Below are 67933 nucleotides of genomic sequence, written 5' to 3' on the forward strand. Positions count from 1 at the left end.
AGAAAATTGTTGTATCTCAAAAAGTTTTATAGCAATCCTAGCCAAATGTGGAACAGTTATTTATCCTTTGATTATACAAAAGACTGCCAAGATTGGCGTGAATCTATGCATGTTTGAGCATCTTATGGGGTTTTCAACTGCCGCAGTATATGGCATTCAAGTTTAAAGATTTTTCTTTCTTTAAATTATTTAATAAATCATCTAAAAAAAATCTAGGACATGCAAGATGTGTTCCTTGACATTTGTGATTTTTTTCGGGATTTTATTGCAAACTATGGATTTTTAATGACTTTTTTTGTTTTGAGTAGGGTGTATTACCGCTAACCGTGGAGTTTGGCAGTGCTGTTTCTCCATCTTTTGAACATATACTTTTGACCCACCACCTGAGATGGCCGCAGCATCTATCTCACAGATGAGATTCATCCCAGATATTATATTTTATCCCTAGTTTAACCCTTCCTGACCAAAGCTGTGGTTTTCTCCGGCTGGTCCAGAGGTGAAGCGTGGCGCCTTTTCCGCTGGCTGAGAAGGAGCAAGGGGGCGGCAAACTTCTAACTTGCTGAGCCTCGATTTAAGACATAAGGGGTCAAAAGCAATCAAAAGAGTTTTTGCTGTGACAAACCATGTGGGCGTGGCCAAGCATCAAAATCAGACTTTGCGCCATTAGAGTATGACTAAACTGCCTCAGGCCCTGCTTTTATTAAGGATTATTAAATTTGTATAGCCGAACACGATGCTCAAAAAAGTATATTGGAGCCATGGTCCACACCCAACAAGAAATGGGCCATTTTGGATCAAAGATACCATTTTCTTTTTTTAGGTCATGACATATCTGAGGGAAGGGCTCTTGGTTTTTTTTGAGTTTGAGACTTCAAATTAACTTTACATGGACTATAGTCATAGCAAATTAAAAGTTATCAAAATTATTATTCTACATGGGAGCATGTGGGCGTGGCTAAGCATCAAACTGTTAACTCCAGTCATCCAAAGCCATGCTTTTAGGAGGAGGAGAAGGATGATGAGGATGAGAAACAAACAGCAGTAGGAGATGCCGTGAGAGCAGCAGCAGGAAGAAGAATATGAAGAGAAGGAGCACAGGGGGAGGAGGATGATTAGGAAGATAATCAGCAGAAGGAGAATGGAGGAGGATTAAATGAAGCAGGATAAGGAGGATGAAGAGGATCAGGAGAAGCAGCAGTAGGCAGGGGATGAAGAGAAAGAGCATCAGCAGGATGAGGAGAAGGAGATGCAGCAAGAGCGACAGCAGGATGAAGAGAAGGAGATACAGCAAGAGCGACAGCAGGAGGAGGAGAAGGAGACACAGGAAGATAAGCAGAAGCAGGAGGATGATGAGGAGAAGCTGCATTAGCAGGAAGATGAGGAAGATGAGGAGAAGCTGCAGGAGGAGGAGGATAAGAAACAGTGGCAGCAGCAGAACAAGAAGGAGGGGGAGGATGAAGAGAAGCAGCAGCAGGCATAGGCTGAAGAGCAGGAGCATAGGCTGGGAAGGAGCGTGGAGGTGGAGGTCGCTTGGTTCCCGCGATCGCAACATACCAGGCGGTGCGAGCTGCGAGGGCCGCCCAATGCCACTTGTGGCTTTAATTATTATTATTATTATTATTATTATTATTATTATTATTATTATTATTATTATTATTATTATTATTATTATCTGAGGCAATGAAAATATAATCAGTGACTTTCACCAGAGCTGTTTTAGTGATATGATGAGCTCTAAAGCCAGACTGAAACTCTTCAAAAAGTTCATTATGGTGTAGTTTGGCAACTACTTTCTCAAGAATTTTAGATAAGAAAGGAAGATTGGATATAGTTCTATAATTGACCAAGTCATCTGGGTCAAGAGACGGTTTCTTAAGCAGAGGTTTAATTACAGCAACCTTAAAAGCCTGTGGTACATATCCCTGTAACAGAGATAGATTAATCACATCTAAAATGGAGGAGGAGATCAAAGGGAATACCTCTTTAAATAACCTGGTTGGAAATAGGGATGGGGATCGAAACCCGGTTCCATCAAGGACCCGGTTCCACTTTTTTCAAAACCCGAAAATCAATAACGTTAGGGCTTATCGATACCACTATCGAGTCTGGCCGTTTTTTTGTTTTTTTTTCTCCCGGAGGTCCTGTAACATAATTGTGTGTCCCTCAAGTCGCGAAACAGCATTTAAATCTAATCAATCCAATCACTGCAGCATGTCCACCAATGTTTTGGAATTAAATTGTAAGCAAACAGATATTAAAAGTAAAACAAGTGAAGTCTGGCAGTTAACTTCGCTCGCGACTCGGCTTCATTTTACCAAGCTCAAAGATAAAGAAGAAGCGAAATGCAACTTATGTTGCAAAATCATGTCTTTTAAACGGGGGAACACAACCTCAATGGCCAAGCACATTAGTGTTGTGCATCAAATAAGGCCAAATGCAGTACCTTTGACTGTCTCCTGGTTGAAAAGACTCCTCCTCCTCCTGCGGCTGCTGCCGCCGCACCACAGTCGGGCCCGTCTTCATCGTCCACTCAGAGTACCACTGGTAAGCGCACACACAGACTCCGTAGCTTGTCCGGTCAGTTAAAAATAGTAATTGTGAAATCCGTGTTGTAATCGGCAGCATACAAGCTAGTTAGCTTGAAAAGTAAATAAAGTTTTAGACGTGCTGCGTGATGATGTGTTCAGATTGGCTCAGTAAAACGACAATTAGGTTATCATGATGCGTTCAAGTGTAACGTAAAGAAAAGGGAAATTGAGATTTTGGCGAGAAACATGAGTAATACAGTTGTATATTGCTCTAATTATTTTAGAATATATAATTAAACTACTGATGCCAACATTTATTAAAAATTACATTTAATTTAAAATACAATTATTTATTTGCTAAATATTTTCCTAATCACTAAAAACATGATGAAAAGTGACAGTAGACAATACATTAACCAACAATTGTGAAAATGTATATATTTTTTTAAACCAAAAGAAGACATTTCTTCAAAATATAGGAAATTTCTTCAAATAATTTTTTTCCCCCACTTCCTTTCTGTCTGTTAAAAACATATTGTCGCATCGTCTTTCCACCAAATAACAGAAAAGTATCGATAGTGGTATCGATAAAGACTCGGATCGATAAGGAGTATCGATAAAGGTATCAATATCAATAAATATTAACGATCCCCATCCCTAGTTGGAAATGGATCTAACATACAAGTTGAAGGCTTAGATGAAGACAATAGTTTTGCTATCTCTGAAAGTTCAATTGGATCAAAGCAGTCTAAACCAAGCTTAGATTCCATGACTACCTCAGATGCTGCCTCACCTTCCAGAGACAACCCAATCGTGGATAGAGGAGTGCTAATGATCTTATTTTTAATAAGATCCATCTTATTTATAAAGAATCCCATAAAATCATTACTGCAAAGAGCTGGTGGAATGGACGGTTCAACTAAGCTATGGCTCTGGGTGAGTTTGGCAACTGTATTGAAAAGATATCTAGGATTATTCTTATCCCCCTTTTTTAATGAGGAGAAATATGCTGGTCTTGTTTTACAAAGGGTCCTCTTATACAGCAGTAAACTATGTTTCCAGACTATGTAGGATTCCCGTAGGCCTGTGGAGCGATATTTTCTGTCCAGTTTCCAAGTATTTTGCTTCAAATTGCGCAGCTCTGCATTAAACCAAGGAGCAAGCTTTCTATTTTTAACTGTTTTCATTTTCAAAGGGGCTACATTGTCTAAGGCATTACGCAGAGAACTAGCAACCCCATCAACAAAATCATCAACCTGTGAAGGGGAATAAGCTAAGCTTTTGCACTCTGCAGCACTGCTCAGCGACACAGAGGAGAGAGAAAGTGAAGCAGATTCTTTAAAATGTATAACTGCACTATCTGATAATGATCTGCTAAAATTGAGCCTTCTTTTGAGGGTGGAGAACTCTGTTAAAGTAATCCTGAAGGTTATTAGAAAGTGGTCAGAGAGGACAGGGTTGTGAGGAAATACTGTTATTTCTTCACATTCTATGCCATATGTCAGCCCAAGATCCAAAGTATGAAGATGAAAATGTGTGGGACTATTTCCCTTTTGAAAAAAGCCAATATTGTCTAAGATATTATTAATGCTGCTCTTAAGCTATCATCTTCAATATCAGCATGGATGTTAAAACTCCCCACTATGATGACCTTGTCAGTATTTAATACCAAATCAGAAAGGAACTCTGAAAACTCATCTAAAAATTTAGAGTAAAGACCTGGTGGATGATACAAAGTTACAAAAAGAAGAGCTTTTTTAGCTTGTCAATTTGAATGAGGGAAACTAAGGGTCAAATGGTTGGGTTAAAAGAGTTGTAATTATTAACTGCCATTGGAGTAATCAGTAAGTCACACTGAAAGATTGTTGCTACTCCTTCTCCTCACCCAGAACCTCTGGGTATGTGGAAATTTAAATAGCTTGAAGGAGTTGCCTCATTTATGCTGACATAATTCTCTTGCTGCAGCCTAATTTCTGTTCGGCAACATAAATCAATGTGATTTTCTCAAATCAAGTCATTAACTAGCAGACTTTTGGAGGAAAAAGATCTTATGTTAAGTAGACCACATTTAATTGTTTTAACTTATCCCCCAATTGGAGTTATTTTTATTAGATTATCATGATTTACTCCTTTGGGAATCTTTGCTAATTTATTAGATTTTGGTTGTGGGCAAGACACTGTCTGGATGGAGTAAAGAGTGGGTAACAGTAGAGAAGCTGCAGAGATGTGTGTTAAACTACAACTCTGCTTCCTGGTCTGCACCTTGGGGGGTCAGGGTTTTGGAGGACTAATAAATGTAGCCAGATTCCTAGAAAGAAGAGCTGCCCAATCCAAAGTGGGATGGATGCTGTCTCTCCGAATCAGACCAGGCTTTCCCGAAAAAGATTGCAAGTTATTATTATTATTATTATAATACACTTGACTAGACCAGACTATTCTATTCTACTAGACAATACTCTAATATTGTCTAGTAGAATACTTTGTATAGACTTTTAAGATGCAAAATGAAGCTTTCTAGAAAAAAATGTTGTCTCACATTCTTGATTTTATTTCATGCCATCAAGACCAGTAATAATAAGTTCTTTAGTGGAGAAAAAAATCGTGGTTCAACCAACCTCAATTCACAGAAAAACACTTAATATGCCTAAACCCATACTAAAGAAAGCGAGAGTAGTGAGAGGGAAACACTCATTTGTCCTTCTGTTTTGCTTAGATTTCAGTGGGAATTTACACCTTGATGTTACAGATAAATTAACATTTTTTTTTCTTTGTGGGCTATGTTTCTATGTTGTTCTTCAGGTCCAAAATGCTAAACAGATGAACAGTGGGCTGAAACAGCTGTTGGAGTCTGGGATTGAGGAGTATAGAACGACTGAGGTAAACACATTCCTAACTTCCAAAAAAAAAAGCATATTTTTAAGTACACCAATCAAGTATACCATGATTATCAAATGTGAACACCGGTCATGGACTGAAGACCATTCATTACAACAAGCTATTGAAATCAAATTAAAAGTGCTGTATCTGCACCTTTAAAGGCACCAGCCACAAGAACATTGTTCTTATGTTGAACAAAAGTTCAACATAAGATGTTAAATTTTTTTGTCCTTTTTCATCCACATTATTTACTCAGAGAGATCACCAGAGTCCGCAGTGCCCACTTTTGCTGAAATCGAGATGTTATCAGTTCTGTTATTGTTAAGCTATAGACACAGCCTATTGTATTTGTGGTTATAACTGGTGACTTAAATAATATATTCTGTCAATCACACAGGCAACAGTCAGGTGTCCCCCCCAAACAAAAATACCTTCCTCTACAGACTCCCAGATCTCTGTCGGTAAATCCCCTCTTACTTTCTTAGCCAGCATATAAACCCTGCAAAAGCATCTATTGTGCCCTGCCTATTGTTTTCCTTTTTCTTTAAATGTAGTTCTCATTATACTTACTATATGCACTCACTGTGACATGGAAAAAAACTTGGATTAGAGATTAAAAAGTAGTACACAAACGCCATGACCCAAACTTAAAAAATTATGTCCTTTTAGGAAAGCAATTCAGTCTAATTTTTATCTGCTTAGAGCTAGTGCCTTTTATCAGGGCAACCTGTATAACTGTACAAAGATGTTAGCAGGGAGTTTAAGAAGCCCTTAAAAGTAGCTTTGATGCTATAGACTTGCACAGTGCAAGCTACACGGAAAGAACATTGATACAATGACTGAGTCTGTGACTAACCACAAAACTTCAATTAAGATAACGTTATGCCAACTAGAATACTACTGCTTCCCCAGAGACATGAAAGTTTATACCAAAAAAAACATCTTTGAAGTAGCCTATTTATTTGACCCTTTACAACTAAAACATAATTTCATGAGCAGACTGTCACCCCAGTAGACATGGAAAGAGGCTGCCAGTCTTCCCACTTTCTGGAGCTAAGGAAATACTGCAGGAGCTTCGAGGATCTATGGGCATGTAGCCTATTTTCCCTGAATGTACTTTGGATTGGAGGTTAAAGATGCCATCATAAGCCTTTTTGTCCAAACCCACCATCATTTAGACAAGCCAGACATCACTGTGAGGAATGGTATCTCTGATTTCTCCTAGTAATTTCACACTATTCAGTCTAATATGCTTTTTTTGACACTCCAAAAGATTTAAAAGAAGGCCTCTACAGTCGGTTGGTTTAAAGACTACCTGACAAACAGACCACAGTTTGTGAGATGGAAGGGTCGACTGTCCAATTAAGTAGTCAGCAGCACAGGATCGCAAAAGGGAACGGTACGCTCACCATTCATTTTGGCTCTTTATACCTCTGACTTCAAGTACAGTAAAGCCCAACCATAATGCACCCCCTTTTCTTTTAACCACTGGTACTTAATTGCAAAGACTACCCCTGACCCACTAACCACACAATCTGAAATTGAAGCCACAAAGATAAGGGCTTTACAACCATTCCTAGGAAATGGGCCACTCATCGCTGCATAGTTGATGCTTTGGTACTTAAAGGACAGCTTATTTACATATGCACATTCATAAGATCCAACATAAGAAAAAAGACAGAGCTTTTTTTTTTTAAGAAAAAAAAAACAAAAAACCATTGAACTTGAAATAATAAAAAAAGGTTTAATTTGATCTTGGTTAACTATCCTTTTCCTTTATCACATGATTCGCCTTAAAAGAGATTATTAAACTGAGCTGACTATTTATAGTTTAAGTGCAAAAGCATAGGACAGAATAACACAGTGCATTCCCATATTTTGAACACACATTCCATTACAGAGCAAGTAACTATCTTAACAGGTTTTTAGGTGCCTTTTAAAAAAGCAGCCCCAGAAGGAATATTTCATTCCCGCCTCCAGCGCAGACACAGACTGATGCCTTCTCTCCCCCGCTCCTCTGTCCCCAGCAGTGTGCCCCTGACCCTCTGCTGTTAACCTAGTGCCTAATCCCTGCTAGCAGTAGCCTCTCCTAGCTCTGTCTCAGTGGCTGGCTTCTTCTTTGTACTGCTACTACTCACAACTTCCGCTGGTCAATAGCTAGTCCTGGGCAGCTGTAGCATTTATCTTTTAGCCTCTCCCCAGCAGGCTGCTTCTGAGACTGGCAAACTGATTACCTCTCTCTCCGCTCTGCTGCCCCCTCCTTCCGTGGGATTCTCAGTTCTCCTGCTCTGTGAAGAAGGCCAGTGGCTGAAAGTTGGAGGCAAATTTGGATTTTGACTGGGAAGGGCCATTTTGAATGGCTGCTACTGTAGAAGGATGGTTTCATCTAGGAATGGGAATCGAAAACCGGTTCCTGTTCAGAACCGGTTCTGTGTGTTCCAATTCCATGGCACCGTTCGGCAGCTCGCTAAACGATTCTCTTAATGATTCCAGGCAGCAGCAGATCCTAGCGCTGGGCAGCAGGACTTACATCACGTTTTTTTACGCAAGTTACGCACACAGTATTCAGTAAGCAAGCACGACGTGACCAGGAGTAAATCTAGAAAAGCAAAACAAAAGCAATCGAAAGTTTAGCTTCATTTTAAGGAAGAGAAAGATGGCAAGAAGGCGCTTTGCAATCATTGCAAAGTGGCAATTACATCAGAGGAAATACATCCAACATGCAGAAACACCTGCTCACACAAGATGCCATACATTTTAACGAATGCCATGTTTTTGATGCTTCTGGACAGAAGCTGAAGTTACGACCGGCATGGAAGGCAACTCTGGTGGGAAGTAGCTAGTTTTATATCACTGGCTTTGCTTAATGTGGTTCCTAGTAAATCATTGACCATTACTAGAAATAAGCCAGTTTCCCACCTCTCTTTGGGGTTATTAAGGGAGTGTGCCTTTCTCGTTAATCCAGCCCTTTATTGCAGTTCAGGAAGCGAGAGAATGGTAATGTTCATTTACTTAAATCAGGGAGAGATTAGTTTATTTTCCGAAATTGTAGAGTAATGCTTTTTCATTAAACGGATGCCTTACCCATAAGAGTTAGATGACTGTGAAGAGAAGGGTAGCCCGGCTGGCTCAGAGGCTGGCAGCTCACGTTCACTGTCTTCTGTTTTCGCCGAGGCGGGCAGAAATAGAATATCACAGGCTAAGGTAGACGAATGTCACTGTGCACTTACCAAATTCATTGTTTCACAGAACCGATTAGAGAATCGATAAGGAATCGAATCGTTTTACAGAATAGAGGGAATCGGAATCGGGAAAATCTTATCAATTCCCAACCCTAGTTTCATCTCCCACCAAATGTACCAGGAAGTAAGCTAAAGGGAAAACTTCATTTGGGAGAGGAGAGCTCTGTTTAATTAAGTTTGAAGGTTACTAAAAAGTGGTCCAATAGGATAGGGTTGTGAGGATATAATATTATTTCTTTACAGTTAATGCCATATGTCAGCACAAGGTCAAAAACATACAGATTAGAATGTGTGGGACTGCTCACATTTTCAACAAAGCCAATCAAGTCTACGATAAAGGCTATCGTACACTTACCTTTAATGTTGGAATAAATGTTAAAGGTCCCCACTATAATGACCTTCTCACAAAATTAAACTAAATTAGACGTGAAGTCTGAAACCTAATCTGAAATTTGAGACTAATGGCTTGGTGGACAATAGTTATAGAAATCAGTTTTTTTGCCTTGCAATTTGGTGAGGGGAAGATAAGGGTTTGATCTTCAAAAGATTTGTATTCATTGGTTTTGGAGTTGTCAAAAAAGCAGACTAAATTGTTTTTACTCAACCTCTTGTCCAGAATTTTTGGGCATGTGAAAATTCAAACCGCTGAGGACAGTTGTCTCATTTGTGCCAAGATCATCCTCTTGCTGCAGACAGGTGTCTGTAAGATAACAGATCAATCTGATTATCACAAAACACAAATAGAGTCATTAACTAACACATTGGGGAAAGTAAATGCAGTGTACTTATATTAAGTAAGCACATTTGTTTTAACATTTTTTTCCCAGTTAGAGTCATGATTTTATTTGAATTATGATGACTTACTCCTTAAGGATTCCTCTCTAATAATTTGATCTTGGCTGTGGGAAAGACACTGTTTTTAATGGTTACAGTAGAGAAGTTGCATAGACTTGGTCTGGATCTGGGATTTCAGGTTTGTTGTAATAATAAATTTGGTCAGATTCCTAGAAAGAAGAGCTGCATTATCCATTGATAAATGCTTTCTCTCTGAATCTTACCAGGTTTTCCACAAACAAATCTGCCAGGTATCAATGCAGCCTGGATCATTTCAGGACATTACTTTGACAACCTTTGTCATTGTTCTTCTGAAAAAAAAGCAAATAGACTCAAAAGGGTTTGAACTAAAACTTTCACATTTTGAATGACAATCAAAGATTTGGTTCATTTATTAATTTCAGAACTATTTTTGGTGTCTGCTTAGTCATCTTGGAACAGGTGCCGTTTTGTACTCAGCCTGGTTCTTGAATAGAACATTCTGTTTTATGATTTTGAATCCTGTCCTTTGCTTTTCTAGAATACCCAGAAGGTGAATGCCCGATGGACTACTGATGAGCAGCTTCTAGCTGTTCAAGGTAAGCTTTGTCTCGGTCCATACCAGCAGTTTGCATGGTTGCACTGAATGGCTTTAATCTTAGTAAATGTTATAGTGCTCTTTAAAATGTAGCTAAAGGTGGAGTATACAACAGTTTAATCTGTCTCTACATCTTTTTGGCGAGATTACGTTAGAGGTAACTAGACTTTTTCTCAGTTCCTCAGAGATACATGTGCTTGAAAGTTGAAACTGCAATCCTGCTGTACCCCTTTTTCCAGCCATCTGACCTGCTTAATACTTTAGGTGCAAGTTTATGGGGATGGCTGGCTTTCCTTTGTAGACCCATGCATTTATGTATTTGTTTGATTTCTCAGGTATAGAAGTCTGAGCAGTTCTTAGCCCCTTTTATATTGAAGACACTGGGAATTTAAGCCTTGGGATTTGTATTACCCAGTAATACGAGTCTCTTGGAATTTGTCAGCATGCTGTTACGGGCGGGCAATAAATCAAATTAAAATAAATAAAATCAAGATCATGATAAATTGGGCAGTTTTACCTAACGACACGATAAATGCATGATAAATGCTTGATAAATTACATTATATATTTCATTTAAATATTAAAGTCTTGTACCCTTTCAGGTTTAGACATTCAACAACGTCTCATTGAACAGGAGTTAAACGTTACCTCTCCTGCAAACATTTTTGCGCACAGGTAATGAGGCCTGTTGCACATTTTGAACTCAACAGCGTGGTTGTGCTGTAGGCGGTGGAGGTTGGATGCCTTACTTTGGGTATTCCCAACAGTTTTTAGGCAAATTCTGTATTTTGTGTTCTTTTGCTCAACATCTATGGCGTGATTTTTGTGCCAGTGAACTGAGTAAGCAGTGAGAACAATTAGTGGGTACCTGGAACACTCAGCCCTAAATAGCGAGTCTGAATTGTGCAGGCTCGCTGGAATTTGGCATAAGGGATAACAGCGGCTTGATGGGAGAGGACACCCGTGCATTTAAATATAAGTTCCACCGTTTAAGTTAAAGGGGAACACCATTTTTTTTTTTTGTTGGCCCCTTGATTTTACCCATATTAGTTTTGTGCCCTTTGGAGCTGTTCTGAAGATATTCGGTTTTGTTAAATCCAAGTAACATCTTCCTATGGGCAAGGACTTGAATGCACAAACTAAACTGTTCATAATTTATCATTTATGGTACGCCAGCATTCATAACATCACGACGACTCACACATTTTTATATGTATATTTTTTTTAAAACAAAGCGGCGTGTGTATGACGTCATCCGCTCGCGCCGGCTACCGTTCATTCATCCTGTCCACTGAACTGCTGCTAGTTTTCCTCACATGCCTGGAAGATGTCTAGTGCGTCTAGAGCGTAGCCGCCTGTGGCTGCCTGTTACGATTCCAGTGCGCATGTGCGGATGTGATTCACACTCTGCTTTGTTTTTAAAACATAAAAATATAAAAAATATATGATTCGTCATTATGTTATGAATGCTGGCGTGCGGATGACATCATACATACTCCGCTTGACCCATACTTGACCCATATGAAAGACTAACTGCCTTTTCCTTAGTCATCCTCTGAATGAAGCAGGGAATTAGAGTTGAACACCCCCATGCTGAACCCTCAGAGAGCCTGTAGTGACCTGGTGTAAAGGACAATATTTTTAGACCAAATTAATTTTCACTGTGGTGGATTCTAAGATGCTCTTAATTACCAGACACTGACAGAAACTGCCAGTGCCTTGTGCTATGGTTATATGATGGCTTTTTCTTTACAGGACACAGTACCCAGCCACCTTTTTGAAATCGTGGGTATCAAACTGTATAGCACAGCTCCCCGTCTTTGTTCCAGTATCCTCTTGAATGCTATTGTGGTTAAATCCCGGAGCTGCAAGTAGAAGCCTCTTAGAAAAGAAAAGAATAATTAAAAAGTTAAATCATCTTACAAATGTGAAAACACATTTTTTTTCCTTTTATACTTTACAAAATTTGTTTAACTTATATCAGAGGCTGTTTAACTGTTTCGATGTCAAAATTTGAAAATTATAAATGTTTTTTGTAAAAAAATACCATTTGATCACAACTTACAATAAGAACTGATTTAAAGAAACAAATACTAAAAAAATAATGAACAGGGGGTATAATGAGGGTGTCTGCTGTTGTTTATTATCAACATTCTGTTAATCTTCTTTATTTCATATTAAAGTAAACAACAAATAAGCACAGAAAGACCCCAGTCGGCCTCGGCAGATGGCCGCTCACAGTAAGCCTGGTTCTGCTGGAGGTTCCTTCCTGTTAAAGGGGAGTTTTTCCTCTCCACTGTTGCTACAAGCATGCTTAGTGTGAGGGATTGCTGAAGAGTTTATAAGTCGATGCAATCAACTAGTTTTCCGTAGATAGAAAACTTTGAATCATTCTGACTGAATGATCTAGTTGAATTGTCTCTATAAAGTGCCTTGAGATGACATACACTATATTGCCAAAAGTATTTGCTCACCCATCCAAATTATTGGAATCAGGTGTTCCAATCACTTCCATGGCCACAGGTGTATAAATTCAAGCACCTAGGCATGCAGACTGTTTTTACAAACATTTGTGAAAGAATGGGTCGCTCTCAGGAGCTCAGTGAATTCCAGCGTGGAACTGTGATAGGATGCCACCTGTGCAACAAATCCAGTCGTGAAATTTCCTCGCTCCTAAATATTCCACAGTCAACTGTCAGCTGTATTATAAGAAAATGGAAGTGTTTGGGAACGACAGCAACTCAGCCACGAAGTGGTAGGCCACGTAAACTGACGGAGCGGGGTCAGCGGATGCTGAAGCGCATAGTGCGAAGAGGTCGCCAACTTTCTGCAGAGTCAATCACTACAGACCTCCAAACTTCATGTGGCCTTCAGATTAGCTCAAGAACAGTGCGCAGAGAGCTTCATGGAATGGGTTTCCATGGTCGAGCAGCTGCATCCAAGCCATACATCACCAAGTGCAATGCAAAGCGTCGGATGCGGTGGTGTAAAGCACGCCGCCACTGGACTCTAGAGCAGTGGAGACGCGTTCTCTGGAGTGACGAATCGCGCTTCTCCATCTGGCAATCTGATGGACGGGTCTGGGTTTGGCGGTTGCCAGGAGAACGGTACTTGTCTGACTGCATTGTGCCAAGTGTAAAGTTTGGTGGAGGGGGGATTATGGTGTGGGGTTGTTTTTCAGGAGCTGGGCTTGGCCCCTTAGTTCCAGTGAAAGGAACTCTGAATGCTTCAGCATACCAAGACATTTTGGACAATTCCATGCTCCCAACTTTGTGGGAACAGTTTGGAGCTGGCCCCTTCCTCTTCCAACATGACTGTGCACCAGTGCACAAAGCAAGGTCCATAAAGACATGGATGACAGAGTCTGGTGTGGATGAACTTGACTGGCCTGCACAGAGTCCTGACCTCAACCCGATAGAACACCTTTGGGATGAATTAGAGCGGAGACTGAGAGCCAGGCCTTCTCGTCCAACATCAGTGTGCGACCTCACAAATGCGCTTCTGGAAGAATGGTCAAAAATTCCCATAAACACACTCCTAAACCTTGTGGACAGCCTTCCCAGAAGAGTTGAAGCTGTTCTAGCTGCAAAGGGTGGACCGACGTCATATTGAACCCTATGGATTAGGAACGGGATGTCACTTAAGCTCATATGTGAGTCAAGGCAGGTGAGCAAATACTTTTGGCAATATAGTGTATGTTGTGAACTGGCACTATAAAAATAAACTGAATTGAACTGAACTGAAAGTGCTGAGACATAAAAACAATCAGCTGATCATACTGACGGTGTCACCATTAGACGGAGCTAAACTGGTTGGGAAAAAAAAGCAAAATGGAAAGCTGGAGAAAGACAAAAAAATAGTTTTTAAATAATACTTAAAAAATATTAATTAGCTCACTCATGAGTCCTTTTCAGTTGTCACCATTTCAACATTAAGTGTGTTAGCCATAAAAAAAAAAGAAGAAAATGTTGGTTAAAATACAATGCTATGTGCTTAAGCAGTAGATAAAATATTCATATAACTTGTGTTTAGGCAAAGTACTTAACCAAAAACATGCATGTTTAATCATCAAATCAAGTTTAAATAAGTTATTTTAAAGAATAAATAAAAGATAAATTTAGTTTCCATTTGACTAAGCAAAATATGATACATTTGGTTTTCATTTGACTTAGCTTTTGTTTATATTTTCATTTTAAAGCAAAAGTAACAGAAATTTGATTAAAATGTTATCAGTAGGTTTAGGCGACATATGGAATATACTCTATATTTAGGCCCGAGCAGCTAAGCGCTGCGAGAGCCTATTGCTCCTGTATCGTTTATTCTTCTTCTTCTTTTTATTTTTCTCCGCTTAAATGAAACTGATTTTTGGGGGCTTAAACATGTTCAAAAACTCACCAAACTTGGAAGTAAATTGTCCCCCTAGTGAAATTTACGTATGATAATGGAATTCAAAATGGGCGTCGCCAAATGCCTCTACAGCGCCCCCCTAACGTGAGTTGGGGAAAACCGTAAGTCACAGAGATTTGAGATTTGGCAGGTACATAGATCTCACCAAATCATGAAAAAAGTTACATTGTGGGTATGCTCTAAAACCTACAGGAAGTCGGCCATTTTGGGTCAAAGGCTGATTTTTGGCACTTTTTCAATTTTGTTGACATCGGCTTCAAACTTGGCATGTATGCAGATAAGGCATGTGAGATCTAAACTTCACAAACTTTTTGAGTTTTTGAGCATTTTAAAGGGGTGTGGCCAGGCCTCGAAGTCGGCGTACTTGCCAACATTTTCAAAATGCAATAACCTTTACATATAAAACTGAAATGACACGAAACCTGGTAGTATTAAAGGAAAATTCCGGTTTTTAACACTTTTAGCCCATTTTCTGTAGTGTCCAGGATGAAATCGAATGATCGACACCAAAATTTTGACAATTGGTCCTGTCTCTGCTATTTGGCTCATGCAGAATCCCCCCCGGCTGCTTCAGAATGGCTTCCATAGTGCATGTCCGATAATGTCCTTAAAACAACCTTAAACGTTCTTTTTTTAAAATATGCTAGTCACCGGGTCGTCAGCGCTGTTCAATGACGTTCCAAAAAAAAGTTTCGTGAAGAAAAACCGTTCCTGTCTTGTTTTATTTAGCATTTTGTAAATCCCAGAACAATTTTTTCTGATACATCACAACCGCTTATAAACTTCAGCTTCCCGTTCGAATCTGAAGTGTTGCACACTCCAGACCACTAGTTGGCGACGGTATCCTCTACCGTCAAACTCAAAGTCCAATATGTCCTCCTCATGAATCCACCTTTCGTATTCCATTTTCAGAGTTTTTTAAAGTGTTTAACAGAGACGTTAGCACCTCGACGTCGGAGTACACAGAGTGAAGCAGAAACACTTGGGCCTTGCGAAAAGACTACAACTAAGCGTAAACAGGCCCCATTTCCGTTTCCTGTGGTGGAGGGATATTGACTATTCCAACAGAACTCAATGGGATTTACAAAATGCTAAATAAAACACTACAGGAACGTTTTTTCTTTACGAAACTTTTTTTTGAACGTCATTGAACAGTGCTGACGACCCGGTGAGTAGCATATTTAAAAAAAAAGAACGTTTAAGGTTGTTTTAAGGACATTATCGGACATGCACTATGGAAGCCATTCTGAAGCAGCCAGGGGGGGATTCTGCATGAGCCAAATAGCAGAGACAGGACCAATTGTCAAAATTTTGGTGTCGATCATTCGATTTCATCCTGGACACCACAGGAAATGGGCTAAAAGTGTTAAAAACCGGAATTTTCCTTTAATCCTCTCTGAGCTCCCAACAAAACTGAATATTAAAATTTTGACATGATTGAAGCCACGCCCCCTGAGAACCGGAAGTCATTTTTTTAACTCGGAATGGTCCCTCTCAGTCCTAATTGACCTCATCAACCAAAAACTGTGTCTGCAGACAGACAACATGTTGTCCTAACTTCGTTTAAGGCACAGAGAGCTTTAGTCAAATGGTGTTGCCGTGGCGCCATGGCGAAGTGAGGCGTTTCGCCATGAAAATACGATTGGCTCTCATTTCCTCATTAATAATCAGATCTGCACCAAAATCACAAGAGATGATCCTAGTCCAACTCCAAACAGGAATCAAGAGCAATATTTTGTGGGCGGGGCTTAATTTTCCTACAGCGCCCCCTAGAAATAACAAACTTCAAACCATCAGCCCCAAGCCGTTTTTAGTCCAAGAATATTGAAACTTTGAACACATTTGCATCTCATCAGGCCCTAACTAAAAGCCTCTTGGAGCCATGGTCTAAACCCCACCGGAAGTCGGCCATTTTGAATTGCATTTTACCCTGTTGTGAAAGCACAGACCTCTTTTCAAAAAATTTTATAAAATCAGCCTTTTATCCAAATGAGCTAAAACTTTCAAAATACTTTCTTTACTAAGCCTGCTGTAAGTTGGTTACAATAGCAAAGCGCTTCTTTAAAGTCCGTCACTCTGATTTTTCAAAAGTTTGCGTTCTCGCCTAATAGTTGGCCAAGTGGACAGATAATGCCAGGAAATAATTCAACCCCTAGCCATGCTCGTTCCTAGGATAATGAAATTTGGCACACATCTGTATGAGCTCTCCACCTACAAAAAGTTTCATTGGAGCCATGGTCTAAACCTCTCATGAAGTCGGCCATTTTGAATCAAACAGCACCCTTATGAAAATAGAATCACTATGTTAAAATATTTCTAAAAAATCGGTCGTTGTCCCAAAAGAGCAAGGACTTTTGGAATACATTCCTTTAATTGCTACTTGTTTGATGGTATACACAACATAGCTCTTCTTAAAAGTCCGTCACTCTGATTTTTCAAAAGTTTGTGTTAACAGGAAATTGTTGTATTTCAAAAAGTGTTATAGCAATCGTAGCCAAATTTGGAACACTTATTTATCAATTGATTATAGTAAAGAAGTAAAGTTTGGCGTGGATCTATGCATGTTTGAGCATCTTATTGGGTATTCAACTGCCTAAGTATATGTCATTCAAGTTTAAAGATTTTTCTTTCTTTCAATTAATTAGTAAAAAATCTAAAAAAAATTCTAGGGTATGCAGGATGGACACCTCAACATGTGTGATTTTTTTCGGGATTTTACTGCAAACTATGGATTTTTAATGATTTTTTATAGTTTTGAGTAGGGTGTAATACCGCTAACCGTGGATGTTGGGGGTGGTTTTTCTCCCTCTTTTGAATATATATTTTTGACCTACCAACTCGGATGGCTGCAGCGTCTGTCTGACAGATGAGATTCGTCCCAGATATTCTCTTTTATCCCTATTTTAACCCTTCCTGACCAACGCTGTGGTTGTCTCCTGCTGGTCCAGAGGTGAAGCGGCTGCTGGCTGGGAAGGTGCAAAGGGGCGGCAGTCGCTTGGCTCCCGCGGTCGCAATAGGCCGAGCTGCGCTGAGCTTCGAGGGCCGTCAATACCGCTCGCGGTTTTAATGTATCTTAGTTTTCCACGCACAATACTTAAAATCCCTCTATTGCAACCATCGAGTACAAATTGGCATGAAGACATTAAGTCATTTGCATCTATTTCACTGAGAGTTTTTTTTTTTCCAACACACATGATAAAGTCCTCTTCCAAACAGGATTATTTTTTGCTCAGCACACACACTACTATCTATACTTTTTTTCATTGCTTAATCAGATAGCGGGACTTTTCTGGCCAGTCATCCTGGATTTTCCTTTTTTTATTTTCCTTTATTATTTACCTCATTTGAGCTTTGGCTGAAGTGTGGCAAAACCTCAGTGTTACAAACACTGCTCAAATGTAACACACAAATAAAGCTGGTTTTTATGACTGTCCTTAAATGTTGCGCATACAAAAAAATTTGTTTTACAGGACGGGCTCTAATGTTGTACTCAAAATGTAATTTAGAAATTGTCCCCGAGTACAAAATGATCTATCGCATACAAAACAGCCTCTCCACGCGTACGAAACAATTCTACACCAAAAGTAGAATTGTTTCTGCCAAAAGTCTCATGATAAATTAAGAATTGTCTTTCTGACTAACCAATAGAAGGAGTTGCCATCCAATACAAACTAAATGTGAAAGTTGAGATATGTTTATGAAAGATGAGCGCTATTATTTTATTCTTTCAAAAACTTCAAAGCATGAAGCTGACAGCAGTGTCTACTCCTTTCTCTGAAAGCCAACTGCTCCTTGTTCATTTCAGCACATTCTTTAAAATGATATCTCATTGTTTCACAGTGTCTACATGTTCTGGTCTCATTGAAAACTTGCCAAATATAATCTTGTAAAAAATGGTAGGCTACATGCACATATTATAGGCCACACTCAGTAGGAATATTACTGTATCTTTTCTCTATGTTGTGCTATCCTTGATTTTTGATGAAAAAGTACAATACAAAGGTCTAACAAAACTAAACTTTCAGGAGTAAAATTACGAGGGGGAAATACTTACGGCAGGGACAGGCAACTTGTTTTAATCTGTTCCCCCTTGTAGCTTAATGCTGCGTTCACACCGGGGGCAGCTGGCGCGACAGAAGCAGCGAGTTTACATGCAAAGTCAATGGTTGACGCGCGTCAAGGCGCAGCAAAAGGTCCTGCGGCGCGTTTGAGCAGCAGGCGCAGCGCGTCTGAGCAGCTGAAGCAGCGCGTCGGGCGCGTTTTGGCATCTGACGCGCGTGACCCGCCGCAAACGCGTTGCTGCTCGAGATGGAAAAATTGAATTTTTGATGCTCGACGCGCCGCGTCAACCAATCAGAGAAGCTGATCTGGGAGCTGGCTGGGAGAGAGACACAGCGCTGATGACACAGACCGCTCTGATTACTCCTCTTAAACAGTTTATTAACGCATAATTAACTTAAAATATATACATCTGCCGGCAGAATATGTTGGCTTTTATTATTCTGGTGCCTGCAGATCGGATTATTTAGATGAAAAACACCTACCAGCCGCCGCGGTAAACCGCGAGGAGGCGACCCGTCCAGAGGCTGCTGATGAAGGGATTCTTTCTGTCGGCGCACCGTCGGTATGTGGGGGTCTGAGCAGCTCCGACAGAAATAACATTGGGAGACAGGATTGTAATCTGGATGAACTGACTGCACTGATTAAGTTTTCAGGTGTATTTTCTCACTTAAAAACATATTAAAACTACTTTATTCCCACTGATCTCAGCAAATATAGGTGCAAGGCAGAGAAAGGATAGTGAAGCTCCGCCCAACGCGCGTCAGAGCCACCTTTGCACCGTGCAGCCAGAGCAGCAAAGCTGCTTCAGCCGCGCGTCAGAACTCACTGGTACAAGCAGCAAAAATGAAGCAGCAGACGCGATTTTGCTGCTTCTGCAGCGTCCGGTCTGAACGTAGCATTAAAATTCAAAGGTTTAACAACTAAACTTTCAGGAGTACTTTGTCATCAAAAAACATGTTTGTTAACCAAAACTGAAAAAGGTGGGATCATGTGTGTCCGATTTAGACATGGGGAACAAATTATGGCAGGGACAGACAGCCTGATAGAACCTGCAGCAAACACTATTCTTGATGAAGTTCAAGCCTAGTGTCTAATCATTATCATAAAAATGTTTATATTCCTGTACTAGATGTATAAAGTAGATGGGGATAACAATTCTGGCAATATAAAATGAAATAAAAAGCCTGGTGTTTCAGCAAACTTTGTTTATGAAGGATAGCACAACATAGAGAAATTATAAATCCATATGTGCACACCTCACCCCTCTGGAGCATAAAAAACTTAAAAGAATGGGATTTCCAAGGTTATACTATTCATCGAGGTGTAGCAACTTTGATTTCACAGCAAATACCATTCGAACAGGTTTCAATCTCTGACAAGGAAAGGAGAAATGTAATTGTTTCAGGAAAAATATATGATGTAGTTAAAACAATTTGTAATGTTAAGGTACAGAATCCATGGATTAAAGTGGAGTTAAAAATTTGGAACAAGCTAAAAGACGATGCCAAAAAGATCTTGATGCCACAAAGAGAGCCCAACAGATTTTGCTTTCACAAGTGAAGCAGTACGGCAAGTACCGTATTTTCACGACCATAAGGCGCACCGTACTAAAAGGCGCACTCTCAGTTATGTGTCCCATTTCTGTATTTAACACACACATAAGGCGCACCGGACTATAGGGCGCGTTTTTTATATACAGGTACATGTCCTCTACTACCTTTAAATACCTCTACTGCGTATTTAAAAATACAGCGGGAGCAAAACTGAGTATGACTGTGCTTTATTCATGTATTTATTACAAAGTATTAATCAAACCTGGGAGCTGGCCGTGAGACAGACACATCGCAGATGCACAGCGCTGTGATCACTCCTAAATTAACTTAAAATCCTGAAACCTGCCGACGGAATATGTTCGCTTTTATTAGCGGTATCCTGGTGCCTGCAGTTTAAATTATTTAGATGAAAAACACCTGCCAGCAGCCGCGGTGAACCCGGAGGCTGCCCAGCCTAGAGGCTGCTGTTGAAGGGATTTCTGCTGTCGGTGTACCGCTGGTATGTGGGGTCTGAGCGCCTCCGACAGAAATAGATAATCTGGATGAACTGACTGCAATTATGAAGTTTTCAGGTGGCCTTTCTCACTTAAAAACATATTAAAACTACTTTATTCCCACTGATCACAGCAAATATAGCTGCAAGATTTAGATTATTTAGATGAAAAACACCTGCCAGCCACCGCGGTGAAGAGGAGGAGACCCGCCCAGAGACTGCTGTTGAATTAAGTTTTCAGGTAGAAAAATGGAGCGGGAGCAAAACTGAGTATGATTGTGCTTTATTCATGTATTTATTACAAAGTATTAATCAAACCCATCAAAGTCATCATCCTCTGTTTCTGAATTAAACAGCTGCGCTAAATCAGAAATGCCAATTTCCCCTTCTTCGCTGTCAGAGTCACTTTCCGTGCCGTGCGGCTCCTCAGAAATAATGCCGGCTTTTGCGAAAGCTTGAACAACAGAGCCAGCAGACACGTTAATCCAAGCATCTACAATCCATCCGCAAACGGTGGCGTAACTTGCCCGGCGCTGCCTTCCACTTTTCCTGAAACTGTGGTCTCCGTCTGTCATCCATCGCTCCCACGCCGCTCGCAGCCTTACTTTGAACGGCCGGTTCACACCGATGTCGAGCGGTTGAAGTTCCTTTGTCAGACCGCCCGGGATAACAGCGAGCACAGCGTTCATTTGATTCACCTTTTTTTCACATCGCCTGTGAGATGGGCACGCAGCGATGGTGATGCGTGGAAAAAACCACCTGGTCTCCTCACATACACCTGCCTCAGCCACGCTTTCATCATCTCCTCATCCATCCAGCCTTTTTAATTTGTTAATATCATATGTCATCAGAGAGCTGTGTCTGTCTCGCTGTCAGCTCCCAGATCAGCTTCTCTGATTGGTTGATGCGGCGCATCCAGCAGCAAAACTTAAATTTTTCCATCTCGAGCAGCAGCAGCGCGTTGGCAGATGCTTAAACGCTCCCAACGCACTGCGCCTGCTGCTCAAAACGCGCTGCGGGACCTTTTGCTGCGCCTATACGCGCGTCAACCATTGACTTTGCATGTAAACTCGCTGCTTCTGCTGCACCTGCTGGGTCCGGTTCACACCGATGTCGAGCGGTTGAACAGCGAGCACAGCGTTAATTTGTTTCCCCATGTTTTTCACATCATCTGTGAGATGGGCACACATGGAGTTACATATTAACAGCGATGGTGATGAGTGGAAAAAAAACACCTGGTCTCCTTACATTCAGCCACTCTTTCATCATCTCCTCAATGAGGTGGTCTCAAAAGTCGCAGTTACAACACACATAGGGCGCACCGCACCAAAGGGCGCACCGCACATTTTGAGGGGAAAAAAAGACGTTTAAGTGCACCTTATAGTCGTGAAAATACGGTAATGCTGCGTTCACACCGGACGCAGCAGGCGCAGCATAAGCAGCGAGTTTACATGCAAGTCAATGGTTGACGCTGCTCAAAACGCACAGCAAAATGTCCCGCAGCACGTGTGGAGCAGCAGGCGCAGCGCATCTGAGCAGCTGAAGCAGAGATGCCGATCTGGGAGCTTGCAGGGAGACAGACACATCGCTGATGATACAGATCACGGTGATCACTCATCTGAAACAGTTTATTAATGCCTGAATTAACTTAAAATGCTCAAACCTGCCGACAAAGCGTGTTCGCTTTTATTATCCTCCCTGCAGACAGCCTCCAAATCCTTCAGGTTCCGAGGTTGTCGCCTGGCAACTCGAATTTTAAGCTCCCTCCAAAGATTTTCAATTGGATTCAGGTCTGGAGACTGGCTAGGCCACTCCTCAACCTTGATTTGCTTCTTCTTCAGCCACTCTTTTGTTGCTTTGGCGGTGTGCTTAGGGTCGCTGTCATGCTGAAACACCCATCCTCGATCCATCTTCAGCTGTCTCACTGAGGGAAGGAGGGGTTTGTCCAGAATTCCCCGATACATGGCCCCGTCCATCCTCCCCTCAATACCATGGAGTTGTCCTGTCCCCTTGGCTGAAAAGCACCACCAAAGCATGATGTTGCCACCACCATGCTTGACGGTGGGGATGGTGTTCTTTGGGTTGTACTTGGTGTTCTTTGCCCTCCAAACACGACGAGTTGAGGCCAGAAATTTCTATTTTGGTCTCATCTGACCACATCACCTTCTTCCAGGCCTCTTCTGAGTCACCAAGGTGGTGAATGGCGAACTTCATGCGGGCCTGTACATGTTTCTTCTTGAGCAGGGAGACCTTGCATGTGCTGCAGGATTTCAATTCATGACGGCGTGGTGTGTTACCAACCGTTTCTTTTGTAACTGTGGTCCCAGCTGCCTTCAATTAATTCATCAGTTCCCCCCTTGTGGTTTCGGGATGATTCCTCACCGTTCGCATGATCAGGGACACCCCATGAGGCGAGATCCTGTGTGGAGGAACAGACCGAGGGAGGTTGGCGGTGGTGTGGTGCTTCTTCCATTTCCTGATAACTGCACTGACAGTTGATCTTTTCTCTCCAAGTTGCTTTCCGATTCTCTTGTAGCCCATCCCAGCCTTGTGCAGATCAACAATCTTGTCCCTGATGTCCGTAGAAAGCTCTTTGGTCTTGCCCATAGTGGTGATGTTGGATGCTGGTTGTTTGGGTGTTGACAGGTGTCTTTTATACAGGTAAAGAGGTGAGGTAGGTGTATTTGACGTAGATAAATGGTTGGGATTGGGGCTGTGTCTTAAAGAAAGACTAACTGGCTTGTAGGATCCAGAATACTTGCTGTTTGGTAGGGGGTCAAATACTTGTTTTTCCTCATCAGATGGTTATCAATTTTTATAAATTCATATGATGTGAATTTCTGGAATTTTCTTTGGGATTCTGTCTCTCACTGTTAGAATGTACATATTATTAAAATTGTAGATTGTTGCATTCTTTGTTAGTGGGCAAACCTGCAAAATCAGCAAGGGGTCAAATACTTATTTCCCCCACTGTACATGAAAACCACCTTCCAGCCTCTGCGGTGAACCGCAAAGAAGCGACCGGGCCATAGGCTGCTGTTGAATAGGATTCCTACTGACAGCGAACCGCCGGTATATGGGGGTCTGAGCGGCTCCGACAGAAATAATATTGTAAGGCAGGGTGGTAATCTGAATGAACTGACTGCAATGATTAAGTTTTCAGGTGGATTTTCTCACTTAAAAACATATTAAAACTACTTTATTCCCACTGATCACAGCAAATATAGCTGCTAGGCAAAGAAAGGATTGGATAGCTCCGCCCAACGTGCTTCAGACCCACTTTTTCATCACGCAGCTAGAGCAGCACAGCTGCTACAGCCACGCATCAGAACTAAACTGGTACAAGCAGCAAAAAGGAAGCAGCAGACGTGATTTTGCTGCTCCTGCTGCGTCCGGTGTGAACGCAGCATTACACTTTGATACTATCGATGGAGTATAAGTAGTATTATTTAATCTGAAATGTATTCTGAGTTACCTGAAGATAACAATAAGGGCTTTCTGTATGGAAGTGAATCTCTTAAGTACCTGGAACCAAGCACCTGTAGTTGTTTGTGAAAGTGCACTTGTGCATGTAAAGTTTATCCAAAGGAAAAAATGCTCAATAGTGGTTGTGGAGAGCCGAAGAGGTGCCCTCCCAGAGCACCAAGGCAAGCGCCAGGGGACCCAAAGCCCCAGGCGCCTAAAGGGATCCCAAGAGCAAAGGCGCCCAGAAGCGGCCAACCCAGGAAATCCAACCCCCACCAAGGGAGGAGGAGAGACGGCCCCGAGGAACACCCTCAACCACCGCAACGCTAGAGTCGCTGGTAGCTGCGAGGACGAGTCTTGGGCTCTGTTGGCAGCCACCCACCCTGAAGTGGATCCGGCCCTGGACCCCAGGGACTCGAGGCCCAAGCGGTGCCCCGCCCCCCAGTGCACCCCCCCAGTCGACAACCCAGAACCCTCAATGTCTAAATGCAAGAGGGGTTGGGGGGAGCCATCCTAGGTGAGGCCCACGTAATAAGCCCCCCTCCGGTGTCCTAGCCCCCTAGACAATACCCTACATAGATGTGTGTTTTGAAAATCTTGCAGATTATCACTGATGATGATGAATTCTTTCAGTGTCTCTATCACTCATCAATCCAATTAATCAATCAGAGTCCCGTATGGCCTCCTCCACAGCTTCTTTGGTCTCCATGCTGTCCGATGGCGGATAGATGCTGAATCCACCTGGTGGTTCTCATGGACTGTTCTCATCACAGTTCATCAATCCATTCCCCTGGGATCCTTCGACACACAGAGAGTGCAGTCAGTGTTCTTATCAGGATAAGCAGTGTCTTTAATGAGCAATTCTTTATTTACTCAAAATCTAAGTGCAGTCACAACCAGATATTCTTATCCAAAATTACTTTCCCTTTGTCCCTTAAATCACCATTAAATACACTACATTTAAATTAATTATCCATGGACTCTGTGTTTTTTTTTTCCCCAGCAGATTAAAAATCCCCAAAAACATTAAACATAACCTACCTTTCAATGCCTGACAGTTGAAAGTTATTTATAATCAGTGTTGGGAAAGTTCTCTTTCTACGTGAACTAGTTCAAAGTTCAGTTCACACATTTTAAAATGAACTAGTTCAGTTCATAATTCAAAATATTGAACTAAGTTCACAGTTCCAAAAAATGAACTAGTACATAGTTCTTTTTTTTTTTTTTTCATATATTGCTCAATTACACCATGGCCTACTGTAGAACCACAGACAGCAATTATTTTATCAGTTGTAACACTGAAACTGTGCATCAGATTTCATCTTCATATCCAGTTTTGAATCCTTATCCAACCAGGGTTTACATTAGCATTGAGGGGACAGCATTTCCCCATTGTTGCTTTAACGCTTTGTTGCTGTCCATTCACTTCACACTAGTAGCAGCTGCAGCTTTTTTATGAGGAATTATTAAAAGAAAAACAGGAAAGTAGTCTTTAAGGTGCAAATGTTTTTTTAATTTTAATAATTTTTTCCATTTGAAATTCCATTTCAGTACATACTAAAAAGGATTACTGGAATCCTGGAAAATTATACCAGGCAGGTTTAACAAACAAGTTACATGAATAGTAAGACCCTCAAGAACATTTTACTAACACAAACTGGGGGACCAGGCTGAGGTAGGAATTTTAGTTTACTGAAGTGCGGATTTTTTTACTGAAAGCTGGCGGGCAAAGTTTGCAGAGAAATGTAAGATTGTTGCCATCATCCTCACCGACCACCTGGTCATAAAACTGTTTTAAGTAATCATACTGCTGCTTTGTCGCGAAGAAAAGGAGGCCAGCGAGAGGAGAAAATATCTGTGCAAGAAGCATTAAATCTGAGAGAAGAAACAAAGATTTAAGAGAGAAGAGAAAATATTTGAGAGAGAGCGCATGTCTTGAGTGTGAGCATTATAAGTTTTGAGTGCAAGAAGATGAAATTCTTTTCTCAAATTGAAATGATGTGCTCTTGCATTATGGCAGGATAATTCTCCCATATAGCTGGTGTTGCCAGATTGGGTGTTTTGTTTACAGTGTGATTTAGCCGGGGTTTCGCCTGGAGGACTCTATAGAAATCTGGCAACCTATTGAACGAAGTTGAACTGAGAGAGCGTGCCGTTCACAGACACCAGAATGAATGAGTTCACAATAACGTTCATCAGGCAGTAATACAGTACGTTCAGTTCACGTTCGTCCAAAATATGAACGAGTTCATGAACTTTCGTTCAGTGAACGCGTTCAGACACAACACTGTTTATAATGGTATGTATTCAGCCTGAACATCCTATGGAAGCAGTGCTCTGATGAGAAAACAAAACAAAACAAAACAAAAAAGAAAATCTGTTCCAACATCCCGTTCTTATTGCTTCATGCATAAAAAGTATGGTTACCAGTCCCCCAAACTGTAAAAAAAAAAAAAAGCTGTTGCGCCTCGGGGGCTGCCTCAAGGTTCTTTTCGGGGCTCAGAAATCACGTCTGCGAGTGTCCGGCAAACATTGAGCCCCAAACAAGGTCATCACCTGCTTCTTATAGCTCAAGAGTCTATGTCTAATCCATGACCTCTGCATTAAACCGAAGCCAAGAGTAACGAGTAACGTTTGTTTTAAAAATGTAAGGAATAGAAAGTACAGATACTTGTGTGAAAATGTAATGAGTAGAAATCAGAAGTAGGAAGAAAAATAAGTAATGGAGTAAAGTATAGATACCTAATAAATGTAGTTAAGTAAAGTAACAAAGTATTTGTACTCTGAAGCTGACTTATCAGTCACCCCCCATTTCATAAAAGGAAGATATATTGTGTTATCCAGTTTAGTCAGTGTCCTGCATAATTTAGACAGTAGTTTGGGGGGTTTTAACTCTAGGAACTCTAATATATTAGTTGGAATTTTTAAACAACTATTAATATGCTTACATTTTTTTCTAGTTATAATTTTAACTTGTTCATATTCTAAGAGTGTATTTTTGTTAATGCCATATTGCATATTTAATCTAGCAAATGTGATAAACTCAGTTCCTTAAAATAAATGATCCAGATATGTAATACCTTTACTCTTCAAGTAATATTTCTCATATTATTGTTTTGTAGAATGTCAGGGTTATTCCAGATGGGTGTACGACTGCAGGGGATAAGTGATGACTTTGTCTTTTTAAGAAAATCCCACCATGCTGTCAGGGAAGAGCTGATGTTAATATTTTTAAAACATAAGTGCCATTTGATGTTACAGCTAATGAACAGGAAATCTTAAATTATGATATCATTGCATATCTTCTGTTCTGTGTCTATTTGCTAAGTAGTAGTTTTGGACATTAGGTAAATCTAGTCCACCTCTGTTTTTAGTTTTCTGTAGTGTCTTTTAGCTGATACGAGTGGGTATCTTTCCAAAGAAATTTATAGATGGAAGAATCTAGAGATTTAAACCAGTCGGATGATGGTTTATTGGGGATCATTGAAAATAAGTAGTTAATTCTAGGTAAGACCATCATTTTTATTGAGGCTACCCTACCCATATGTAATGATCTCAGAACATAGGACACAGAATTCAAGGTGAGACAGGCAGTAGGAAAGTTTAAAGCATTTATTAAAACAAACAGGAGCGTGGGGCTGCTCTGATCTCTGCAGAGATAGGAGATACAGGTCAAGGAATGGATTGTCAGGCTGATCACAACGTGGAGTAAAGTCACTAGCCTGATTCAAAGTTCAGTCCGTTCTTGGAGAAGAGAGTTGAATCCTAACTGGAGGTCAATCCTCAGCTTGCAGCAGGCGCTGCCCCCAGAGTTCATAGAGAGAGAGAGAGCAGAGCAGGTGCCAGCCCAAACCGAGCAGCAACAGTGTGTTTGAGGGGAAAACCCAAAGCCGGAGTCAGAAGACAGGTCCAGGTTCAGAAGCCGGTAGAATCCAGGAATCAGTCCAGAACCGATCAAGCAAACAGAGCAGACAGGGGCAAGGCAAATCTCGGGATCCACGAGGCAGAAACAGGTCACAATTAGGAAAACAGAACAGACTTCAGAATGCTCAAATAACCTGGCGCTGATGGAAGGAAAGCACACAACATTAATACCAGAGGAACCTGGTGGAAATGATTAGCATTTAGCAGCCGCAGAACCAATTAGACAGGGGAGCAAGGAGCAAAGGAACAGAACCGAACCATCAGCGCCAAGATCATGACACCATAAGCGATTTCCATCTTTCTAGGTCCTCTTCTATCTTTTTTAAAAGCAGGATGTGGTTACGTTTTGGTAAATCAGCTAATTTAGATGATAAAATAATTCCAAAATATTTGATATTTCCTGATTGCAGTTGTAAACCTAGGGGATTCTGTAGAGAGCAATTAATTGTTATAGATGAGTATAAATTAAATTACAGGTTATTAATAATTCAATGGTGTGCTTAAGATCCAGAGTTTAGGGCTAACGTAATAGATAAATGAATTCAATCATGGATTTTGAAAGGGATAACGACGTACTATTCTCTTGCAGAAAAGGGACAACTTAAAAGCTTTGATAGGTTGAAGGAAGACCAGGCCGAACTGAATTTTCTAGGTTCATCCAGGTGGTAGTCATATTGAACATATCAGAAAGGGCGTCAACTCCAGAATTTATAAAGGCCTATTGTCTACTGTACAAAGTCCCCCAATACAGATTATGTTAGGAAAAAGTGGGAGAGGGAGGGTAACCTGATAATAACTGAGGAGGATTGGCTTGGCATTTCCCAATCCCAGTGGAAATGCACCAGCTCTCATTCATGGCGAGTTTGGTCGGAAGGCTTTGATCCGTTTCTTTATTTCACCAAAACAAAAGACACATTTTACTTGCGGGGAAGCGGGAGGCAATGTGGAGACCAGGAGGTCAATCATTGGCATAACTTTTGCGAATGCCCAGTGGTTAGATCCTTCTGGGCAGAGTTTCGTAAGGTACTAAGGATGCACTTTCCATTTTTCAACATTATTTTTAGGAAATTTTGATTTACAGGTCAGGAAAGCTAATGAATATCTAATATCTATGCTAACTATGTGGGGGCAGTGATAGCCATGCTAACTGTGTAGGGTTAGTGATAGCCATGCTAACTATGTAGGGGCAGTGATAGCCATGCTAACAATGTAGGGGCAGTGATAGCCATGCTTACTATGTAGGGGCAGTGATAGCCATGCTAACTGTGTAGGGGTAGTGATAACCATGCTAACTATGTAGGGGCAGTGATAGCCATGCTTACTATGTAGGGGCCGTGATAGCCATGCTAACTGTGTAGGGGCAGTGATAGCCATGCTAACTATGTAGGGCAGTGATAGCCATGCTAACTGTGTAGGGGTAGTGATAGCCATGCTAACTATGTAGGGGCAGTGATAGCCATGCTAACTGTGTAGGGGTATTGATAACCATGCTAACTATGTAGGGGCAGTGATAGCCATGCTTACTATGTAGGGGCCGTGATAGCCATGCTAACTGTGTAGGGGCAGTGATAGCCATGCTAACTATGTAGGGCAGTGATAGCCATGCTAACTGTGTAGGGGTAGTGATAGCCATGCTAACTATGTAGGGGCAGTGATAGCCATGCTAACTATGTAGGGGCAGTGATAGCCATACTACCTATGTAGGGCAGTGATAGCCATGCTAACTATGCAGGGGCAGTTATAGCCATGCTAACTATGTAGGGCAGTGATGGCCATGCTAACTATGTAGGTGAAGTGATAGACATTCTAACTGTGTAGGGCAGTGATACCCTACTTACCATGTAGGGGCAGTGATAGTCATGCTACCTATGTAGGGCAGTGATAGCCATGCTAACTATGGAGGGGCAGTGATAGCCATGCTAACTATGTAGGGGCAGTGATAGCCATGCTTACTATGTAGGGGCAGTGATAGCCATGCTAACTATGTAGGGCAGTGATAGCCATACTAACCATGTAGGGGCAGTGATAGCCATGCTAACCATGTAGGGGAAGTGATAGCCATGCTACCTATATAGGGCAGTGATAGCCATGCTAACCATGTAGGGGCAGTGATAGCCATGCTAACTATGTAGGGGCAGTGATACGCATGCTAACTATGTAGGGGCAGTGATAGCCATGCTAACTATGTAGGGCAGTGATATCAATGCTAACTATGTAGGGGCAGTGATAGCAATGCTAACTGTGTAGGACAGTGATAGCCATGCTAACTATGTAGGGGCAGTGATAGCCATGCCAGTCCAGGTACTGTGTGCACTTCTATTGGAAGGTGCCTTGGTTAAGGTCAATGGAAAAACCAGACCATGCATATTGCTTTAGGTTAATCGGTCTCCGCCAAGTGACGTCAATTGTTTACCTCGGGCGCGGTACACTATGCCTTTTCCACTTAAAATGGCGTCTTAGCAACAAATGTCACGTGACTGGCGGAGACCGATTTTCCTAAATCCGCCCCTGTTTTCAGGCTTATGTTAACTGTAATGACTTATCTTGGACAGGCTGCTATGTAAACAGGCCTTTAGTCCTTCGTTTAGCTATGCTGCGGTTGTTTACACTACACCTTTTCCAACTAAAATGGCGTCTTAGCAACAAAAGTCACGTGACTGGCGGAGACCGATAGACTATTAATTAGCCTATGTATGCTTCCAAAAAAGTTAAAAAAAATAAAAACAACCCACTGGACTTTGTTTTTTAAGTTTGAAGACAAATCTCTTCCGAACCAGGAAGCTTTTTGCAAAAATATCAGAATTATCGTTGAGTTAGTTTTATAGAGTAGCCCAACAGTTTGTCTTGTCTTAGAAAACATCCAAATTGAATTGCTTGATTTTTGTTGTTTAGATATAAATAGATATGTAAAAATGAATGAAAGCATCACTGTCCCCTTTTCCTGTTATAATTTTCATGAAATGCATTTATTTTTATTTACAAGCTGGAAATGTCCCCAGATTGGAGTTCAGAAATCTGATCACCTTATCACACAGAGATCAGTAAGATCTTCAGTATTCCAAAAAAGTAAAGAAGAAAAACATTATTCTGTCTACTTTGGCAATTTTGGCTTTTTTCCTTCAATTTACCCCTTGCTAACATTTAAATTCATAGGAGTCTTTTCAGAAAAAAAGACACAGATTAACTACATAATTGACTAATAATGCCATGGCAATCCAGACCTACATTTCATTATATTAACCAAAATGTTGACATATTTAAAGACTTAGAAACGAAAACAATGAGAAATATTCAAAAATCTATGCACCCTTTCACCTGGCAACAAAACAGTATGCAATGAAATATTTTATTTGGATATAATTTATGAATTCCTTTTGGTAAAATTGAAAGGTTTAGCATCACCTTTTGTGAGCTGGAAAAAATTTAATTAAAATAATTAGACAAAAGAATTCTTTATGCTATTTTTACCCCATCATCAGAAACATATAGTTTATTACCGATAGCAAGAACAGCCATACTGCTGAAAGCAAACCATCAGTGTGACCATCACTCTGAGCTAATCAGTGCATTTTTTTTTTTTCAGGGTAATATAAACATATTGATTATATATATCTATCTATATATATATATATATATTAGGGGTGGAACGGTTCACAAAATCCACAGTTCGGTTCGCGGTTTTCGGTTCGGTTCTGTATATGTTTATTGTTACACCGAAAAATAAAAAAAATGAATAAAAATTATAAAAATTTATGAATTTTTTTAAATGAAATTAATGAAAAAATCAAAAAAAATAATGAATTGTAATTATTTTTAATGATTCGCGGAAACCATGGATCATTTCTGCATGTTTTTCTGCTTTGAATTTAATCATCTCGCGCATGCCCTCTACCATCTCCAAGGAACTCAGAGCGGAGCGGACGGGAGCCACAGTGGAGGCTGTGTGCTTTGCTTTGTGCAGGCGGTCTGGAGCGCTGATGGAGTATGTGGGATTTCGGGGTTAGCATGACATGTTGCACAATGCTTGCACACTGTTGCACTTTTATCCACAACTTTCTTTCCGCCGTCATCGTACGTCGCTCTAAATGCAAAGTGGTCCCATACAGCAGACCGATGAAGTGCTGCTGGCGCGTCTTCCAACTCCTGTTCTTTCCCACTCGCCATACCCACACAATTCTCCACAACAACTGATTTTTTCTGCTACATCCGGCTACACTGCTTCACTTCTTCTTCTTCTTGTTTACTACTGGTGGTTGGTTTGGTCGCAGTACCGCCACCTTCTGCTCTGGAGTGTAAACGCTTCACCTATGAGAAAATGGAGCCGCGCATGAACCGAACGCAACACACGCGAACCGAACCGAGACAGTAGAACCGAACGTTTCAGCAAGTTTTCATAAAACGTTCCATCCCTAATATATATATATATATATATATATATATATATATATATATATATATATATATATATATATATATATATATATATATATATATATATATATATATATGCCTCTCGGAGATCACATGCCACACCCATGTTTCTTTCTTTAAAAGTTTTCCTTTCTTCAAATATGTGGTTGGAAAAAAGAGATCTATCAGTTTCTTTAATCATCAAACTAGCTTTTAACACACTGCCTAACCTGGAGGTGCTGGGTCAGTTATTTGGAACTGTGTAGAAAAGGCCCACAAAACACCAGTCTGGGTCATGGAGGAGTCATATTAATTCTTGTGTTTATTTTTTACACATATCACGTTTTTAACTACAACAGTTTTACAGGCATTTCCACCTTATATTTGTAAGGATAGGAGAAGTTTTAAATGTAATTTTTTTGGTTGTTAAGCCAGAGAAATCATATTACCCTGTGTTGATGATCATTTTGGCAAATTGTTCCATCTTTTTAGGAGTCAGGAAGTACGGCAAAAACTTTCAGGCCATTGCTGATGTCATAGGTAACAAAACGGTGGGACAGGTGAAAAACTTCTTTGTGAACTACCGTCGTCGGTTCAACCTGGAGGAGGTACTGCTGGAGTGGGAGGCAGAGCAAGGAACTCGGCCTCAAAATGGAGAAACCACTTCAAGTGAAGAGGGAAAGAACAGTTCAACCACCCCTTCAACGAAGAGCACTGATGAGGAGGATGAAGAGGTGAGACCTTTGCATGTTCAGATTAGAGCCCTGTATTTCCCTATGTATTTTATAGTTTTTTGTGCATACTATCAAACCCAACAAACTTCACAATAATGATTCAAGCTATTTAAATCTTTTATAAGTTCCCTTAGATTCATTAATATCCTTTCAGGATCTTATATAGCCTCAAACTTGGAATTGTTTTATATAGGTTGTTGCTCTGCCTTATCTTATCTACAGGGTCAGGTTACTTCTTCAGGTGCGTCTCCTGCCACTGCCTCCTCTTGTTCTTCCATTCAAAATCCTGTGACCTCCAATGCTCCGTCCTCCTCTCTCCACCAGCCCCCACCACTCCTGAGGCCCTCTCTGCCAGCCACACCTTCACTACATCGCCAGCCACCGCCGCTCCAACAACAGGCTCGCTTTCTGCAACCTCGAACCACCCTACAGCAACCCCCACCTCTTATCCGTCCCTCCAACGCCATGCCACCACGCCTCAACCCTCGCCCTACTCCTGTAAACCTTGGCAATAACACTGTGGATCCAGCCCAGAGCTCCAACCAGCAGCCGTGCGGCCTGTCAGACACAGCTTCATCCTCTTCTCTCCAATAACTTCAGATGTCTTAGAGTCAACTTCTCAGTGAGTGGAGGTGTACAACATCAATCATAATAGCACTGACATTTTAATTGTACCAAAATACTGTATTACAAAAAAGTTAAAAAACATCATTCAGACATTGTTGTTTTATTTCCAATATTGGAATCTGAAGTGAAATGTCTTTTCCACTGATCTTGAATGCAGCCTCTGTTTGATTATTGTGACATGGTTTGATTCAATTCAATTAAGTTTACTCATATACCGGTAGTCACAACACAGCCTTCACACAAAGACAATTCTGCTATAAAGTGACAGATCATACAGTCAGATTGGTAAAAAGTTTTCTGGCCAATGAAAACCAGCTGAACGCCTTGAGTCATTGACTTGCAGGACAGACTGGATATGCATGTGGCAACAGTAGATATCTGTTTTGATTTTGTTGCTGATTACACTGCCATCCCACAAACTAAGCAAGCATGTAGTGACAGCAGAGTGGAAAAATTCCCTCCTGCAATACCAGGCTCCTTCTGTTCAAGGAGACAAAAGCAGACATACAAAAGAATAGTAGAAGCACTGATACAGAAATACTGAACATGTTAAAAAAAGGTTATGGTAAATTAGCTCCATAAGGGGCTCTGTCTAGGAGTTTGAGCTCGGAGGCAGTTTTAATGTCAAAGGGATGAAAGAGAACACATACCTTTAGCCAGAGTTAAAGCTGAGCACATAGCTATGTCTAAGATTTAAAAAAGAGCTAAACAATGAAAAACAGGCCCAACTCTATCTTTAATCAAAGGTGTTGACTGCAGCAGCCAAGCTGATATTTACCTCCAGGACGACATCACTGCCAAAAAGGATCAGACGAGATAAAGCTACTTTGACTAGAAAAACAGATAGCATAAAGTTACAGGTTAAACTACTAAATACTAGTGCTAGATACTGCAGAATAGGGGATAAAGATTCAATTAAACGATTGAAAAGGGGTCCCTATGTCCTCCAATAGTCTAAGCCTATAGCAGCATAATTATGGAGATAGCTCTGGATAACCTGCGCCACTATAAATATAAACTTCAATCAAAAAGAAAGGTATTAAGCTTTGCCTTAAAAGTAGAAAGGGTGTTTGCCTCATTGATTAAAACTGGTAGTTCATTCCAAAGGACAGGAGCCAGATAACTAAAACCCTTGCTACCGTTCTACTAGTAAACCCACAATGATTTGTTTGAAACATATAGAACAATCAAATCTCTAATATAAGATGGAGCTTGGTTATGTACATGTACTTCTTTGAAACACTATGTGGGAGGGATCTGAATTTTTTATTTATGAATCAGGAAAAAGCCCAAGCATACATAGACCTATGGAAACTTATTGCAATCTAATAATTACGATCTCATAATTACAAGATAAGATCTCGTAACTACGAGATCAGTATCTGGTAATTAAGAGATCTTATCATAATAATGAGGAGATATCTCCTAATTAAAAGATCTTATCTATATATTTGGTTATTATTACTTAAGCCAGTAATGTAACATCTCTCAGAAAAGGGGTCTTCATGATTAATTCTTAAAAATATCTGCATCTGTTCCACTGAAAAGTTCTCTGTACCCAGGTCTGACCTGATTTGCATCGGAGTTGCGCTTCTGATTTCCACTTTATCATTAAAGTACCCAGGTATAACCCTTTGAATACTTCCTGTGGTACTGCAGCCATATGACCATATGCCAAAATCCTTTAACAGCTCCATTAATACAGATTCTGTATGGTTTTAGTTTTTCGTATGAATCAACATGCCACATGAAGTTGGGACCTGGGTTTCTGTAGAGACGTCGTCTTAGACAATTCTGAAGCCGCAGCTGTACTACTTGACGAAGGATTTTTGACCAGGTATCGAACAGTTCCTTTGAACACCACTAAGCCAGCTTGAATGCATTTCAGATGAATTATTTATGGCCATAAAGTGTTCCATGCTGGTTTAAATGCTCCTGCAGGAACAGTTTGACTTCGAGCAACTCAGAGTAGAGTAGACTTTTTCGCCTAGAAAATCCTAGGTTAAGGTATATGCGCAATAGTGACAAACTAAAGCTAATTCCATCCACATCGAGGAAACTCAGTATTTCCCAGCAAAACCTAAAAGAAAATAAAAGCATATTAAATCCGACAATCCACATATTGTTCACGTTTCACGTAGCTTAGCTCAGCAATGCCATGACTGTCCTTCCTGATCTCCTAAATATGACATATTATGTCATATTTATGACATCTTGTTTCATAATTATGAGATAAGAGCTCATAACATTCAGGTCAGGATCTCATAATTAGGATATCAGAAACTCGTAATTATGAGATATTATCTCATAATTATTACATTTACCTTGTAATTTTGAGAAAAGATCTCAGAATTACAAGATACTGATCCCGTAATTATGAGATAAGCTGTCAGATGTTTTTTTCTTTGGTGAATGCAGTATGCTTATGTATAGACCAGTATTCATTCATCTCTATAGCTTGATAAGGAAATAACATCCTTATGTAACATCCACATAAGCCATGTAAAGAACATATAAAATGACCGATGGTAGGTGCTTTAGCCTTTCATTCTCAAACAAATCTGAAGTGCGTTTGCCTTAAGGTGTACACAGTGTTGCATACAAAATGGGCTCAATCATACAGTTGGAACTGGTCTTATCACCAATTACTGGCCAGTAATTTCCTCCGATGCATTTTTCCTATGTCTGTTTGGTGGTTTCATAAATATCTATGTTGACAAGAGCAATCAATCCAAATTTCTTATTTTATTAGAGGAGTCAACTTCATCCTATTTACGTTTTCCTGTTTGCAGAAAAGCTAACAAGCTTAAATGGAAATCTTGATAGATCCTGAAGATTATGATGAAGTGACGTGTCGTGAAAATGGTCAAACAAGTAGTAACATTGTTTAAGATTAAAGTTAAATAATTTTAGACTAGGTATTTATCAGATAAAACCTCTGAATGAAGGAATATATACTTCCTTCATACCAGACCTTCCCTTAACCTTGAGTTTTTTGTACATACTGTTGTATTGTTATAACCATTGGACACTGATATAAGATTTTGGCAGAAGTATAAAATGTTTTTTGTGTATGTGATTTTTTGTCTGTTAATTATTTATAATTTCTTTCTCTATTAAGGATCCTACTGAACAGTGGGTTAATCCCACTCTTAACTGTGTATTACATACTTGCTCATATGATTCGCAAATGAAATAAACATAAATCCCCCTGATGGAATTTATTTAGAACAATATCTCCAACATTTTGATTAATTTCTTTTATAAGTAGCATAATAAACATGTCTTATCTTTGTTTTGTAATTTGCTGACAAAGGATAGAAGAAGGTGGCTTGTGGTTAAAAAGTTAAGCTAACTACGCAGCCTTCTAAAATAGTTACAAGTACCTTTTTCAAACTCCTCAAACTGTCACTATTGGTCCTTAAGGAGGATCCTAAACCCCACATTGTTCTCTGGCCACTGCAAGCTGCCCATTGCTCCCTAAGGGATGAGTTAAATGTAGCAGAATAACATTTCTTTTATGTATATTTCCACCCTGTAGAGGATTGATTATTGAACATTAACTTTTAGCAAGATAGAATCAGTAGGATTCTATCAGTCCAAATAGACCTTTGCTACAGTCTGCTAAATCCATCAGTTACTGTACCAATCTTGAAAATGCTTAAGGTTAACTGAAATCCTGTGGATCTGTTTTTTTTTTTTTTTATAAAAAAAAAAGTAAAGTCAAACATTTTTTTTATGTAAGCAAAATGTTATTGTTGCTCTCTTTTATTTTTTTTTTATCATCCTCTCTTTTGTATGTATATACAAAGAAACTGGGAACCAATTTCTGTTTTGGACTTCATGTAATGTTATTATGGAAAAAATGCTTGTAATTAATTTTGTTTTTACACGTGTCACATATCACGTCTATATTTACTGGAATCATATAGAAGGTAATTTTTTTCATTATAAGTTTGACCTTTGCTGTAAAGCCACAAAATTTCCTCTTTCTGGAGTTGGAATTAATAGTTATCAATAAATATTTTGTATAAAGTTGTTTAATTCTTCATAAGATAGGTTTGCTTATTATGTTGAGGATCTTTCAGGTTGAACGGAGGCCACTTTGGCCTTCTTACCTTAAAGGGGAATGCCGGTTTTTTTACATTGGGCCCTTGATTTTACATTATTACATCATGTTCTACTCACCCATATTAGTTTTGTGCCATTTGGAGCTGTTCTGAAGATATTCCGTTAGGTTATATCTAAGTAACGTTTTCCTATGGGCAACAAGTTGAAGGCACAAACTAAACTCAGATTAGCTCGCCGAATGAATAGAAGGTGTAGAGCGTAGCCGGCTGTGGCCCGGGCTGCCTGTTACTTTTTTTTTTTTTATTATCAATAAACTTTATTGAACAAATGTACAAAACAAACAGGTTTTGTATTAAGGGACAGCACATCAGAGGGGGAGATATAAAGACTTGCACAAGAGTTACACAATAATTGAACTAGACAAGAAAAAAAAACATTAAAAGGAAAAATAATTTGAAACAGTCAATAAAGTCAATAAAATACAAATGACAAGTGTTAAATAATAATTAAAAAAAAGTTGTTAAATATAAGGAAGTGTTTTCTATAGTTATCAAGAAACATGTTCTTTTTATTTTTAATCAGTTTGAGGGATGCAATCAGAGAGTTCAACTCTAAGAGAAAGTGAGTAATGTTAGGAATCGAGTTTGCACATTTTTGTTTGTAAATGAAAAATTTTGCATATAGGATAATAAAATGAGGCATATGTTCAAAGTCACGATGTTCAGAGTTATAGTAATAGCAGATAACATCTTTGAGAGTTAGTGTGCATACAATTTTAGTTGAATGGAAAAAAAAAAGATTCAATGTCACTCCAAAATTTTTGGGATTCATCACAACTAAAAAATAAATGCAAAGTCGTTTCTGAAGTTCTTTTACAAAACGTACATGAGTCACTTATGTCCATAAATCTAGCAATAATACAGTTTACAGGGTATATATTATGTAAGATTTTAAAATGTATTTCTTTGGCTTTGTTAGAAATAGAGTATTTATGAGGTAAGAGCCAGGCTCTTCTCCAGTTTATGCTATCAGTATGGGTACGCCAATAAAATTTACCTCTAGGTGTGATAAAGTTCTGTCTGTTAGGTTAATTCCTTCCAATATGAGAGTGGGTAGAGTTTTCGTAAATTTACAGTAACTCAAGTGACTTTTTACAAGTTGAAATATCTTTTTAGGGATGGCATTAATTATCTTGTTAAATTCTCTGAAGGGAACAGGAAAACTATAGAAGGACATGAAGCACTCATAAGAAAGCATATTGCCAGTACAGTCAAAGATTAAGGATGTGATTGATATCTCTTTTAAACCAATTTATGAAGAATAAGGACTTGTTTTTAATCAAAACATCACAATTATTCAAGATGATAGATTTGTGAGGTGAAAAGTTGTGGACAAAAGCCAGCTTCCAAGCTAGAAGGGCTTGCTGGTGAAATTTGGACAATTTGATGGGTAATTTGTTAGGTAAAAACTTACATTTCAGAAGGAAAGACAGACCTCCTATCTTATTAAAAATATGACTTGGGATGAAGAACCAGATTGATTCAGGGTTTATAAGACATTTTTTAACCAGTTGACCTTAAAAGTGTTGATGTTTGATAGTACACCTTTTTTAAGTTTGTGTGATTTGTTTTTTCAAATGAAGTTTAGAAACATTTTGTTAACTTCTGTAGCTGTCAAATCGTTAACAAAAAGAGATAAGGAAGGATATACGAAGCGAGAGAGGCCTTCTGCCTTAGATAGAAGAACTCTGCCAAGGACAGACAAGTCTCTTTGAAGCCAAGAATTACAAATGGATTTAGTTTTTATCATTCTGTTTGAGAAGTTTAAATGCTGTCTGGCAGTAAGATTTTTAGTAATGAATATGCCTAAATATTTTACTGTTTCCTTAACTGGGATATCATAAATCAAAACATCATTGCAGTTATGTAGAGGTAGAATTTCACATTTGGTTAGATTCATTGGAGAATTGGTCAACCAGATTAATGGAGTTGGGTAAATGGTATTTATCTTTTAAAAAAAAAGTTGTATCATCAGCAAGTTGTGAGATTTTTCATTCTCTACCGAAAATAGAAATGCTCTCAAATTTCTTATCATTAACTATGTGAATTGACAATAATTCAACAACTAAAATAATTAAAAAGGGTGAAATGGGGCAGCCTTGAGGAACACCTCTGTTAATTTGGAATCTTTTAGATGTATTCATATTAATTATCACAGAGCTGTTAATATCTCTGTAAAACATACAAACAATGTCAATAAATAATCGTCCAAATCCAAATGCTTCAAGGGAGTGAAAAAGAAAATTATGCTCAATTGTATCAAAGGCTTTATAGAAGTCTAGAAACAATATAAGTGCATCAGAATTAATTTCGTGTGGATAGTCAATTAAGTCCAAAATCAATCTAATGTTATTGTGATGGCTGCAACTACAGCCACCCAAATGTGGTAACATTCAATCACAACACACACTAAGTAAGCAAGTCTCATTTCATTTATATTGGGATTTCTTTACATTTAGGATTTAATTTACAGAATTTTTGTAAATCATAACACTGTATTCTAGAATAAGTGTGCACATTTTAGTTTACACTGTTATGTTCTGCTTGATTTAATCTTTGTTTGTTTTTTTGAGTCACCTCAGTGCTGGCTGCTCCAGTCCTTCAGGAGAACAGAGATGGAGAAGGGGTGGAGCCAGCCCATTGAAGCTGCAAATTGGTTTACACCACTTCTCATCAGCAAGAGGGGGGGAATGAGATTTTCCTCTGTTAATTTCAGTTAGGTTTTTGTGTTTCCCCCTTTGTATCTTCTATGTGGCCGGATCAGCCAGTATTTAAGTTTTCCCTTTGTCTCATGTAGCAGGTCTGTTTTATTCAGTAGTTTTTTTTGTTAGCCTGAGTTAAATTCTGTTACTTTGACCTCTTTTATGTGCCCAACTTTGTAATTTGTCCTTTTTTGACCCAGTTTTTTTTTGTTTTGGGTTCAATAAAAAGAAGACTTTTTTTTGGATCTGAACCTGTGCCTGATCTTCCTTTGACTGCTCAGACCATCACAACAATCCAGCCCTTTCTTTAGTCTATTGGCATATGTTAAGGTTTAAATTTTGTAATCTATTGTTAAAAGAGTTATAGGGCCCCAATTTTCAATTATTAGGGGTCTTTCCCAGGTTTAGGGATGAGAGATATGATACCTTGCTTCATTGTAGGGGACATCTCTCCATGATTAATGCATTCCTAATCATGTACATATGAAATAATGGGACTTGGATGATTTCCCAAAAATTATTGTAAAATTCTACAAATAAGCCATCAATGCCTGGCGATTTGCCCTCTTTCATTGAAAACAGAGCATTTTGGATTTCTACAATTGTGAGATCAGAATCACAGACAGATTTAAAGTCACTCTCAATAGAGGGTACATGAAGATGAATATTTAGCAAAAAGTTATCACATTTCTCTGCATTGAAATTAGATTGATAGAGCTTTCCATAAAAATCAGAGATTAATTTATTGATTAAACTTGAATTTTTAGATAGCGATCCATTAATATTAAGAGCTGTTAAAGGGATAGTTCGGTATTTTTGACATGAATCTGTATGGCATCCCCATCACCAGTGGCATGCAATCACACTGACTTACCCCTGGCAGCGTCCTGTGAGCAGAGTTATCGTCCAGTTTTGGTCAAGCCGAAAGTAGTCCGGCAGGTTTTTAGGACCAGCGAAATAAAACTTTTCTCTTCCCAAAACATTATGTGTTCAAAAGAGTGATATTTTTGCATCCCAAAAACATTGTAGTGGAAAAAGTCACACGTCGTTATCAATTGGTCCTATTTTCTCTCTGTTCGTATCAGTGCGCGCCGTCATTCAGACAGCGAGCTCAACAACAGCCAGATGCATGTCTCCCTCCGCCTAGCTCCTAGCTATCCCTTTAAGGATTTTCTTTTAGCATTTCTTTTCTCCAGAGCAAAAAAAAAACTAGTATTCTTTTCACCCTCCTCTAGCCACTTGGCTCTAGATCTAATGAAGGAACCCTTTTCCAAATCTAAGTAAAATTAATCTAGTTTCAATTGGATATTTTTTATTTCAAGTTCTTCCTCTGAGGTGAGTTGTTTTTTTGTCATCAAGCAGTCAAGCTTGTGTATTAAGTCAGTCTCTAGCTTGAGCTTTTCATTCTTTAATTCTTTACTTTTAATAGCAGCAAACCTGGCTTTATATTTGAATAATTCCCATTTCTTCCTGTATTGTTCATTTATTCCATTATTGAAAATTTCTTTTACGAGGTTTTGGATTGTGTTATTGAACAATGTGTCTTTTAAAAGAGAATTGTTGAATTTCCAGTAACCTCTTATACCGGAGGTCCTCTGGATTGTAGCCAATTTCAAATCAATCAGTTTATGATCAGAAAAAGGGGCGTTAAGATGGTTAATATCCTTTACATATTGTAGGGAAGAGGATGATATCAAAAATAAATCAATAGTTGATTTTAGGGATTGATTATTATTACACCACGTATATCCTTCACTAGAGGGGTTAAAAAAACGCCAAACATCAGTCAAGGAAAGGCTAGAACATAGTGAAGAGATAAGATTATTTTGTACATTAATATTCTGTTTGGGTGGGTATCTATCAATTGATTCGTTCGGACATACAGTACATTAAAGTCACCGCATAAATTTATAGTTGAGCTTTGGTATTTATTCAGTAACTCTTTCAATTTTAGTATTATTTGGTTGAGTAATATCTTGTTTGAAACGTGTGAATTAAATCCATATAAATTGCAAACAATAAAGGTGGCATTGTCTTGTTTAATTATTAATGTTATACATCTACCATTTTCAGAAGGCACTGTTTCTAAAATGTCCCCTTTAATTTTATGTAATAGTATTAATACTCCTGCTGAGTGATTAGTCCCATGACTGAAGTAAACTGTATTACTCCATTGTGACTTCCAGAATTTTGTATCCAGTTCACAGGAGTGAGTTTCTTGGAGTAGTATTAAATCTGATTCCATTCTTTTGCAGAACAAAAAGATTGCTTTTCTTTTACTTATGTCCCTAATACCTCTGACCAAGGGCGTAGGAATATGTTTACAATTGGGGGGGACACATGTCGGAAATCTGAGATTCGTAAATATTCAACAGAAACATGTCTTAAGTACGCTACTTTAAAAAAAGGCTATTTAATCTTTTACTTTATTCCTTTATAAATGTGTCTTGCAAAAATAATGCATTTAAAATTTACATAATGCATTTGTTCATAAGATGTGAGCATATCACCAAACAAAATGACTGGAGTCTTTTATTAAGCAAAGGGAGATGTCTTTCAAGGGCTTCAGCCCTTGGCATATTTAGTGTCCGCATACGCACTAGAAAATCAAATATTTCAGTTGGATTAAAAACAATTCAGTAGGCCACAGAAGTGCAAAGTTTGATATGTTTTATTTTGTCAAACTTGCAATAATGGTCAAAAATGAATTTATATAGATTGACTGACAGAGGGAGCTGACAGTGTGGTGAAGAATTATGGACAGGGCGCTTTGAAGCATCTGGTTCAAAAACGCATTCTAAATCTTTGGTAGAAATCCATCCATCCTTCCATTTTCTGTACACCCTGTCCCTTAGTGGGGTCAGGAGGTGCTGGTGCGCCAGTCTGTCCCGACCTTTGGTAGAAATGGCGTCTTTAATTCCAATTTGCAGTACAGAACAGAGAAAACTACAGAGTTGTCAATGTTGTGTTAATCTGTTTATAGTCTAAAAAGAGGAGCCAGCAGTTTATTTGAGGAAATAAAGGTGCAGAAGTTAATTAGTTGGTTAATTAGTGGTTGTGCAGCAGTTCGCTGCTAAGAATTAAAATTAATTCTCCCTGTGGTTTTAACTAACGATCAGGAGCGCGGCAGGTATAACATCTGTCCATTTCGGGGAATCAAAACCACACAAAAAATAAAAAATCCCAGACCGGGCTAATTTCAACACAAGTTGTGTAAGGTGACTGTTACTCACACTGACGTTTCTCTTTTTAAAAAATCTGAGTAAGTCCTACTGCTGTTTAAGCCTTTTAGTTGGTGGTGGCATTGTACTGAAATGAGATATATAAAAAAAATAAAATTTTGGCTAGCGTGGCAAACATCTAGAGAAAGTTAGCAGTTAAATATTGGATGAGTGATCAGCCCAAGACTACGGAAGAGGATTAGGGCCACTGAAAAAAGTTAAGTGATTATTAAATTTTATTTCAGTTTAATACAGAAAAAAAGTCAGAATTCTGACTTTTTTCTCAGAATTCTGACTTTTTTTCACAGAATTCTGACTTTAATCTCATAATTCTGACTTCTTTCTCAGAATTCTGACTTTAATCTCAGAATTTTGGATCTTAATGTAGATGGGCACCATGAAGGTAGAGATGTGGAGCATTCAGCTTCACTGACAAAGATGTGAGTTGTTTGAGAGGGCCAGTGACATATTGGTGAAAAATTACAGAATTAGGCAACTTTTGATGTGCCCGAGGGGTCCCCCTTATAAATGGAGGAGCAGAAGGTCATTAAAACAAGAGAGCTAGTCTCTAAAACAGACATGGCTATGGCTTGATGCTAACATGTTTGTTTTTAAACATACTTTTGTTATATTACATTTGTGTTGTGTTTTCCAAATAGTGTAGAAAATGAATGGTGGGTTTATAATGTTTACCTTTTATGAGCAGGACAGGAAGCAGAGAAGTGTAGCATTACCTCCAACTAGTTAAACTCATAATTATGAAGTTATTCAACAAATTCCTCAAGTAAAAAACTGCAACTTTTATTTTTTATTTATTTATTTTTTACCAGATTTGTTGATTAATTTCAAAATTATGTATTCCTTCCAAATTTCCAAATCTGAAGAATTTTTTAAACCAATATCTACATTATTTAACATTTAGTTTGTTTTAGCAGTACTTCCTGTTATATTTCTTTATACGTATATTTTACATTTTCTTGCACAGCAAGCTCGGCAGATTTGAAATTGTGTGCTTGTGTACAAGTAGTAAATCTTTACTCTAAACATATATTCTGGTTATTTTTTTAGTTAGACCTTCTTGTTTTTATATATCTGTATAGTACCCCCCCCCCCCCAAAAAAACAAAAAACAAAAAACAAAACACTGTAAATTGATTAGAAATATTAATCATCTGTCAGATTTCTGAGAAAAAAGTCAGAATTCTGAGATTAAAGTCAGAATTTTGAGATTAAAGTCAGAATTCTGAGATTAAAGTCAGAATTCTGAGAAAAAAGTCAGAAGAAAAAAGTCAGAATTCTGAGATTAAAGTCAGAATTCTGAGAAAAGTCAGAATTCTTACTTTTTTACCCATGTTAAACTAAAAAAAAATTTAAAAATCAGTTAACTTTTTTTTTTCCAGTGGCCCTAATCCTCTTTCGTACAAGACTAAGATGACTAAACCAAAAAGATTCAGTTTCTATATATGAAAGTGAACTGACAACAAAGACGTTTTAAATAGGCAGCATCCCGACAGACCATTTTACCTCTTTCACAAGTTTCTGACTTCTGTATCGCTGTTTCCCTCTGAGTGCTCAAACACTCTCACTCAGCAGTTCAGAGAGGGGAGGGGGAGTACAGTGACGTAACGCTATGCTGCGCCTTCAAAATAAAAGCACGCTAGTTAAAAAATGTCAAAATCTAATATTTTGCGGTACAATTTTTTGGGGGGGACATATCCACCTGGCTTTTATATTGGGGGGGACATGTCCCCCCCGTCCCCCCCGCTTCCTACGCCGCTGCCTCTGACATTCAAAGATGTGATATTCAAGGAGTTAAACATAACACCCAAGGAACAAAAAAAAAGAAATAAGTATAATACATTTATGAACAACCTACTGTTAAGTAAAACAGGGAAAGTGGAGAAAACAGAAATATATAGTTTGATGTAGTAAAGAAAACCACCAAGAGAGAGGTGGTGATTAACAACCGTTTATATTGGTTGACACATTGCAGAGCATTTTTTTTCCCCTTAACTTTTCTGTTACCTTTAACTTTTGAACACCTTTAACTTTTGAATAGGAGTTTCAACAGATTGTAACAAAAAGTAATTTTTAGCTTTAACTTAACATTATATAAAAAGTGGAAAAACAACAAAGTTAGAAACTTTTATCCTGTAATGAAATATAAAGATGCAGCACTAAGTTCTTCCTGAACAAAATACACCGAGTAACACCATAATATCAGAAATTACTGAGACCAAATGGTGATTATAAACTATATTTGGGTGTTAACATTATGGCATAAAACTTAGCATTAGTGTGTACTTAAGTTACCTCTGGACAGTCCATTTTTTTCCCATTAATAAAGACAAACGGGCCGTGGAAGGAGGCTTCTTCCCCTCTTCTCTTGCTTTCTTCACCAGGGGCCAAAGTTTCTCTCTTGCTTCCTTATCTTCTGGAGAAAGCACCTCCGTGATCCTCAGTCTGTTGTCGAGAAGAAACCTTGAGTCTTTCGCTTCTCTCCAGACAGCATCCCGAATACGTCTCAGTGCGAAGAGGATGATTGTAGACCTGTTCGATCCATCCTGACACTGTTTCCCTTTTTTCTAGCTTTAAAGAAACACTACAGAAAATTGCATCTGTTGTCAAAGGTAGTTTTCCTCTACTTTAGGAATGCAAAGATCCAGGGACAGGGCAGGGGGTCAGTGGGAATCCTACTGCTGCCACCTGGCCCTGGTTTGTCCTCATGGAGGAGGTATAAGGACAGAGGCCCTCTGTTGCCCCACCTGTCCTAATTGCCTCCATCCCTGAGGACACACCAGGGCCAGGTGCTGCAGAGGCTGAGCAGCATCAGGGTGAAGATGAGGAAGAGAATGAGGATGAGAGAGGAGGGAAAGGAGGAAGAGAAGAAGGAGTGACGAGTTGGTGGATTTAATCAGGGAGGATATCAGATGGCAGAGGGAGGCGGGAAAGGATGGACAGATTATTTCATTTATTGGAGAGGATGGTGGACAGTTGTTATTATTTTTTTGGGTGTTTTTTTTAACAAGTTGAGGTTCTGTGTTGCTGTCATTGTTAAATTAAATTATTAAATTGTTTATAAAAGTTATTGTTGTCGGTGTGTTCTTAAAGTCTTTTAACCTTTTTACATGATCTGTTTCATCACTTCTTTACAATTTAAGTAAATTTAGAACAACTTCTCAGTGACAACATCAGTTTATTTTTAGAGAAGCAAGTATTTACAATAAACTATTAAAAACATTTTTAACTATTTACATTAGATTTTAAAATTAACTACTACAACTATTTACAGAAGATATAAAATAAATATTACTAGAGAACATATATATATATATATATACAATTGTGACTGAGCAGGAGTCCCTGGTGGTGCTGCTAGACTGGATGCGATGCCACACAGATGACGTTAGAGTCTTCTGACTGCGAGTGGGACATCATCGGGGGAGGGGGGGGTGCCTCTCTCCACTGTTCACCACATCGTCCATCAGGGTTTGCCGGGCTGACCCAATCGACGGCTGCCATGTTATTAAAAATGTTTAAGAAGACGCAGAAAATAATGACTTTACTACAACTGTTTTCATAACCCTGAAATGAGAACAGCTAAAATGTGATTATACTTGCCATCTAAATGTAATGGTGGTCGGTAGACCCTTTTCCAGAGCAGACACCTCAGCAGACAGCTGGTCCCTCCATGGAGCACCACTGACTGCCTCCAACACCTTCTCCCCTCCTCATCCTCTGGCATGTCGTCCTGCTCTTCATCCTCTGGGGCTGTGATGTCACCAGCTCCAAGGCAGAAGTTGTAGAGGACAGCACATGCCGTTATGACCTGTAGAAAAAAGTAGACAAAAATATTTATTTTTATTCAGTCATCTATCTTTTTTTCATTATCTTTATTACATGATTTATTAGAAATGAAATTTTACTTCATCTAGATCCACTATTTAACTTTTTTTTCCGTTTTTATTTTTAGAATTTTTTTCCTGTATTGTTTTTTATATATATAATATCAAATAAAATCAGGCAGTGAGGGGATAAAAATTTAGACAAAAAATGATTTATTTCTCAACAGTTTGGCTTCTCAACACAACATTAGTGATGGTGAAAGTAGTGATTTAAGTCAGTTATTTACAGGGTTTGTACACATTTAACTATTCAATTCAAATTACTAAAGTTACAAACAAATAAATTACAAACTTACAAATAAATATAAAATTTGATATTTAAACATATTCATCAATCTGCTGACAAGCGTTTATTTAATAACTGGTATATTCTGATCATTAGCAGGCCCATGTGGGTTAGAATACTAGCAGGTAGATCTTACCTCTCCACTGCACTCTCCCAGCCTGAGAAAAATCCGTCGCCGGTTTTGCTGCCGCCGAAGCCGTCAAAGCTGACTCTATTCCTCCAATAACAAGTAAATAAAAAAAATAAAACAAAAATTTCCATATCCACAATTTTTTTGTTTTGTTGCTTTTTTCCGTGTTTATCGAGCTGTCGGATTTTGTGTGGCGCTGTTTTTGGGGTAGACGTGATGACGTCGTGTTGCAATCAGGAAGTGCTCCAAAGGCTAGACCGTCCCATTTACCAACGGCTGAGGATCCTCCGGAGCACCCTCCCAAGGCTGGGTCCTCCGGAGGCTAGGTAGGCTGGGTCCTCCTTAATACGCAGCCTGCAAGTAGAGACGCAGCTACTATCTGAAACAGACAAACCCTTAATGATACATGGAAATGTGGCCTCTTTTTTGTCCTTTTAGAGTTAATTTTGTGTTGTTTATTTTTCTGATTTAGAATTGCTTGTTATTCACTTTTATTGTTGTTCTTGTTAGCTTGGGTTGTTGTGTTGCATGCTTTTCTGATTTTGTTTTGGTTTTGAATGGGGACGTTACCACTCATACCAGGAGACGCTCACTGCAGAGGCACAGGTGTTCACCATCAGCTAAGCAGCGTGCAGACTGGGAAGCCAGTAATAAAAAGATAGCTTGCAGTGGAAGGGATTTGAAGCCGGACAGATCACAGGTGTAATTGTGGCAGAGCGGCGGGACTGGGGGACTGGTTGCCATAGAGATTCATCCAACTGGTCGCTGTCGAGGAACGGACAGGTGTTGGAGTGGACGATTGCTGCTGTGACTCACCCGTGACCGTGGAGGATCGGCCGGCTGGCAACAGAAAGGAACTGGAGAGGACCGCACCCCTCCTTGGGCCAGCTAAGACTTCATCCTTCCTGAAACAGACTTATCCATAGACTCTGCCACTCATTACTGTACTGCATTTTCTTTTTTTAGTGAATTTATTTTGTTAGATAAATTATTGTTAACATTTATTGACATGTTTTTTTCAAAACTCAGCTAACAGTAACTGCAGTTTGTATTCAAGAAATCTACCACTTGGGTGCCACAGATTTAAACTACTAAATACTAGTACTAGATACTACAGAATAGGGGATAGGGGATCTCTTGAGCCAAGAGATGTTGGCAAAAACAGGAAACATCTATTTCCGGTTTAAGAATCAGAACCAACTTTGGCCAGCACACATATGATATGATGACATGTTTAGCTCCATGTCGTCATTCAAACGCTGGTTGTCTAGGTGGTGTCCTGAAAACAACGTGGATCAAACTTCACTTTCTATTTTCTTTCACCTAGTCTTGTTTCCTTAAACCCTGGTCTCGTTATTTTTAACTCACAAGACTTTTCTGCCTGGTCTTGTTATCTTTAAACTCACAGGGATCTTACAGCCATCCAAACATTGTTTTATATCACTACCTCTATTTTCTTTTATAACGGTTTATAACAAGCTCTGGTTTATAGCAGGCTCTTGTTTATAAATAGCTCTGGTTTATAAAGAGCTGTGGTTTATAAAGGGCTTGGGGTTATAACGGGCTCTGGTTTATAATTGGCTTTGGTTTATAAAGGGCTCTGGTTTATAACTGGCTCTGGTTTATAAAGAGCTCTGGTTTATCAAGGGCTCTGGTTTATAAAGGGCTCTGGTTTATTAAAATCTCTGGTTTGTAAAGTGCTCTGATTTATAAAGAGCTCTGGTTTATAAGGGGCTTTGGTTTATAAAGGGCTCTGGTTTATAAAGGGCTCTGGTTTATTAAAATCTCTGGTTTGTAAAGTGCTCTGATTTATAAAGAGCTCTGGTTTATAAGGGGCTTTGGTTTATAAAGAGCTCTGGTTAATAAAGGTCTCTGGTTTATAAAGGGCTCTGGCTTGTAACGGGCTTTGGGTTATAAAAGGCTCTGGTTTATAACAAGCTCTGGTTTATAGAGAGCGCCGGTTTCTGAAGGGCTCTGGTTTATAACCGGCTCTGGTTTGCAAAGGGCTCTGGTTTAAAAAGGGCTCTGGTTTATAAAGTGCTCTGGTTTATAAAGAGCTCTGGTTTATAATGGGCTCTGGTTTATAAATGGCCCTGTTTTATAACGAGCACAGGTTTATAAAGCGCTCTAATTTATAGAGAGCTCTGGTTTATGAAGGGCTCTGGTTTATAACCGGCTCTGGTTTGCAAAGGGCTCTGGTTTATAAAGGACTCTGGTTTATAACCGGTTTATAAAGAGCTCTGGTTTATAAGGGTCTCTGGTTTATAAAGGGCTCTGGTTTATAAAGCGCTCTGGTTTTTATAGAGCTCTGGTTTATAAAGAGCTCTGGTGTATAAAGGGCTCTGATTTATAAAGAGCTCTGATTTATAAAGAGCTCCTGTTTATAAATAGCTTTGGTTGATAAAGGGCTCTGGTTTAAAACGGGCTGTGGTTTATAAATGGCTCTGGTTTATAAAGGGCTCTGATTTATAAAGGCTGTAGTTTATAACGAGCTGTGGTTTATAAATGGCTCTGGTTTATAAAGGGCTCCAGTTTATAAAGGCTCTGGTTTATAACGAGCTCTGGTTTATAAAAGGATCTGGTTTATAAAGGGATCTGAATTATAACAGGCTCTGGTTTACATTGGGCTCTGGTATATAAATGGCCCTGTTTTATAACGAGCTCTGGTTTATAAAGTGCTCTAGTTTATAGAGAGGTCTGGTTTCTGAAGGGCTCTGGTTCTGGCTATGGTTTGCAAAGGGCTCTTGTTTATAACTGGTTTTTAAAGAGCTCTTGTTTATAAGGGGCTCTGGTTTGTAAAGGGCTCTGCTTTATAAAGAGCTCTGGTTTAAAAAGAGCTCTGGTTTATAAAGGGCTCTGGTTTATAAAGGGTTCTGGTTTTTAATGGTTTTTGGCTTATACCGGGCTCTGATTTATAAAGGTCTTTGGTTTATAAAGGGCTCTGGTTTTTAAAGAGCTCTGGTTTAAAATGGCATCTGGTTTATAAAGGGCTCTGGTTTATAAAGGGTTCTGGTTTTTAATGGTTTTTGGGTTATACCGGGCTCTGGTTTATAAAGGTCTTTGTTTTATAAAGGGCTCCGGTTTTTAAAGAGCTCTGTTTTAAAATGGCATCTGGTTTATAAAGGGCTCTGGTTTATAAAGGGTTCTGGTTTTTAATGGTTTTTGGGTTATACCGGGCTCTGGTTTATAAAGGTCTTTGGTTTATAAAGGGCTCTGGTTTTTAAAGAGCTCTGGTTTATAAAGGATAAATGAGCCAGGAACCCAGGTGCGGTCCTCCGGACCGTAGCCCTCCCAGTCGACGAGGTACTGCCAGCCACGACCTCGCAGACGGGAGTCCACGATCCAGCGAACTGTGAAGGCCAGATGTCCATCGATGTGATCTGAGAGGATCTCTTGAGGTATTCCAAGGAGACGGAAAACATGCTTCACGAGAAGTTGGGCAGTCTGGAATGCAGTGGGTAGTTTCCTGAAGAGAATTAAATGACAGGCCTTGGAAAAACGGTCAACAATGGTTAGGATAGTGGACATACCTCTGGAAATCGGGAGACAGGTAACAAAATCAATAGCGATATGGGACCATGGACGGGTTGGAACAGGTAGAGGATACAGCAGCAAAAAAAAGGTGGTTGGTGAGAGGTCTTGTTTCTGGCGCAGATGGGACAAGCCAGAACGTACTCCTTTACGTCCTTGTGAAGGGACGGCCACCAAAAGCGTCTTGTGATGAGAGCAATAGTTCTGCTCACTCCAGGATGGGCAGAGAATTTTGCTGCGTGCATCCAATGGATGAGGCGGGATCTGACGGAAGATGGAACATAAGTTTTGTTTAGAGGACCATTACCTGGGTCAGGTTCAGAGGCCAGGGCTAAGTTGATGAGATCAGTGATCTCCCAGGAAACGGCTCCAATCGTGCATGAGGCAGGGGGAACAGGCTCGGGTGTCTCAGGTTGATCAGTGGAGTACAGACGAGAGAGGGAGTCGGGCTTGACGTTCTTGGAACCAGGTCTGTAAGAGATGATGAGATGAGAAAAAAACAAAGTCCATCTAGAATGACGTGGGTTGGATCTTTTTGCAGATTGGAGATAAGCCAGGTTTTTGTGGTCTGTCCAAACCAATACTGGATGCTCGGCACCCTCGAGCCAATGTCTCCATTCTTCCAGGGCGAGTTTAATGGTAAGAAGTTCTCGGTCTCCGACATCATAATTTTGTTCTGCCGAGAAAGTCTGCGTGAAAAGAATGCACAGGGGTGAGTTTTCTAGTCAGAATCTGACTGCTGTGATAATACAGCTCCAACACCGGAGTCAGATGCGTCCACCTCTAGGACGAACTGCTTAGAGGGATCGGGCTGGATAAGGATGGGTGCCCTGGAAAACAGATTCTTCAGTTTATTAAAAGCATTTTCGGCTTCAGGTGTCCATTGGAATGTCTTCTTCACAGAAGTCAGAGCTGTGAGGGGTAGAGCTGTCTTGCTATAATTTCTTATAAAGCGTCTGTAGAAATTTGCAAACCCTAGGAACCTCTGAAGCTGCTTTCGGTTTTCAGGTGTTGGCCAGTCCAGAACTGCCTTAATTTTGTCTTCGGATGGCTTCACCTGCCCGCCTTCGAGCACAAACCCTAGAAAAGTGACAGATGGGTAGTGAAATTCACATTTTTCAGCTTTCACAAAGAGTTTGTTTTCCAGTAGTCTCTGAAGAACTAGACGAACATGTTTCTTGTGGTCTGAGAGGTTCTTAGAGTAGATCAAAATATCATCGATGTATACAAAAACCTTCAAAAAATCTCTGAGGACATCGTCGACTAGAGCTTGGAAGCAAGCAGGAGCGTTTGTAAGACCAAAAGGCATGACCAAGTATTCAAATTGGCCTATGGGGGTCTTAAAGGCTGTTTTCCATTCATCTCCTTCTCTTATTCTAAGGAGATGATAGGCGTTTCTTAAATCGAGTTTGGTGAACACTGTCGCGCCTTGAACAGGTTCAAAAGCTGATGCCAGTAGTGGTAGGGGATTCTTGTTTTTGACGGTTATATGATTCAAACCTCTGTAGTCAATACAGGGTCGGAGGGAACCATCCTTTTTTCCCACAAAAAAGAAACCAGCACCGAGAGGAGATGAAGATGGACGAATAATTCCAGCGGCTAGAGACTCATTGATATACTTCTCCATAGTTTCACGTTCTGGTTTGGAGATTTTAAATAGTCTACTGCTGGGAAGGGGGGCTCCTGGTAGTAAATCAATGGCGCAGTCATATGGTCTGTGAGGTGGAAGAGACGTCGCACTGACCTTACTGAAGACTGGTGCGAGATCATGATACTCGGGAGGAACAGAAGAAAGGTCAGGAGAGTCCATCTCCCCCCTACCTCTAGGGGACTGAATAGTAGGAGCCGCAGAACGAAGGCATGACTCGTGACAGGAAGTGGACCAAGACTCAATGTGGCGTTCAGCCCAGTTGATATGGGAGTTGTGATGTTCCAGCCACTCGAATCCAAGCACCAGGGGAGAGCATGCTGAGGGAAAAACAAAAAATGTTAGCGTCTCACGATGGTTTCCAGAGATAAGAAGTTCTAAAGCTTGTGTCTGATGAGTAACTTGATGAAGCTTCTTTCCATCAATAGCAGATACTCTGAGAGGCTTTGTTAATGGAACAGTCTCAATCTTTAACTGCTGTACCAGATCTGAATCAATGAGATTTCTCTCACACCCAGAGTCGATGAATGCTGATAATGTGAGATTCTGGTTAGAAAAAAAAAGGTTGCAGGCAACAATAAATGAGGAGTTTTCTCAGATCTTAGATGGCCCGTCAGACTCCTCAATTCCTCTGACGGGCCCTGGGTTTTGATTTAGCCGGGCATGACGCAATGAAATGGCCAGTCTCACCACAGTACAGACACAGATTTCCTCTAAATCTTCGTTGTCTTTCTTCAGGGGATAGCCTTGTGTGTCCAATTTGCATGGGTGCGACCTCCGTTCCTTCTGAGGAAGAGAAGTGAGAGATTTGGACAGGTGCTGGAAGAGTCTGATTCTTATTCTTTGGCTTGGTACTGGGTTCTGGGGATCCAGAAAAAACAGAAGCATTGTTAAATGCAGGAGCAGAAACAGAAAAATTCAGGCTACGTTGCCTAGAGTTATTTCTAGTCCGAAGTCTATTATCCAACCTGATGGTTAATCGGATTAAATCCTCCAAACTATCAGGTTCGTCGATTAAGGCGAGTTCGTCTTTGATGTTATCATTTAAAGCCTTAAAATAAGCACTCTTAAGTGCGCACTCGTTCCAGCCTGAGGCTGCAGCTTTAACCCGGAAGTCAATGGAGAACTCAGCCACTGTCGAATTTCCCTGCTTTAAACTCAGCAGGGCTCCGGAATAAATAGTTTTGTCTGAGTCATGGTTGAAAACTTGAGAAAACTCAGATATAAATTCAGAAAAGGTACATGAAAATCTGGACTCGGAAGAGAACCTTGCCTCCGCCAATTCAAGGGCTCGTCCAGTAAGTTGAGAGAGAATGAAGGAGATTTTCTTCCTATCATTCGGAAAACTGACGGGGGAGTGCTCAAAAAGCAAACGACAATGAAACAAAAATCCTTTAGAATCCTTTTGGTTACCTGAAAATCTTTCAGGAGGACTCGGGCGGAACTCCGGAAATGACGTGACTGTCGGTGACCTTTGAGGCGGAAATGGTTCCAGAACAGGAAGTACTGCTGGCGTGGCATTAGCATTCCTGTAGCCAACGTATTCCTGCAAAACTTGGTTCTGGTGTTCAATATGAGTGTTTTAACTCACGGAGGGTGTGCGCATGTCCTTGGATTAGGGCAGATTGCTCCTCAAGCCTCCTCCGGAGGTGATCCGCTGGGTTTTGTGTTTGGCCGCAGTGTTCTGTCATGATTGGCTTAAGAGACTTAACCCACATGCAGAACACCACTGGAAGCAGAGTAAAGGTTTAACAGAGTTTATTGAAAGGTTTTCGCAAATAGAACATGAACTGGTTCAGGCACTGGTCCGGGGCTGGATTCACTGATGTCTGCAGAGACGGATAGTTTGATTAGCCAGGCAGACGGATGGTTAGTGGAGTTTTGATTATTCTGAATATACCTTGAAGAGGTCCAGACTGATCTTTGTGAGAGAGGGAACCGGTTGGGTCCAGAGGCTGTTGGTTCAGCAGAGTGCTCAGCAGCGTCTAGCTTCTGACTTGTGAGTGGCAGACCTTGACTTGAGTTTCCAGCTCTTCCCTGAGAGCAACAGGAGGAGTCCAGATTGAAATCTTCAGGTTTGGCTCCCTTGGCAGGCAGGCAGGTTTTCATGCAAAGCTCATCCAGAGCTGACGGGTTTCCTGTGAGCAAGAAGACAGAGGCAGGTTAGAATCAGGTTTCTCTTTAGAGACAACTAAGATTCTTTCTCAATAACAGAGGCTCAGGTTCGCTAACCAAACTTGGTCAACACTGCGGCATTGAAGGAAGGTCTGGCTGCTGCTTATGTAGGAAGGTCTCCTGATGGGCTGATGAGCTTCAGGTGTGCTGGAGGCTCCAGCCCAGGACACCCACAGCGCACTCTGCTGGAGAAAGGTGGTAAACATCCAGATCCCAACAATAAAGGGCTATGGTTTATTAAAATCTCTTGTTTGTAAAGTTCTCTGGTTTATAAAGAGCTCTGGTTTATAAAGGGCTCTGGTTTATAAAGAGCTCTGGTTTATAACAGGTTTTGGGTGATAAAGGCTCTGGTTTATAACAAACTCTGGTTTACAAATAGCTGTGGTTGATAAAGGGCTCTGGTTTAAAAGGGGCTCTGGTTTATAACAGGTTTTGGGTTATAACAGGCTCTGGTTTATAAAGGGTTCTGGTTTATAACCGGCTTTGGGTTATAACGGGCTCTGGTTTATAAAGGGCTGTGGTTTTTAAAAGATCTCTGGTTTATAAAGGGCTCTAGTTTATAAAGGACTCAGTTTTATAAAGAGCTCTTGATAATAAGAGCTCTGGTTTATAACAGCTCTGGTTTATAAGGGGCTCTGGTTTATAAAGCGCTCTGGTTTATAAAGAGCTCTGGTTTATAAAAAGCTCTGTTTTAAAATGGCATCTGGTTTATAAAGGGCTTTGTTTATAACATGCTTTGGGTTATAACGGGCTCTGGTTTTTAAAGAGCTCTGGTTTACAAAGGGCTCTAGTTTAAAAGGGCTCTGGTTTATAATGAGCTCTGGTTTATAATGGGCTTTGGGTTATAACGGGCTCTGGTTTATAAAGAGCTTTTTTAAAAGGGACTTTGGGTTATAACGGGCTCTGGTTTATAAAGGGCTCTGGTTTATAAAGGGCTCAGGTTTATAAAGGGCTCTGGTTTATAACGAGCTCTGGTTTATAACAGGCTCTGGTTTATGAAGGCTTTGGTGTATAAAGACCTCTGGTTTATAAAGAGCTCCTGTTTATATATAGCTCTTGGTGGATAAAGGGCTTTGGTTTAAGAAAGGATCTGGTTTATAAAGTGATCTGAATTATAACGGACTCTGGTTTACAATGGGCTCTGGTATATAAATGGCCCTGTTTTTTAACGAGCTCTGGTTTATAAAGCACTCTAGTTTATAGAAAGGTCTGGTTTCTGAAGGGCTCTGGTTCATATCTGGCTCTGGTTTGCAAAGGGCTCTGGTTTATAACCGGTTTATAAAGAGCTCTGGTTTATAAAGAGATCTGGTTTACAAAGAGCTCTGGTTTATAAAGGGTTCTGATTTTTAACAGTTTTTGGGTTATAACGGGCTCTGGTTTATAAAGGTCTTTGGTTTAAAAAGGGCTCTGGTTTTTAAAGAGCTCTCTTTTAAAATGGCAATTGGTTTATAAAGGGCTTTGGTTTATAACATGCTTTGGGTTATAAAGGGCTCTGGTGTATAACAAGCTCTGGTTTATAATAGGCTTTGGGATATAACGGGCTCTGGTTTATAAAGGGTTATTTTTTTAACGGGCTTCGGGTTATAACGGGCTCTGATTTATAAAGGTCTTTGGTTTATAAAGGGCTCTGGTTTTTAAAGAGCTGTGTTTTAAAATGGCATCTGGTTTATAGAGGGCTTTGGTTTATAACATACTTCGTGTTATAAAGGGCTCTGGGGTATAACAAGCTCTGGTTTATAATGGGCTTTGGGTTATAAAGGGCTCTAACTTATGAAAGGTTATTTTTTTAACGGGCTTTGGCTTATAACGGGCTCTGGTTTATAAAGGGCTTTGGTTTATAAAGGGCTCTGGTTTATAACATACTTTGGGTTATAAAGGGCTCTGGGGTATAACGAGCTCTGGTTTATAATGGGCTTTGGTTTATAAAGGGCTCTGGCTTATGAAGGGTTATTTTTTTAACCGGCTTTGGGTTATAACGGGCTCTGGTTTATAATGGGCTTTGGGTTATAAGGGGCTCTGGTTTATAAAGAGCTCCTGTTTATATATAGCTCTGGTTGATAAAGGGCTCTGGTTTATAAAGGGCTCTGGTTTATTCAGGCTCTGGTTTATAACAGGCTCTGGTTTATGAAAGGATCTGGTTTATAAAGTTATCTGAATTATAACAGGCTCTGGTTTACAATGGGCTTTGGTATATAAATGGCCCTGTTTTATAACGAGCTCTGGTTTATAAAGCGCTCTAGTTTATAGAGAGGTCTGGTTTCTGAAGAGCTCTGGTTCATAACTGGCTCTGGTTTGCAAAGGGCTCTGGTTTATAACCGGTTTATAAAGAGCTCTGGTTTATAAGGGGCTCTGGTTTATAAAGGGCTCTGGTTTATAAAGCGCTCTGGTTTATAAAGAGCTCTGGTTTATAAAGGGCTCTGGTTTATAAAAGGTTCTGGTTTTCAACAGTTTTTGGGTTATAACAGGCTCTGGTTTATAAAGGTCTTTGGTTTATAAAGGGCTCTGTTTTTTAAAGAGCTATGTTTTAAAATGGCATCTGGTTTATAAAGGGCTTTGGTTTATAACATGCTTTGGGTTATAAAGGGCTCTGGTGTATAACGAGCTCTGGTTTATAATAGGCTTTGGGATATAACGGGCTCTGGTTTATAAAGGGTTATTTTTTTAACGGGCTTTGGGTTATAATGGGCTCTGGTTTATAAAGGTCTTTGTTTTATAAAGGGCTCTGGTTTCAAAAGAGCTGTGTTTTAAAATGGCACCTGGTTTATAAAGGGCTTTGGTTTATAACATACTTCGGGTTATAAAGGGCTCTGGGGTATAACGAGCTCTGGTTTATAATGGGCTTTGGGTTATAAAGGGCTCTAACTTATGAAGGGATATTTTTTTAACAGGCTTTCGTTTATAATGGGCTCTGGTTTATAAAGGGCTTTGGTTTATAAAGGGCTCTGGTTTATAACATACTATGGGTTATAAAGGGCTCTACGGTATAACGAGCTCTGGTTTACAATGGGCTTTGGGTTATAAAGTGCTCTGGCTTATAAAGGGTTATTTTTTTAACGGGCTTTGGCTTATAACGGGCTCTGGTTTATAATGGGCTTTGGGTTTTAACGAGCTCTGTTTTATAAAGGGCTTTTTTTAATGGGCTTTGGATTATAACAGGCTCTGGTTTATAAAGGGCTCTGGTTTATAAAGGGATCAGGTTTAGAAAGGGCTCTGGTTTATAACGAGCTCTGGTTTATAACAGGCTCTGGTTTATAAAGGCTTTAGTATATAAAGAGCTCTGATTTAAAAACAGCTCCTGTTTATAAATAGCTCTGGTTGATAAAGGGCTCTGGTTTAAGACGTGTTGTGGTTTATAAATGGCTCTGGTTTATAAAGGGCTCCAGTTTATAAAGGCTCTGGTTTACGACGGGCTCTGGTTTATAAAAGGATCTGGTTTATAAAGGGATCTGAATTATAACAGGCTCTAGTTTACAATGGGCTCTGGTATATAAAGGGCCCTGTTTTATAACGAGCTCTGGTTCATAAAGCGCTCTAGTTTATAGAGTCTGGTTTTTGAAGGGCTCTGGTTCATAATTGGCTACGGTTTGAAAATGGCTCTGGTTTACAACCGGTTTATAAAGAGCTCTGGTTTATAAGGGGCTCTGATTTATAAAGGGCTCCGGTTTATAAAAGGCTCTGTTTTTTAAAGAGCTCTGTTTTAAAATGGCATCTGGTTTACAAAGGGCTTTGGTATATAATGGGCTTTGGGTTATAAAGGGCTCTGGTATATAATGAGCTCTGGTTTCTAAAGGGCTTTAGTTTCTAAAGGGCTCTGGTATATAAAGGGCTCTTGTTTATAAAGGGCCCCGGTTTATAATGAGCTCTGGTTTATAAAGGGCTCGGGTTTATAAAGGGCTTATGTTTCTAAAGGGCTCTGGTTTATAAAGATCTCTGGTTAATAAAAAGCTCTGGTTTATGAATGTCTCTGGTTCATAAAGTGCTCCGGTTTATAAACGTCTTTGGTCTATAACTAGCTCTGGTTTATAACGGCTCTGGTTAATAAAGGGCTCTGCTTTATAAAAATCCCTGGTTTTTAAAGTGCTCAGGTTTATAAAGGGCTCTGGTTTAGAATGGGCTATGGTTTATAAAGGGCTTTGGTTTATAATGGGATTTGGGTTATAAAAGGCTCTGGTTTATAAATGGCTCTGCTTTATAAATGGCTCTGGTTTTTAAAAGCTCTGGTTTATAAAGTGCTCTGGTTTATAAAGCGCTCTTGTTTATAAAGAGCTCTTGTTTATAAAGAGCTCTGGTTTATAAAGGGTTCTGGTTTTTAAAGTTTTTGGGTTATAACAGGCTCTGGTTTATAAAAGTCTTTGGTTTATGAAGGGCTCTGGTTTTTAAAGAGCTCTGTTTTAAAATGGCATCTGGTTTATAAAGGGATTTGGTTTATAACGGGCTTGGGGTTATAAAGGGCTCTGGTTTATAATGAGCTCTGGTTTCTAAAGGGCTTTATTTTCTAAAGGGCTCTGGTATATAAAGGGCTCTTGTTTATAAAGGCCCCCGGTTTATAACGAGCTCTGGTTAATAAAAGGCTCTGCTTTATAAAAATCCATGTTTTTTGAAGTGCTCAGGTTTATAAAAGGCTCAGTTTTTTAAAGGGCTTTGGTTTATAAAGAGCTCTGGTTTATAAAGGGCTCTGGTTTATAACGGGATTTGGGTTATAAAAGGGCTGTGGTGTATAAATGGCTCTGGTTTACAAATTGCTCTGGTTTATAAAAAATCTGGTTTATAAAGCGCTCTGGTTTATAAAGCACCCTTGTTTATAAAGAGCTCTGGTTTATAAAGAGCTCTGGTTTATAAAGGGATCTGGTTTGCAAAGGGCTCTGGTTTATAAATGGTGCTGGTTATAAAGAGCTCTGGTTTATAAAAGCTCTGGTTTATAACAGGCTCTGGTTTATAAAGGCATCTGGTTTATAAAGGGATCTGAATTATAACAGGCTCTGGTTTATAAAGGGCTCTGGTTTATAAATGGCTCTGTTTTAAAATGGCATCTGGTTTATAAAGAGCTTTGGTTTATAACATGCTTTGGGTTATAAAGGGCCCTGGTGTATAACGAGCTCTGGTTTATAATAGGCTTTGGGATATAACGGGCTCTGGTTTATAAAGGGTTATTTTTTTAACGGGCTTTGGGTTATAATGGGCTCTGGTTTACAAAGGTCTTTGTTTTATAAAGGGCTCTGGTTTCTAAAGAGCTGTGTTTTAAAATGGCACCTGGTTTATAAAGGGCTTTGGTTTATAACATACTTCGGGTTATAAAGGGCTCTGGGGTATAACGAGCTCTGGTTTATAATGGGCTTTGGGTTATAAAGGGCTCTAACTTATGAAGGGATATTTTTTTAACGGGCTTTGGGTTATAATGGGCTCTGGTTTATAAAGGGCTTTGGTTTATAAAGGGCTGTGGTTTATAACATACTATGGGTTATAAAGGGCTCTACGGTATAACGAGCTCTGGTTTATAATGGGCTTTGGGTTATAAAGTGCTCTGGCTTATAAAGGGTTATTTTTTTAACGGGCTTTGGCTTATAACAGGCTCTGGTTTATAATGGGCTTTGGGTTTTAACGGGCTCTGGTTTATAAAGGGCTTTTTTAAATGGGCTTTGGATTATAACAGGCTCTGGTTTATAAAGGGCTCTGGTTTATAAAGGGCTCAGGTTTAGAAAGGGCTCTGGTTTATAACGAGCTCTGGTTTATAACAGGCTCTGGTTTATAAAGGCTTTAGTATATAAAGAGCTCTGGTTTAAAAACAGCTCCTGTTTATAAATAGCTCTGGTTGATAAAGGGCTCTGGTTTAAGACGTGTTGTGGTTTATAAATGGCTCTGGTTTATAAAGGGCTCCGGTTTATAAAGGCTCTGGTTTACAACGGGCTCTGGTTTATAAAAGGATCTGGTTTATAAAGGGATCTGAATTATAACAGGCTCTAGTTTACAATGGGCTCTGGTATATAAAGGGCCCTGTTTTATAACGAGCTCTGGTTCATAAAGCGCTCTAGTTTATAGAGAGGTCTGGTTTCTGAAGGGCTCTGGTTCATAACTGGCTACGGTTTGAAAATGGCTCTGGTTTACAACCGGTTTATAAAGAGCTCTGGTTTATAAGGGGCTCTGATTTATAAAGGGCTCCGGTTTATAAAAGGCTCTGTTTTTTAAAGAGCTCTGTTTTAAAATGGCATCTGGTTTACAAAGGGCTTTGGTATATAATGGGCTTTGGGTTATAAAGGGCTCTGGTATATAATGAGCTCTGGTTTCTAAAGGGCTTTAGTTTCTAAAGGGCTCTGGTATATAAAGGGCTCTTGTTTATAAAGGCCCCCGGTTTATAACGACCTCTGGTTTATAAAGGGCTCGGTTTTATAAAGGGCTTATGTTTCTAAAGGGCTCTGGTTTATAAAGATCTCTGGTGAATAAAAAGCTCTGGTTTATGAATGTCTCTGGTTCATAAAGTGCTCCGGTTTATAAACGTCTTTGGTCTATAACTAGCTCTGGTTTATAACGGCTCTGGTTAATAAAGGGCTCTGCTTTATAAAAATCCCTGGTTTTTAAAGTGCTCAGGTTTATAAAGGGCTCAGTTTTTTAAAGGGCTTTGGTTTATAAAGAGCTCTGCTTTATAAAGGGCTCTGGTTTATAAAGGGCTCTGGTTTAGAATGGGCTATGGTTTATAAAGGGCTTTGGTTTATAACGGGATTTGGGTCATAACGGGCTCTGGTTTATAAAGGGATTTGGTTTATAACGGCCTTTGGATTATAAAGGCCTCTGGTTTATAAATAGCTCTGGTTAATAAAGGGCTCTGGTTTGAAAAGGGGTGTGGTTTATAAATGCCTCTGGCTTATAAATGGCTCTGGTTTATAAAAGCTCTTGTTTATAAAGTGCTCTGATTTATAAAGCGCCCTTGTTTATAAAGAGCTCTTGTTTATAAAGAGCTCTGGTTTATAAAGGGTTCTGGTTTTTAAAAGTTTTTGGGTTATAACGGGCTCTGGTTTATAAAAGTCTTTGGTTTATAAAGGGCTCTGGTTTTTAAAGAGCTCTGTTTTAAAATGGCATGTGGTTTATGAATGGCTCTGGTTTATAGAAGCTCTGGTTTATAAAGCGCTCTGGTTTATAAAGTGCCCTTGTTTATAAAGAGCTCTGGTTTATAAAGGGATGTGGTTCACAAAAGGTTCTGGATTTATTTAGCTTTGGGTTATGATGGGCTCAGGTTTAGAAAGGGTTCTGGTTTTAAAAGGGCTTTGGGTTATAACTGGCTTTGGTTTATAAGGGACTTTGGTGTGCAAAGGGCTCTGGTTTACAATCGGTAAGTAAAGAGCTCTGGTTTATAAGGGGCTCTGGTATATAAAGGGCTCTGGTTTATAAAGCGCTCTGGTTTATAAAGAGCTCTGGTTTATAAAGAGCTCTGGTTTATAAAGGTTTCTGGTTTATAAAAGGTTCTGGTTTTCAACAGTTTTTGGGTTATAACAGGCTCTGGTTTATAAAGGTCTTTGGTTTATAAAGGGCTCTGTTTTTTAGAGAGCTATGTTTTAAAATGGCATGTGGTTTATAAAGGGCTTTGGTTTTTAACGGGCTTGGGGTTATAAAGGGCTCTGGTTTATAATGAGCTCTGGTTTCTAAAGGGCTTTAGTTTCTAAAGGGCTCTGGTATATAAAGGGCTCTTGTTTATAAAGGCCCCCGGTTTATAACGACCTCTGGTTTATAAAGGGCTCGGTTTTATAAAGGGCTTATGTTTCTAAATGGCTCTGGTTTATGAATGTCTCTGGTTCATAAAGTGCTCCGGTTTATAAACGTCTTTGGTCTATAACTAGCTCTGGTTTATAACGGCTCTGGTTAATAAAGGGCTCTGCTTTATAAAAATCCCTGGTTTTTAAAGTGCTCAGGTTTATAAAGGGCTCAGTTTTTTAAAGGGCTTTGGTTTATAAAGAGCTCTGGTTTATAAAGGGCTCTGGTTTATAAAGGGCTCTGGTTTAGAATGGGCTATGGTTTATAAAGGGCTTTGGTTTATAACGGGATTTGGGTTATAAAAGGCTCTGGCTTATAACGAGCTCTGGTTTATAAAGGGCTCTGGATCATAACGGGCTCTGGTTTATAAAGGGATTTGGTTTATAACGGGCTTTGGATTATAAAGGCCTCTGGTTTATAATGACCTCTGGTTTATAAATAGCTCTGGTTAATAAAGGGCTCTGGTTTAAAAAGGGGTGTGGTTTATAAATGGCTCTGGTTTATAAAAGCTCTGGTTTATAAAGAGCTCTTGTTTATAAAGAGCTCTGGTTTATAAAGGGTTCTGGTTTTTAAAAGTTTTTGGGTTATAACGGGCTCTGGTTTATAAAAGTCTTTGGTTTATAAAGGGCTCTGGTTTTTAAAGAGCTCTGTTTTAAAATGGCATGTGGTTTATAAAGGGCTTTGGTTTATAACGGGCTTGGGGTTATAAAGGGCTCTGGTTTATAATGAGCTCTGGTTTCTAAAGGGCTTTAGTTTCTAAAGGGCTCTGGTATATAAAGGGCTCTTGTTTATAAAGGCCCCCAGTTTATAACGAGCTCTGGTTTTTAATGGGCTTTGGTTTATAATGGGCTCATGTTTAGAAAGGGTTCTGGTTTTTAACGGGCTTTTCGTTATAACAGGCTCTGGTTTATAAAGGGCGCTGGTTTTTAAATGGCTCTGGTTTATAAAGTGCTCTGGTTTATAAGGGGCTCTGGTTTATAAAGAGCTCTGGTTTATAAAGAGCTCTGGTTTATAAAGAGCTCTGGTTTATAAAGGGATGTGGTTCACAAAGGGTTCTGGTTTTTAATGGGCTTTGGTTTATAATGGGCTCAGGTTTAGAAAGGGTTCTGGTTTTTAATGGGTTTTTCGTTATAACTGGCTTTGGTTTATAAAGGGCTCTGGTTTATAAAGATCTCTGGCTAATAAAAAGCTCTGGTTTACGAATGTCTCTGATTCATATAGTGCTCTGGTTTATAAAGGTCTTTGGGTCTATAACTAGCTCTGGTTTATAATCGGCTCTGGTTAATAAAGGGTTCTGCTTTATAAAAATCCCTGGTTTTTAAAGTGCTCAGACTTTATTAAGGGCTCAGTTTTTTAAAGGGCTCAGTTTTTTAAAGGGCTCTGGTTTATAAAGTGTTCTGGTTTATAAAGGGCTCTGGTTTAGAATGAGCTATGGTTTATAAAGGGGTTTGGTTTATAATGGGATTGGTTTTTAAAAAACTTGGCTTATAACAGCTCTGGTTTATAAAGGGCTCTGGATCAAAACGGGGGTCTGGTTTATAAAGGGGTTTGGTTTTATAAGGGCTTTGGGTTTTAAAGGCCCCTGGTTTATAATATTGTTTAAAATAGCCTTTAAAAAGGGGGTCGGTTTAAAAAAAGGGGGGTTTGGGTTTATAAAGGTTTTTTAAAAAAGGTTGGTTTATTGCATGGTTTATAAAACCCTTTTTTTAAGAGCTTGTTTTTAAAAGAGCTCTTTTTTAAAAAGGGTCGGGAAAAAGTTTTGGGGGTATCGGGCCTGGGGGTTTTAAAAAGCTTTTGGTTTATAAAAGGCTTGGTTTTTAAAGTTTCTGTTTAAAATGGCATTGGTTTTAAAGGGGTTGGTTTTTTAAGGGGTTTGGGGGTTTTAAAGGGCTCTGGGGTTTTTTTAAAGAGCTTGGGTTTTAAGGGGTTTTTTTCTAAAGGGCTCGGTATAAAAGGGTCTTGTTTAAAGGGCCCCGGTTTTTAAAGGGGTTGGTTTTTAAAAAAAGGGCTGGTTTTAAAAGGGCTTTTTTAAAGGGGTCTGGTTTATAATGTTTGTTTTATAAAGTGCCGGTTTATAATCTTTTTCTTAATACTTGGGTTATAAGGCTCGGTTAATAAAAGGGGTCTGCTTTATAAAAAAAACCCGGTTTAAATTTCTCAGGTTTTTTAAAGAGCTCTGGTTTATAAAGGGCTCTGGTTTATAAAGGGCTCTGGTTTAGAATGGGCTATGGTTTATAAAGGGCTTTGGTTTATAACGGGATTTGGGTTATAAAAGGCTCTGGCTTATAACGAGCTCTGGTTTATAAAGGGCTCTGGATCATAACGGGCTCTGGTTTATAAAGGGATTTGGTTTATAACGGGCTTTGGATTATAAAGGCCTCTGGTTTATAATGACCTCTGGTTTATAAATAGCTCTGGTTAATAAAGGGCTCTGGTTTAAAAAGGGGTGTGGTTTATAAATGGCTCTGGTTTATAAAAGCTCTGGTTTATAAAGTGCTCTGGTTTATAAAGCGCCCTTGTTTATAAAGAGCTCTTGTTTATAAAGAGCTCTGGTTTATAAAGGGTTCTGGTTTTTAAAAGTTTTTGGGTTATAACGGGCTCTGGTTTATAAAAGTCTTTGGTTTATAAAGGGCTCTGGTTTTTAAAGAGCTCTGTTTTAAAATGGCATGTGGTTTATGAAGGGCTCTGGTTTATAACGGGCTTGGGGTTATAAAGGGCTCTGGTTTATAATGAGCTCTGGTTTCTAAAGGGCTTTAGTTTCTAAAGGGCTCTGGTATATAAAGGGCTCTTGTTTATAAAGGCCCCCGGTTTATAACGAGCTCTGGTTTATAAAGGGCTCGGGTTTATAAAGGGCTTATGTTTCTAAAGGGCTCTGGTTTATAAATGTATCTGGTTCATAAAGTAATCTGGTTTATAAAGGTCTTTGGTCTATAACTAGCTCTGGTTTATAACGGCTCTGGTTAATAAAGGGCTCTGCTTTATAAAAATCCCTGGTTTTTAAAGTGCTCAGGTTTATAAAGGGCTCAGTTTTTTAAAGGGCTTTGGTTTATAAAGAGCTCTGGTTTATAAAGGGCTCTGGTTTAGAATGGGCTATGGTTTGCAAAGGGTTTGGTTTATAACGGGATTTGGGTTATAAAAGGGCTGTGTTTTATAAATGGCTCTGGTTTACAAATTGCTCTGGTTTATAAAACCTCTGGTTTATAAAGCACTCTGGTTTATAAAGCGCCCTTGTTTATAAAGAGCTCTGTTTTATAAAAGCTCTGGTTTATAACAGGCACTGGTTTATAAAGGCATCTGGTTTATAAAGGGATCTGAATTATAACAGGCTCTGATTTATAAAGGGCTCTGGTTTTTAAATGGCTCTGGTTTATAAAGTGCTCTGGTTTATAAGGGGCTCTGGTTTATAAAGAGCTCTGGTTTATAAAGGGCTCTGGTTTATAAAGGGATGTGGTTCACAAAGGGTTTTGGTTTTTAATGGGCTTTGGGTTATAATGGGCTCAAGTTTAGAAAGGGTTCTGGTTTTTAATGGGCTTTGGGTTATAACTGGCTTTGGTTTATAAAGGGGTCTGGTTTATAAAGAGCTCTGGTTTATAAAGAGCTCTTGTTTAGAATAAGCTATGGTTTATAAAGGGCTTTGGTTTATAATGGGATTTGGGTTATAAAGGGCTCTGGATCATAACAGGCTCTGGTTAATAAAGGGATTTGGTTTATAACGGGCATTGGATTATAAAGGCCTCTTGTTATTAAATTCAATTCAGTTTATTTATATAGCGCCAAATTCACAACACATGTCATCTCAAGGCACTTTACAGTTCATCCAGATCATACAGTCCGATTGATACAAAATTTTCTATCTAAGGAAAACCAGTTGATTGCATTGACTCATTGACTCAAATACAATCCCTCACATTAAGCATGCTTGTAGCGACAGTGGAGAGGAAAAACTCCCTTTCAAAAGGAAGAAACCTCCAGCAGAACCAGGCTCAGTGTGAGCGGCCATCTGCCGAGGCCGACTGGGTTTATAAAGAGCTCTGGTTTATAAAGAGCTCTGGTTTATAAAGGGATGTGCTTCACAAAGGGTTCTGGTTTTTAATGGGCTTTGGTTTATAATGGGCTCAGGTTTAGAAAGGGTTCTGGTTTTTAACAGGCATTGGGTTATAACTGCCTTTGGTTTATAAAGGCCTGTGGTTTATAATGAGCTCAGGTTTATAAATAGCTCTGGTTAATAAAAGGCTCTGGTTTCAAAGGGGCTGTGGTTTATAAAGGACTCTGGTTTACAAATGGCTCTGGTTTATAAAAGCTCTGGTTTATAAAGTGCCCTTGTTTGTAAAGAGCTCTGGTTTATAAAGGGATGTGGTTCACAAAGGGTTCTGGATTTATTGGGCTTTGGGTTATAATGGGCTCAGGTTTAGAAAGGGTTCTGGTTTTAAACGGGCTTTGGGTTATAACTGGCTCTGGTATATAAAGGACTTTGGTGTGCAAAGGGCTCTGGTTTACAATCGGTTAGTAAAGAGCTTTGGTTTAGAATGAGCTATGGTTTATAAAGGGCTTTGGTTTATAATGGGATTTGGCTTATAAAAGGCTCTGGCTTATAACAGGCTCTGGTTTATAAAGGTCTTTGGTTTATAAAGGGCTCTGTTTTTAAAGAGCTGTGTTTTAAAATGGCATCTGGTTTATAAAGGGCTCTGGTATATAATGAGCTCTGGTTTCTAATGGGCTTTAGCTTCTAAAGG

The 67933-nt window shown here is 39.5% G+C and overlaps 1 protein-coding gene across 1 annotated transcript; it reads left to right on the plus strand.

Moving 5' to 3' along the window:
• Window positions 1–5327: 5327 nt before the first annotated feature.
• On the plus strand, window positions 5328–38228 carry LOC119778584 (REST corepressor 3-like; the record flags this gene model as incomplete). Its single annotated transcript, XM_038277897.1, has 5 exons — window positions 5328–5405; window positions 10002–10059; window positions 32865–33106; window positions 33329–33347; window positions 33431–38228. Coding segments are annotated over 5 exons (588 nt in total), but the record flags the coding sequence as incomplete, so codon positions are not given.
• Window positions 38229–67933: the final 29705 nt, after the last annotated feature.

This window comes from Cyprinodon tularosa, unplaced genomic scaffold, assembly GCF_016077235.1.
Source record: "Cyprinodon tularosa strain WSP-4 unplaced genomic scaffold, ASM1607723v1 ctg1350, whole genome shotgun sequence".
In the NCBI taxonomy this organism is placed as follows: Eukaryota; Metazoa; Chordata; class Actinopteri; order Cyprinodontiformes; family Cyprinodontidae; genus Cyprinodon; species Cyprinodon tularosa.